The 72089-nt window shown below is 36.2% G+C and overlaps 4 protein-coding genes across 5 annotated transcripts in view; all 4 read left to right on the forward strand.

Moving 5' to 3' along the window:
• Positions 1-4736: 4736 nt before the first annotated feature.
• LOC131942768 (uncharacterized) lies at positions 4737-12708 on the forward strand. Its single transcript, XM_059302691.1, has 6 exons — positions 4737-4759; positions 6397-6658; positions 7492-7590; positions 8101-8739; positions 11412-11519; positions 12368-12708. Exons 2-6 carry the CDS (start codon positions 6533-6535, stop codon positions 12524-12526), a joined length of 1131 nt encoding a protein of 376 aa, XP_059158674.1. The 5' UTR covers positions 4737-4759; positions 6397-6532; the 3' UTR covers positions 12527-12708.
• A 15169-nt stretch (positions 12709-27877) lies between these two features.
• Positions 27878-28891, forward strand: LOC131942773 (uncharacterized). Its single transcript, XM_059302700.1, has one exon. It carries the CDS (start codon positions 27878-27880, stop codon positions 28889-28891), a length of 1014 nt encoding a protein of 337 aa, XP_059158683.1.
• Positions 28892-41902: 13011 nt separating this feature from the next.
• Positions 41903-59911, forward strand: LOC131942771 (uncharacterized). Its single transcript, XM_059302697.1, has 5 exons — positions 41903-42095; positions 42447-42637; positions 43167-43231; positions 48543-48704; positions 59240-59911. Exons 1-5 carry the CDS (start codon positions 42087-42089, stop codon positions 59395-59397), a joined length of 585 nt encoding a protein of 194 aa, XP_059158680.1. The 5' UTR covers positions 41903-42086; the 3' UTR covers positions 59398-59911.
• A 4714-nt stretch (positions 59912-64625) lies between these two features.
• LOC131942767 (uncharacterized) overlaps positions 64626-72089 on the forward strand; it is a 9483-nt gene continuing 2019 nt past the window's right edge. Inside the window, exons 1-5 of one of the 2 annotated variants that reach the window (XM_059302690.1) lie at positions 64626-64763; positions 66210-66505; positions 66601-66699; positions 67607-68188; positions 72085-72089. The exon at positions 72085-72089 is cut by the window's right edge and continues 103 nt beyond it. In XM_059302690.1, coding sequence (XP_059158673.1) covers positions 66245-66505; positions 66601-66699; positions 67607-68188; positions 72085-72089 — 947 coding nt within the window. In that variant the 5' untranslated portion in view covers positions 64626-64763; positions 66210-66244. Of the gene's footprint in view, positions 64764-64787; positions 64910-66209; positions 66506-66600; positions 66700-67606; positions 68189-72084 lie in introns of those variants that run through there. The other variant, XM_059302688.1, reaches the window with a different exon arrangement.

Raw genomic sequence — 72089 nt, forward strand, 5'->3', positions numbered from 1 at the left:
CTTAAGTCTCGAGTTCAAACCCTCGAGCAGATGAGGTTTGCTGGGGATAGTAACCCATCTGAGAGAGAAAACTCAGTTATCAAACAGGAGTGAAGTCCCTTAGGTGATAGGCTCACCAACTCTGGTTACCTTTCAGGAGCTCCTGCGACTTTGTTGATTCCAAATTTAGGTAACGTCCTGTCCCTTGGATTCGTAAGCTGTGTGGAGAGAGGGGCATGATACATAGGCAAAACTTATCGCTTCTATCACGATCTTTCTGTCCAGGATTTTCCCTTGGAATTCCATTACATGGTTTAATTGAGTTTTATATATATATATATATATATATATATATATATATATATATATATATATATATATATATATATATATATATATATATATATATATATATATATATATTTATTTATTTATTTATTTATTTATTTATTTATTTATTTATTTATTTATACATATATTTGTAGGTGTGTGGGTGTGGGGGGGGGGGGGGGGGGTGTTAGGGTGTAGTGTGTGTGTGTATGTGTTTGTGTTTGTATGTGTGTATTTGTCTCTTTGTGCAAAATGTACCAGTTATAATAGCAAATGTAAATGTGTATTTACAGGGTGAAATAGTTTTAATATATGGACAATCTCTTCATCTAAATTTTAAAACCTTTCTATGCTGATTAAGAACCTTGGGTCCATGAAAGTCAAAACCATTATGAGAAACAGGACATAAGGGCAATCACTCGGTGAAGGAAACTTTTAAGGTCGATTCTCGTATTTTAAATTTATTCTAGATGATATGAGTAAATAGGAATGAAAACAGAATAACATGTTACTGGCACAATGCAGGTTTTTATATGTATTAAGAACCTATGTTATCAAGAAATCCGGCATTCTACAAATGGAAGATTTTGGTGTAAAACTGTATATGTCGCATTGTGTATCAAACATGCAAGAATGAATTCTGCAGGGGAAATTTATTGCCACTCAATAAGTTCAAACAGATCTAATGCAAATTGTTTTTAGCCAAACACCAAGAGCTACAGTGACAAATTAAAAACAGAAACCTATACAACTTTCAAAATCTATATTTAACCCATTGTCAAAACTAGGCCATTAGGCTTCCCTTCTCGGGTATTTTGACGCTGAGAAAATACGTGACCTTCAGCACTCCGTATAAACCTGTTTTTCAACAGAATAAGGTTATCATGACATAAAACATACATAACAAACATAAAAAAACCTTTATAACAGTAAGCTTTTAAAAGCTTAAAAGAATAAGAAAATAAATTACATTTGTGAGAAATCTCATCAGCGACCAATGCTAGATTTTTATTTCTTATTTCATTGCATTTAAAAGGTTTTTGTTATATAGATATATAATATTTGTTTCGTTTTCTACTTGTTAGTTATTCGTCCTTATATAAGTCGACAGCAAATGTGACTAAAATAACACGCTTAGAAACCCGATGAGTAGCTTGCAATCTCTAGAAGACAATTATCCAGAGGCGTAGCGATCCTTTCCGGCGCCCGGGGACAAACTTTCGATTTGAAACCCCCTCCCCCCTTCAAACTTTCGATTTGCACCCCTCCCCCTCTCAAACTTTCGATTTCCACCCCCTTCAAACTTTCAATTAATTTTCCCAACCCATTTTGGCTCCCCCTAAGGCCGGCGCCCGGGGACATTTGTTCCCCCCCCCCCACCCCCCTCGCTACACCTCTGCAATTATCTTCCTTTTGTTGGTCCATTCTCGATTGCTAGGCAGGATAACCCGGCTTTCATACGATCTTTAAAAAAATACATTTACTTTAAAATATTTTTTTATCATTCATGCACACGAATGCGTTGATATTATAATTGATTGTACATAATGTATAGAATCGTAACATTCGTCACGCATAAAGTGTATCTCTCCATTAAAACCTCTTTTCACATTAGGTTGACCCTATTTTTCTACACATTTGCTTCGTTAAACACTAACTCGGTTATCAAAAGTTATTTCTCTTTCTGCACGAAGATAGTGAAGTTTATTTTTTTAATTTTTTTTTGTTACAGTGTTCTACTATATTAGTAAACATAACAACATTGTTCACTCTAGAATTCAATTAAATACAACTAAGCTTATTTTCAATTTTTAGCGCATTTAAAAGTTTGTTGTTTTAGAGATTTTTATTCTACTTTGTTGGTTTTTTAAAATCTTTATCCGTACTTGTTTATTGTAAAGATATAAGGTTTAATAAATCAATTCGTTTTTTTTCTTTATGTTCTCCTAGCCATCCTTCTCTAAGTCGACATCTCTCCTACCTAGAACAACCAGAATCGACATACTACCGGAATAATCATTTATAAAAATAAAATCACCTTTTACCAGATTACTTTGTTGTCTTGTTTCTAAAATGTGGCAAAACATTACACAAACATCAGCTCTCCTGACAGAGTGGGTGTGGGTTTAAATCTTGTTATCTCCCTTGGTAGTATTTGTTTTTGTTTTCATTAAATAACTTAATTCGAAATATAATTATATTATAATTAATTATTTAATGAAAACAAAAACAAATACCATATCAGGGGAGATAAGTAGATTATGTTCTAGGGTTGTCATTGGCGATACACTTATTTTGAAAGTTGGAAAGACATTTTTAAAAAAATAGGACTGGTAAGTAGGTCACCAACCAGTTCTACGGCTCTATAAAACATGCATGAGCCATAGAACTGGTTGGTGACCTACTTACTAGCCCTATTAGCAATGTCTCCAATTAGATTGATAATATTTGATAATTACTGAACAGAACCACTATAACCTAAGTAAAACATTTAAGCCAGTATTGATCTTTTTATTTTGATTTGTATACTGATATCGCAAGGTAGGTTAAGTCTAAGGTTAAGTGAAATGGAAGGATTTAGTTTTGGGTTATGTTACGGGTTGGATGACGTCTTGATGAGGGATTGGTGTTAGAACCCGTGGCGTAGCGAGGGGCGGGGGCGGGGGGGGGGGTGCGGACCGCACCGGGTGACACCATTTAGGGGGGGTGACACCAAGGCAAAAAATGGCAAAATATATAGAGAAAAAATGATAATTCCACTTAATTAAGTGATTCATTCGACTGTTAAAAAGTCTTTTAAGAGGAAATTTGACAAATCCCGACAAGGGTGGAAGGGGGTGCAAATCGAAAGTTTGAAGGGGGGGGGTGTAAATCGAAATTTGAAAGTTTGTCCCCAAGCGCCGGGAAGGGTCGTTACGCCTCTAGGGGGGGGGGTGACACCATTAAGTGCCGCACCGGGTAATAACCGACCTCGCTACGCCACTGGTTAGAACCATAGAATTGTCAGGTCTATTTTAAACCTAACCTTAACTAATAAGTGCAATATGAGAACTATATTAGGTACATATACATATTAAGCCTAAACCTAATTGATATATGGTACATTTTCTCGTAAGACCTAATGATCAATTGGGCAGATGAAGTAAATTTCATGTTTCTCCACCTCGGCATATAAATGGATAGAGTGGTCAGCCCTATGCCAAGCGCAAGTCAGGTACCCATAAGAGCTAGATGAACTCAGGGACATCTTACAGTCAGAAGTCTTAACAAACTCAGATTCGAACTCGAGTCATTGGGCTTGCAGCTAAAAGCTCTACCATTCTACCACGCCGTCCTAGATACGTGTCACATAAGACTTCTAAAATATACTCGTACATCGTAATCCTAAACCTCACAAATAGGTGCGATTTGAGGCTTTTACCACACACACGTCAACCTTAAACCTTACCCTTACTAAACCACCAACCAGGAACCTTCACTCATACTGCGTCGTAACAAGTAGTTGCCCTTGAATTGTGTACATCATAAATTGGCAGTAATCGCCCCTTTACGCAGCTTAAGTTCTAAGCCTACGTTTTTATTCTTTTTATCGAACTAAAGAAACTGCACTGAGAAATTGAAGGTGAAAAAGGAAGAGCACAGTGCTATAAACAAAATGCATTATGTATTGGCTTTAGATAAAACAATTCGGAAGGGTGGGGGAGTGGGGTGAAGGGGAGGTTGACGCATGTGGAGTGGTTGGTTAATGTACGCCTGGGGGCTCGGGAGGTTCGCACATAATGTAAACGTCGTTTGATGTTATGAATGACGCTGGTGTTTTCGTCAGAATATCTTTTACTTTTTTGTAAACGGAGTATACAGGAAGTATTGTAATTGTGCAAAATATTAAAATCGAGGTTTTTCAAAAATCTCGACGTACTAGACTCTAGACCTTCCTGAATCGGAAAATCTTAATTTTGAAATCTTGTCGGTATCTGTGTGTGTCTGTGTGTTCTTGAACAAGATAACTTTAGATCGGGTGATGAAATTTCATGTATAAGTATTTCATCAAATTTACAGTTCTGTATCAACTATTCAGCAATTTCCGACAACCGGAGGTGGAGTTTTCTACTTTTCATTTTCTTTTCAAAAGCCTATAATTTCAGTACTGTTTCTGATAGATTGATGAAATTTCACATGTAAGTTAAAGATCTAATTCTCTGTTTTTCTAAAACTCGAAATATATTTTCAAATGTCCAATCTTCATGCATTGTACCAAAAAAAAAAACCCCACATAGATAGACTGATAATTTCAAATGAAACTACACTCTTAAGCAACATATTGTACAAAGACATAACTATTTTAAGCATCAGACGAACCTTGGCCCACTTTAAGTAATGTAATTTTGATACAATCAAAACCCGTTTGTTTTAATGACGCGCATTGATGCTGGCCCTTTGCAGGTGACAGGTATGTTTTCATGTTTAGTAAACACGTATAAAGTATGCATTGTCTACTAACACTATACAAATACAGATCCGCTTCAAATAAATATATGTTATTTGTTTACTTCATCCTGAACATGTATGATAGTTTTTTTTGTATTTTTCAATACACGTTCATTTTAATGATTCTTTATTCAACTTTCTCCATACTAAAATAAACAGGAATACGTTTATTTAAATATGACAAATACACAACTTTGAACTTACACAAAAGAATGTTTTATTAGAACATGTATTCGTCAGTATTGTTTCAGATTCTTGAGAGTGTATCTCTTAAAACAATAATTGTAGAATTTCGTTATGTGTATTCGTATTTACAAATGTTCTTTCCCGCTGTAAGTCACAACGATATGTTTTTGTCAGTCGGAATATGTTAAAAACTTGTCGAAAATTCATTTGATCATTTTAATACGTTAGGACGACGATCGTAAAATACACTTCTTTCATAAGAATTGAAATATTTTAGAAGAAAAAAAAAAAAATTAGAACAAGATTTGAAAAAAGTCGCTTGTAACAAAATGTAAAAACGTTACATCCTGTTTAACAACGGCTATGTAACTATTCTTCTTTGAGCCTAGTATAATTATATTATAACTGTTGGGATGATATACGATGGGTATTTCAGCCCAGTAATCTGGGGATATTAGTATGTAATTTTAAGACTGAGAGCTGCTTAGCTTTTTTTAAAACATACTTTAGGGAGAATATTATTGCGACAAAAAATATTTACCAACCAAATCTATGAGATGGGATTGTCTCAGTTTAGTTGATCTAAATATGATTCCAATGAGATGTTGCATTTTGGGGTGAAACGATTTTTGTTTTTTTTTTATTAAAAAAACATACGTATGAATAAATAAACACTTTAGAAATAGCAAACACGTTGTCTTGATAATTTATATTGAAGTCTAATTATTTTTCATTCTGGAAATAGTTGTAATTGTAAATCTACTCTGTGAGTACTGCTAATTCTGGGAATGTTAGTCTCCTAAGCTTCGCTGCAAAAATACAAGTTCCTGATTTAGAATGTATTCAATTTTAGCCTCTTTGAAATTATAATATACTCTTTGTTTATAAAAGTTAGAGCGTGTTATGAAAGAATATGTAGGCATAATTTGAAAATGCAGAATATCATCAGCGTTTAGTAGTAACAAACGTAAATTTTCTTTAGAAATAACAGCTCAAATAAATGTGTTACATTGCGCTTAAAATTTTATCTTAAAGGTGAAGTAGAGTTCATCTCTTTCTCTTACTTAGGCACTTAAAAATAAGTATAGTCAGCTCTCTACCGAGCCGTATTTTCTTTCACCGACTAATTAGTCAGGTACCCATTAGAGCTGAGTGGGTTCAATGTAGAAATAGAAACTATTAACACACTCTAGTTTTAAACGGGTGTTCCTTATTGTGTTAATCCTTGAAAAAAATGAATACGGGTTGGAGACAGGCATTATTAAAGAAGCAGAAATATAAACCTTTGTGTACCTATCTCGTTGAAATAATACTATATGTTAATACTGCTATTTCGTTGGAAAAAAAAGAGTATTAAATAGAATTATACATATTTGAAGACAAGAAAATATTGTATCCGATTTTAATTTAAAGTCCTCGAGAGGACAGATACAGTAGCAAAGAGGAATTCTCCTCAATCTAGAGGTACAAAGACAGTAGCAGAGAGAAATTCTCCACAACCTAGAGGGACAGATACAGTAACAGAGAGGAATTCTCCACAACCTAAGCCATGGATCAATCGTCTAGGCCTTCCCAGAACTCACCAGTGGACGACACAGCCGCTAGAGGTGTCAATAGTCGTCATCGCTCGCAACAAGATCTGATGGAGATTCGCCGCCAGAGGCAGTTAAATAAGGTTCATTTTTACTTTCTCGTATATACGAGGTATAGAGAAAGTCTTGTAATCGTGCAAAAAAAAAATCGAGATTTTTGCAAACCTCGATTTTTTACACCTCACTGAAACGGAAATCATAATTTTGCAATCTTGTCCGTATGCCTGTGTGTCTGTGTGTGTGTAAACACGATAACTTGAGTGCCGTTACAGCTAGGTTGATGAAATTTCATATATAAGTATTTTATCAAAATCGTAGATCCGTATCAACTTTTGAGTTATTTCTGATAACCGAAAGTGGTACTTTTTCTACTTTGAATTTTTTTGAGTACTATTTCAGATAGATAAATGAAATTTCACATGTAAGTAAAAGATCTAATTCTCTACCTTCTGTCAAATGTTGAGTAATTTCCGTTGACCGGAAGTACTAATTTACGCTATTTTTCCGATTTCTCAAAAAACGCATGTAAATTGATAAAGTACTAATAATATTGCGACCTATTATGAACATCTTTATTTGGCGTTCGCTTGGTGCGCAATTCTTTTTTCTATGAGCTTCTATTCTTTTTTAAAAAGTTTAAGTATTTAAAATGGATTAAAAATCATAACTATATCCCGAGTTCCCATCCCCTGTTGTTTTATTTAAGAATATTCGAGAAAGTTTAGGGGAGATCACTCCCGGTTTATTTTTTCTACTTATAGCTACTGAGCTTGTGTTTAATAAAGGGAAAATAAATACTTAGTAATCACTGTTATTATTAGGTTAATTATCTTTTCTTTTAACACATGATTAAAGTTTATAAACGGTGTAGTAATCAATGTCACTACTGCCTTGATTTGTGATCTTATATTTTCAGGCAAGGAAAGAGAGGGAAGGTTTAGACCAGAATTTTATTCTTGAAAATCTGGCAAAAGATGAACCCAGTGCAGTGACATTTTTGGATAACTCTAGAGGAGTAAGTCAAAATATATTGGCAGTTTATTTTTTTTAACTTACTCTAAAACATTTTATCTAAGTAGTATAAAAACAACCTTTAAAAAATCTCTCTAAAAATGAGCATAATAAAAACAATATAGAAAACACATCTTGTAAAATTCAACACTAAAAATTAAGATAATAAATTAACAAATTAATATTTTAAAAAGTACTTATAAAAATTACGACTGATCTGACAGCTGATGTTTACGTTTCCTGCAGCAGTATCAGTGGGTAGGGGAAGGGGGGTTACGTAGGGTGGGGCTGGTGGTGCCATGGATAAGATATTCAGAGATAAAGGCGGGGGCGGCATTGTACTTGTACTTTTCTTAATGTATATATATATATATATATATATATATATATATATATATATATATATATATATATATATATATATATATATATATATATATATGTATATATATATATATATATATATATATATATATATATATATATATATATATATATATATTCCCTACATAAGATTGAATTTGAAGCTGATGGCAATGAAATACCCAGAAATCCTGAAGGTTTTGTGGGTCTAAATCCCACTGCCCTACCACAGCCATGTGGAAATCCCGATGGAGCCGCGCCTTTCTATCCAGCATACCCCTCAAAAGATAACCCATGCAGGCACCAAGACCCACAGTCCCATCTGTTTACTGCTGGGGTGTATCCAACTAAACAACCTCTGTATCCTCACCAACCATTGTTTCAACCTGTGAATCAGCCGCCAGCGAATCAACAAGCTTTTCAACCAGTGGATCAGCCGGTTTATCAACCTGGGAATCAGCCGATAAATCAACCTAGGAATCAACCGATAAATCTACCAGTAGATCAACAGATTTATCAACTTGGGAATCAACCGATAAATCAACCTAGGAATCAACCGATAAATCTACCAGTAGATCAAAAGATGTATCAACTTGGGAATCAACCGATAAATCAGCCAATGAATCAAAATGAGAATCCACAAATCAACCAATGGAACATGGGCCAATATCCACAGAACGCAACCCCTCAACCCTACAACCCACAGAACAACGTGTGGTCGACCAACCAGCCGGATGAGATAACCACACAGCAACCACACAGCCAAACTGATGTTATCATTAAAAGACAGGTAATCATGACTAGGATAAATTATTAAATATGTTTTCTTCCCTGGAGCTAGTAATCTGCAGATTTGAACTCAATGCTTTGGGTTAGTAAGCATTTGCTTTAACTTCCAACGAGGTGCCTTCAAAATGTAATAGGGTAAACACAAATCACATTATTAAGTTTAAAGCCTAGATCAAGGAAATTTTCTTTATCTGAACGTTATAACATAACTGATAGTTCAGATTAATATATTTAATAATCCATTTATGCGTTTATTTTAACTAGTCAGAGTTGAAGTTTAAAAATTTATATTAAAAAATTATTTAAGTTTAACACATTAGATAAAATGAGCCAGTTTACATTCATTGGGGTTTAAGGGCATGGGCGGGTGATGAGTACCAACTTTCTTAATTCCGAGTCTAAAGATGTAATACTTGGCTAATAGTTATAACTCAAAGAGTTAAGCATAAAAATATTTTTTTTAATTTTTTAAATCTTGCGTTGCCATGGTGACGGCGGCCATATTGGATTTTATTGACGATTTTTAAATGGAAATAACTCAAAAATGGTTTGTACAAATTTCATGAAAACTTAATATAGTCTGCAGACACATGTGTTTAAGACTTCTGATAGATTACATTTTCAAAAAAGAAAATAATTTTTTTTTTACTTTTTTTTTTCAAACATCACTGTAAAAATTTCATTATTTCGTCCAATTTTTTCACTATTTCAACAACAAAAATTTTTTTTTTACAAAAATTCCAAAAGTGTTCTATCAGTTTTATTTGAACATATATAAAGAGTAACTGGAGCAAATTTAGTTCAGTTCTGATAATTATTAACAAAGTTATTTCAACAATTGTACAAAAAAACATCAAACTGAGAAAAACGCAAAAAACAAACAAAAAGTTGCAAAAAATGAAAATTTATCGCTGTATGTCACTAAAATCGACCACATTTATAGCCTGAAGTTTGGTGCTGCTGAATATATTCCTTCTGAGCTTGTTCGGCTGTTAGTTTTATTTTTTTCTGGCGCTCTTTGTTTTACCTAGAGTTGTAGTAAAGCTGTTGTCATGGCGTCTTTTTTCGCGTCCTTCACTGAGTCTTCGACTATGGTTTCCTTCTTTTGACAGCAATGCCATAGCATGCCTGGGCCCAAAATTGAATTATGCTATCGCAGAAACAGAAGTATATTTTGCATGGTCTCATGTCTAAAGCCAATTATGATAAGACGATGTCGTTGTTTATTGTGAAAGGCCTTGTTGTGGATTCTTTTGCAGTTGTATACTTACGGTTTACAACATTTTTATTACTGCCACACCATGCTTGAAGCAAACCCTTTACACTTTTTTCATCAATAGTAGCCACTACATCACATGTATTGATAACATCAAGAAGCAAATCACAGTCGACAATAATTCTGCATGGCTGTGGTTTACAATTAGTACTACCAGTACGAGATGTAACAGTGCTTTCTTCTGTCTGTAAAAACTGTGTCTTACATTGCCGCAGTTTCTTAGTAAATGTGCATATTACATCTGCACCAGTGCTTGTCTGAATAGTGCTAGATTGAGTGGAGGTAGCTGCAATCAGTTGCATTCGGACGTGCCCTAGCTTTAGTAAATTAGTTAGATGTGTGTAGTGTATCTATTTTTAGCGAGTGTTTTGTTCTACGCATTATCGAAAGAGAAACAAATTAAATCGCCTCACTGCTTATGATAATTCACACAAACTAATCTAAACTGTTAATAGTATATTTAATTGAAATAATTATATGTTAAAATAATGTAAGTATTTTACAGAAGCTTAGAGAAACAAAACTAGATCAAACTTAGCAACGCGCTGAAACTAAGGGAATGTTTACTTACGAAGCGAAACGACCAATCGCTAACTAGCTTCCGCCGTCGAACGCCAATGAAAAAATTGAGGTCAAAAATTTGCATACCGGACAAAACCCGACTGAGTAAAATAAACAACTTTATGACGTAGAAAAATAATCACATTAAAATAGGTATTTTGATTGGTCATTTAATTTTAGAACAAATAAAGAAAGGAGGTCACGGCCTTTCCATTGATATGAAACACATTAGGTTTCCGCGAAGCCTAATAGTACTTTTCTAGGTCGAAAAATTGCTATTTTTACTAAAAAATTAAACAAAAGACCCTGTACACACTACATTGAACCCGGTTTTTCATAATTAAATACTAATTTTAGGGTCATAACAATGTCATTTTTAGATTCAACGATGGTTATTCTGTATAGATCAAGTAAAAGTGGGAAATCGATGATTTAGTGGATTTATGACGAAAAGTACACCCGCCCATGCCCTTAAACGGTTTCCCATAAAAAAAAATGCGCAAACGGAAAACTGCGCAATGGAAAACTGCGCAACGGAAGACGATGCAAAAAAAAAAAGCGCAAATACAAAATAGTTATACTAATACATTTTTATGACATCATATTTCGTGGGAAAGTGTTTTATTATGGGACAATGTACATGTGGTTTTTCTTTGCCAGTGTCTATACATGTTCTTTGTAAGAAAACATAAGCTGTTGCGTAACTTTTTGTGCGTAAATGTCCGTTGCATGGTTTTCCGTTTCTTATTTTTCCGGTCACCTTTTAAATGATATATTGTCTTTTTTAAAGATCATGTTATGAAATTTACTTCAGTATTTGTTCATGTGTATTTCAGGATGAAGATCAGACATGTACATCAGTAGTTTACTTAATCATCAGCGTCTTCGCAATATTGTTCTGCTGTTGCCCATTGGGCACTGTTGGTCTTGCTTACTCACTGTATGTAAGTTGTTGTTTACTTAAAAAAAACTCAGCTCTATATGAGGAAGATATTGTTGTGTAAAGTTCACGGAGCGTCTGTTGTACTTTCGTTTTCTATCCGTCATGGTAGTAATATAAAGCTAAGGACGTTGAAAGCGTCATCACACATAAATGGTTTTTGTTATTGCCTAGGGGAATAATGTTAATTTTGTAGACAGTGTGAAAAAGGACGATCGAATAAGGAGTAGGTATTGACTTGATATACATGTGTAGAGTAGGTTTTGTTGTTAGGTATCTCGAACATCAACGTGTACTTGTGTGTAGGTCTGTGCAAGTGTTTGAGATTACGATTGCGTAAGCGTGTGTAACTTTATGTACTGGCTTGTACGTGTATGTGTAGAATGTGTATATGTGCGTACGTGTGTCTATGTGTACAAGATTTCGTATGTTTATGTATTTTTACGTATACGTGCGTCATTGTACATGTTTGTACGTGCATATATGTACATAAATGTACACATGTGTTGCGTGTGTATGTGGATGTACGTCTTTGAAAGTGCACGTATACATGTACTGGTTCGTGTGTGTAAGAATGGCTACACGTATGTATTGGTGTGTACGTGTGCGTGTGCACGTGTTTACGTCTGTACACATGTACGTGTTTGTACTTCTGCGTATGTGTACATGGTTTTTCAAACCTCGAGGTGTTTCAAAACCACTTCTGCCTATATGTGTACGTTCGGTTGCAATAACATGGAAATATTTACCGTACATTTATTCTCCAATTGCGCTACAGGGCATATACATCCAATCAACAGAGTTGATGTTAATGCATGTCTTTATTTCAACACCAACCGACGTATCTTTCAGGCTTACACCTTGAACACCGACGGAGACTTCACAACAGCCAAACGTCGGGCCGACACCGCCTGCCGCTATAATATTGCTGCTGTGTTGTGTGGTGTGGTGATATACGGCGTGTCTATAGCTGTGGTGCTGATATCGTCGAGAGACGAGACGAAACAATAAAGCACTGGGACGGCACTTGGAGGTCATGATCATGTGACGGGTTGAGGTCAAGGCGACATTGACAGCAAGACAACAACGACAACACAGAAGACAAAATTTCATAAAATGTGGTGTTGCCATCACAAAATGTGTATATTTTAGCTAGTGCAGCTCTTGTTATTGATAAGCAGTTGGGAGACAGTTTGTAGCTTATATATATATATATATATATATATATATATATATATATATATATATATATATATATATATATATATATATATATATATATATATATATATATATATATATATATATATATATATATAACCCGTGCATACAACATCCATAATCTTCTTATATATATATAATTCTCTTCATGGAGACCATAGAAAACACCAAGCTGTAAGCGCGCCTAGCAGCCCCCTCTCTTCCTATCTAGGAATATCCCTACCACCCCCACCCCCACATGGTCTGGTGAACTGTAAAAGTAAAAGTAAAGGTAAAAGAGCTGTGGTTCATGCTAAATGTTTACAATCGTAGAGCCGGGTTTAGTGACGGCTATTAGGGGCTGATAATTTTGTTTGAAACGATTTTAAACTAAGGGGAGGTAACTAAGAGGAGGCTGCTTTCACGGGGGGGGGGGGGGGTGTAGGGTAGGGGTTGGGGGAAAGGAGGGTGGGGGGGGGGGGGGGTTATCGTCCTTAACGACCTACTGATAGTGTTTTAAAGCAAATATTTTCAGTGGCAGCATTGGTAATGTCAAATTCACAAATTATGAATTACTGAAAAGTAGAAAATAAAACAACTAGCGGTGTATGATACGCCGCGGGTCGGCTTGTGAAATAAAATTTCATTACATTAGAGGCAGCATATTCACTCTAATGGCATGCTTAAGCGTGAATGCTAAACGTAACATATTTGGTGTTCTATTATTTAAATGAAGTCTTTAACCCAAACCATGATCTAACTTGTTCTTCCGTTCAACAATTGTTTTATATTTTTTTCCATCTGTTCAACAATTGTTTTATAATTTTTTTCCACACATATATGTTTATTTAACTTTCCATTTTAATTGTAATTTTTATTTAACGCAACTATCAAACTGATTTAAAAAAGAGATAATTAAAATGGTTTTGATTTTGAATGTGTTATAAAAGGTAATATAAATATTTTTAGAGCTTTTTCCTAACAAGTGCACAGAGGATTGGGTTAGATTTTAAGAATACTAGATTTTAAGAAACACTAGTTTAGTATGTTCTGTATGGTTGTTACATTTTTTGTATAAAACACTTTTTAAACATTAAAATTGAGACAGAAAAAAAAATGTTAATATTTTGTTTTCAGTATATAATAAACTGGGAGTGATCTTTCCTAAACTTTCTCGAATATTCTTATATAAAACAACAGGGGATGGTAACTGGGGATATAGTTATGATTTTTAATCCATTGTAAATACTTAAACTTTTAAAAATAGAATAGAATCTCATAAAAAAAACATTGCGCACCAAGCAAACGCCGAATAAAAACGCGTATAATAGTGCGCAATATTATTAGTACTTTAAAAATTTACATTAGTTTTTTGAGAAATCGGAAGTAGCGTAAATTACTACTTCCAGTCAACGGAAATTACTCAAAATTTAACAGAAGGTAGAGAATTAGATCTTTTACTTACATGTGAAATTTCATTTATCTATCTGAAATAGTACTCAAGTTATAGGCTTTTGAAAAATTCAAAGTAGGAAAAGTACCACTTCCGGTTATCGGAAATCGCTCAAAAGTTGATACGGATCTACGATTTTGATAAAATACTTATATATGAAATTTCATCAACCTAGCTGTAACGGTACTCAAGTTATCGTGTTTACACACAGACACACACACGGACAGACACACACACACACAGACATACGGACAAGATTGCAAAATTATGTTTTTCCGTATCAGTGAGGTGTAAAACGTCGAGATTTGTAAAAATCTCGATTTTTTTTTTTGCACGATTACAATACTTTCTCTATACTACGTATATACGAGAAAGTAAAAAGAAATAGAAAGAAATATGTATACTATTGTTGTGAAACATAATTGCAAACACATACAAATAAGCTTACAGTTTCGGTTAATAAAGAATATAAGTTACCACAATTATCTTGTTTATCGTATATTTTTACAGTAATTCATCCTATGAGCCTACTGCATCGTCAGCACGAGAAGCATAGATGTTTTTTTATAAATGTGTTACCAAAATGTATGTAAACGAAACTTTAAGGAAGAAGCCTGGGGTTTTCCGGAGTCCTTAAGCCAGGTGCGTGCTTAGGTCTCTTTCGTAAACACCAGGGGCGGAACTACAGTGCCGCCAGACCCCGCAATGTGGGGGGGGGGGGGGGGGGGAAGAGACGACGCCATTTAGGGGCCCACAACCGACCATAATAATTTTTTTACAGTTAATTTTTTTTATTTACTTGTATTTTTGACTCGATGGTTGCTTTGTAAAAAAGAATACCGTAGCTGCGGTTGGATTATCTTTATACTATATACACTACCCCACGCTCTTGTATATTCGTTTTCCCTTTGTTTTTAAACCACTGTGAAAGCCGAGTCCTCTTTCTCCTAAAATAAAACTTATCAGAGATAAGCAACATGACATGATGGTGTTATTTGTTTTAACTGAAAAAAAAACAATTTTATTTTCAAAACTCGAATTTTGTGATTGTGTATATATATATATATATATATATATATATATATATATATATATATATATATATATATATATATATATATATATATATATATATATATATATATATATATATATATATATATATATATATATATATATAATGTATATATGGGGGGGAGGCCCTTTTTTTCTCGTTCCGCCACTGGTGAACACCACGATTTTTTAAAGATTTTCGCCCCCCCCCCCCCACCCACCACCATCAAATATAGTCTTAAAAAGTTAAGAAATGACGTCAAACCTAGCCTACCACACCTTTTAAAATTGCAGATTTTATTTTTAAAGAGCGATTTTTTTTCTGAAGTATTTGTTGACTTGAGCAATATTGAGCTTATTTATAAAATTGTATTGCAATTTACAAAAATACATCGTTTAACAAGCGAAACAAATGGTGAAAATTTAGTTTTAAAAAATTAATTTTATTTGCAAATGTGTTGTTACACATTATCAACACTAACCTTTCACGTCATCACACATAACCACACAAATTCGAACACACCTAACGTTGTTACGACGTTTATGTATGATTCCTTAAGGTGTCAGTTCTTGTTATAAAGTTATACAGTCAGATGGTTAGACAGACAGAACGTCAGTCAGATATTCAGACAGTGTAATACAGTAATGCAGTCATACAGTCATACAGTCATACAGTAATACAGTCGTACAGTCAAACAATCACACAATCACATAATCGTACAGTCAGACAGCCACAGAGTAACAAAATCATACAATCATTATGTCACACAGTCACACAATCGTACAGTCACACAATCTTACAGTCGGACGACCACACAGTAACACAATCAGACAGTCATACAGACAGACAATCACACAGACAGTATATTGATTCACTATAACTATCCAACGTTGTTCGATCAACGTCACATAATTAAAAATAGAACAGGGTGCCGCTCAAACGTCAAAAACTATTTACTACACCCCCCCCCCTGCCCGAAAGATAAAACAGGAAGCTATGCTTAACCTTATTACACATTTACCTAAAACCTGATATTTTACCTGAAATTTAAAACAAATAATGTAACTTTTGAGCTGGAGCTGGGGATAGTTGTAAGTTAATGTTAGGGTAGCAGTGGCGTAGCCAGGATCGTCTCAAGGGGGGGGGGGGGGTCCAATTTTTACCCGGGGACAAACTTTCGATTTGCACCCCCCATCAAACTTTTGATTTGCACCCCCCTCAAACTTTCGATTTGCACCCCCCTTATACTTTTTATATATACCGAGGGGTCTATGGGGGGGTATGACCCCCCTAACCCCCCCCCCCTGCCTACGCCACTGTAGGGTAGTTAAGGATCTACAGGGATCTCAAAAGGTTAGGGTAGTTAAGGATCTACAGGGTTAAGGTTAGGGTAGTTAAGGATCTACAGGGTTAAGTTTAGGGTAGTTAAGAATCTACAGGATTAAGGTTAGGGTAGTTAAGAATCTACAGGGTTAAGGTTAGGGTAGTTAAGGATCTACAGGGTTAAGGTTAGGGTAGTTAAGAATCTACAGGGTTAAGGTTAGGGTAGTTAAGAATCTACAGGGTTAAGATTAGGGTAGTTAAGAATCTACAGGGTTATCAAAGGGTTAGAGTAGTTAAAGATCTACAGGGATATCAAAGGGTTAGGGTAGTTAAAGATCTACAGGGTTATCAAAGGGTTAGGGTAGTTAAGGTTCTACAGGGATATCAAAGGGCACGAATAGGGATGGACCGGTCTCAATAGCAGTCTTAGTCCTTTATTTAATTTAAATATTGTTCTCATGTTCATTGGTCCGATTAAACGGTATGTAACAAGGGAAAAATTTGTGGGATTTCCTCAAACGGTATAGTATGTATAGTATTCAGCATACTGGATAAAAAAATTATATATATATACATTATACATATGTATAAATATACATACATATATATATATATATATATATATATATATATATATATATATATATATATATATATATATATATATATATGAATGAACTATCATAAACGCCACTGAATGAACTTATACTCTTCACCTACCTGGATTCATGTGTATTTGGTTGGCAAGGAAGGAGGAAGTGTTTGTTTGGTAAAAAAAAACCTCAAGCTCCATGAGTTGAATACATCGCGTGCTACATCCTTGATCACTCATTTTAACGCGTCCGTCATCTAAGTTCTAACAAGATTGTGTCTCACTAAAGAGCTTCTATTTTTTTTTACAAACATGGGGAATTAGTAGCGTAAAGCGTGACTACATTTTAAAAAATTCCGTGAGTATTTAGATGGTTTTTTAAAATTATTTAACATTGTACTTTTTTTTTATAAAACTAAATATTAAAACAAGTTTAGATACATGAGATAATAAAGCTGGAGTAATCTGTTCTAAACTTTCTCGCATACCCTTAGATATCAACAAGTGTTGCAATACTACTCCCAACGCAATCGGCCTATAGAAATATATAATTTCGTAACAAAATCCATAGTTTATTTCTTTTTTTTTTTTTTTTTTTTTTTTTTTTTTTTAATAAAACTTTTAGAGGCAAATAGATTTTAAAATATGCTGCTTTTAAAATGTATTTTATAACATTTTCTATTTTTTTTTGAGTAATTGGAAATGGAGTCGTACTAGATCTACTACCGTTAAACAGAAATCACGCTGTCCACGGTATGCTTTGCGCTTTTACCTGCGTCATTTTTGTGTAAGGATGGCGGAGGATGTCTGTATGTCTGTCAGTGCACCTGTCGGGGTCAAACCTCTCTATGTTAGGCGTTGGGTAACGCCATCCAACTGGTTTTCTATGTAAGGTTGTCCAACAGGGGCTTCCTTATCGTGGCTACTCCCACCTCGGATTTTTCCAGCCGGTGCTAAGGTAAACAGGCAAGTTCAGAGCCGCTTGAGTTATTTCAAAGGCTGATTATAGTTTTAAAAAAAACAATGAATAGAATAAACACACTTTTGGTAAATTTATTAAAACATGCCATCCGGGTGTTATTTTGATGAAAACAGTTTTGAGGTAGGATCTTTGAAAACAAAAGAATAGATTTTTGTAAAAGTTATAAAAAAAATAAATAATTCCATTACTTTAAGGTCAATACGGCAAATAAAGTAGAGTTTATTTGTTTTTGTGGGATCGAAATATAAAGTTTCATGACCAGCTACCTTTGCATTCGCAACGTGCGGCAGGTACTCATTTTCTACAGCACAATAGAATATCGAACTATTTTTGTTGTCCTAACTAGTAAATTCCTTTTTTTTTCAGATGTACCTACCTGATTTAACATAATTAACGTTTACATAATTTATCTAAGAGATAAAAAAAAACCTTGTTATTAGTGATTTTGGTCATTGCTAGAAATGGAATATGAAATAGAAACAGACCAATTCAGCTTACACGAGATTAGAACCGATGCTAATTTTAATTCTGAGTCACCAACTATTAATTCTGGTGAGTTAAACCTTGGGGTAGACGACAACATCGGATACCAGATGACGATAAACCCCACAACAGACCAGGCTTCAGGGTATTCTCAAGATTCAACTGTAGACAACAGAGTTCATAGTGGAGTCAACAATAGAAACCCCTATAGAGGCGATCCCAATGGAGGAAATATCTATAGAGCTTCTTCTCTCAACTCACAAAATGATAGGAAAAGTCCTCAGGGTGCAGATCGTAATTCATACGCTAACGGAATGAACGTTGGGAAATATTCCACTAATCTACCAGCGTACGTTCACAGACCAGCCAATCAACAGGTGTACCCACCAATGCACCAACCTATGAATCTAGAAATCAACGAACAGGCCGCAACGAAATACCCACAGAACGCAACCACTCAACCCAAAAACAGACAGAACGTGTGTTCGACCAACCAGTCACAACCAATCATCACACAACAACCCCTTCCTCTAACAGTCCAACCCAGTTTTTACGGACAATCACCAGCCACTGTCACACAACAGGTAATGAAACTCCAAACATTATTTATTGATTTTTGCGGTGTTAGCTTACAATAGCTTCCACTAGCTCTACATCATACTGTATTCAGCCTTTGAATAGTTTAGAAAACTTCCGTTTCTTGATCACTTGCACATTTTAGTACTATATTATCAGACTATATCATGTCGGCTTTGTCTTTCAAGTTCGATAGGACTGCCTAAAGGTTGGAAATACGACTAGAGCAAATTTAATTAAATAGATATGCATTTCATTCCGGAGAGTTGCAATTTAAGTTCAAGTTTACTAGCGCCAAAGTAAAACAAAGAACCCAAAAGAACTGGAAAGTGTTACATAATTAAGCACGTTAATCGAAATCAAATCTTTGGGGATCTGGTGCTCGATAGCATTGTTTGCTAAATCTGTTTGCTAAACAGTCTACATCTTTTAATGACTCTGTAAATACAAAATACAGAGGTATATTTATATTAACATATTTAGTAACAAAAAAGGTACAAAAAATACAAAAAGAGGTATATTTATATAAGCTTATAGAACTGAAACAAAGATTGAGTGGGATTTCGATAAGGCTTGGTTAGATAATGAATTTAAATCTACAACATATTTTCTTTTACATATTGCAAATTAAAAGCAAATGTGTGCTTAAATAATTACGACAAAAATTCTCTGTATTACAGAATGCCGTAGAGACAGATACATATTGCAGTGAACTGGCAATCGGCATTTATGCGACAATTTGCTGCTGTTTACCATTTGGCATTGCTGCTTTATATTATACAATAAGTGTAAGTTTTCGTTCTAAATTAAATGTTCCTTTACCATGGGTGAATTCTGTAACAGAAATTTTTATAATGTCTTTCTGCTACGTCTAAAAACCAAATTATTTTTTTTTACTTGTGTACGTGTACGTTTACGTGTACAAGTGCTCGTACACCTGTACTTTTACATGTGCCTATGTCTGTACCTGTACCTGTACCTGTACCTGTACCTGTACCTGTACCTGTACCTGTACCTGTACCTGTACCTGTACCTGTACCTGTACCTGTACCTGTACCTGTACCTGTACCTGTACCTGTACCTGTACCTGTACCTGTACCTGTACCTGTACCTGTACCTGTACCTGTACCTGTACCTGTACCTGTACCTGTACCTGTACCTGTACCTGTACCTGTACCTGTACCTGTACCTGTACCTGTACCTGTACCTGTACCTGTACCTGTACCTGTACCTGTACCTGTACCTGTACCTGTACCTGTACCTGCACCTGTACCTGCACCTGCACCTGCACCTGCACCTGCACCTGCACCTGCACCTGCACCTGCACCTGCACCTGCACCTGCACCTGCACCTGCACCTGCACCTGCACCTGTACCTGTACCTGTACCTGTACCTGTACCTGTACCTGTACCTGTACCTGTACCTGTACCTGTACCTGTACCTGTACCTGTACCTGTACCTGTACCTGTACCTGTACCTGTACCTGTACCTGTACCTGTACCTGTACCTGTACCTGTACCTGTACCAGCACCAGTACCAGTACCTGTACCTGTACCTGTACCTGTACCTGTACCTGTACCTGTACCTGTACCTGTACCTGTACCTGTACCTGTACCTGTACCTGTACCTGTACCTGTACTTGTACTTGTACTTGTACCTGTACAAGTAATGGTACGTGTACTTTTACGTGAACGTGTTTGTGTTTGTAGTATGCTTATCCTTTTGCGCATGCGTATTAGCACGGGTAAGTGTGTCGCTTATCCTGGGCTTAAGTGAGTACTTAAAAACATGTTACTGTTTCCGTGTGTATGTCCATATTATTAACTTGAACACCCAAACTTTCTTATATCAGGCTCGTAGTTGGAGCAGAAAAGGGCATTACGATCAGGCTGAAGTTAGTCGTCGTTCGGCTTGGAGCATGAGTATTGCAGCTATAGTGGTGGGCATCTTAATCTACGGCTCAGCAACAGCAATAATAGTATTCTTTCCAACAAAGTAGTTCTATGAATGCGGTTGGAGGTGCAAATTGGTATATCTTCAACTTGCATGGTACCAACGATAAAGGAGCAACACAAACATATCAATATCTTGTTATTACAATCAATAAATGTATGATTTTCTCTTCGTCTTTGTTTTTAATTCTAGTGTTGGAAGGGATTCCATCCAACACAATTAACTATTACGTGTCAGCTTGCTTTGTGTCATATGGGCCGTTAACTCAGCCTGCTTTTATTTTGGGATTTGCTTCCATAGCCTCTGTCCGACCACGAACAAACTACAAAGCAGCAGTTGTTTGATTTTGGAGTTGTCTCTCCAAAATGAGTAGCTGTCACCAGCCATCGAGCGTCCTCTACCCTGGGTTCGAACTCGGGACTTTTGAGTTCCACGAGCTAAAACTACCCTACCACGCTGACAACCAACGTATTTGCTTTACTTTATATAACACGTAAAATAGTACGAAGCAGATCGACAAGCCAATAAAATCTACAGCTAGCAATAATATTTTAAATAAATGTTCATCCTACTTCCGCAATTCTAGAAAGAAAGATAAAACAAACCTCTATAACTGGTTTAGTTTTAAAAAAAATACACTTGGAAGCGTGGCGAATAAGGCAAAGGCCAGTTTTGAGAAAAGTAGTTATGAAAATTTAAAAGAAAGTTATAGAAAATTATCGAGCATTATTCAAATTTTTTAGAGTTCAACTATGACAGTGAATTTTGTTTAAGCTTTATGTAACTTTATTAAGTTTGAGGATAAACTCTAGCATTTAAAATGCAACAAATAAATGTATAAAAGGTGACAGAAAAAGTTTAGCATTAGATTATAAATGTAGATTGTATGTGAACGAAGTAAAAACTTCTCCACTCTCCACGCGCCCTATGATATTCAATAAGTTCAGTTCAGCTATTTCGAAAGAACTAACATCATTTTGTTTCGTTACATTCTGCATTATTATTTTTACAAAATTTATTTTTTTATAAATACATTAAAATACAATAAAATGAAACATAAAGAAAACAAATTAAATGATATTTTGGGAGCTGAAACGTATTAATAGCATTGCATACGACAAACCCAACAACAGACCAGGCTTCAGGGTATTCTCAAGACAGCAGAATTCATAGGGGAGGCAACAGACGATATTCAGGACCATGACCTGCTAGGAAGTCGTCGTCAGAGGGAAAGATACAAGGTATTTAAAATAAAGTAGTTGTTTATAACAATTTTACCGCTACTAAATTTTACCCTACGAAACTGTTATTAAATATCGTATTCCACATATAGACAAAAAAATAAAAATAAACAAGCAGCGGATACGCACCGGAGACATATTTTGTATTTATTTGACTGACTTTAATTTTGAAACCAATGGCTAAACTTTTAAATAAAAAGTCCGTTTAGTTTTCGACCAAAGCATCAGAATCGCTCATACATGATGTAACAATGCTAGAGGAAGCAGGGTTCGGAATTTTTGAGAAAGAGGTGGGGGAAGGAATTCAGACACCGTATACACACAAACACACACACACACACACATATATATATATATATATATATATATATATATATATATATATATATATATATATATATATATATATATATATACGGTGACAGGTGATAACATTTTGCTGTGAGATATTTTGTCTGAGATATTTTGTCTGAGATCATTTGTCCATGGTTACATTTGTCCTGATATATTTTGTCCTGGTATCTTTTGTCCGTGAGATCATTTGTCCTTGAGATAATTTGTCCTGAGATCATTTGTCCTGAGATCATTTGTCCGTGAGATATTTTGTCTGAGATATTTTGTCTGAGATCATTTGTCCGTGAGATATTTAGTCTGAGATATTTAGTCTGAGATCATTTGTCCGTGAGATATTTAGTCTGAGATATTTAGTCTGAGATCATTTGTCATGGAACCATTTATATATATATATATATATACATATATATATATATATATATATATATATATATATATATATATATATATATATATATATATATATATATATATATATATATATATATATATATACATATATATATATATATATATATATATATATATATATATATATATATATATATATATATATATATATATATATATATATATATATTTACATACGGGGGCGCCAAATTACAAGTTCGCCGTGGGACCCGGTAGGGGTCGCTATGCCTCTGCACCAGGCTTATCTTTCACCCCACTGAACGCAGGGTAAACTCGTACCTCACCTTCCTGTACTGGGTTGAACTTACCTAATGATGTGATCTTCTTTTCTCCAATTAAAGCCGGCCTCACCGAGAAGCGAAGAGGAGTCGTGCCTCTAGGCATTATAAACAACTGTCTTACGACTGGTATAACGTTAGTGACGTCGGCCTTATTACAGCGTATTACACGACACCACTTTCCATGCAATCAAATCAACATCCACGAATTTTCCGATGTCTGTTAACTGCTGTCAACAATTTTGAAACAATTTCAATTTCAAGTGATCATTTGTTTGGCTCTAATAGTTACCTCGTGTTTACAGGGTCGATTATGATAACAACGTGCATTACTTCTTAATTAAAGATCGATGCTCGCGGAGTCAAACATCAATAAATATAAACGAAACATTTTCCTACAATCTCCTAAATATAAACGTAGTAGTAACGCATCGATAAATCTAAATTTAAGTCTCACGTGACTGGGTAAAGTGGACAGAAACAGATATTAACAAGAGGCTGATCAAGTGTGGAAGTCCTGGCCATATTGCACCAGAGTTATCAAAGTTCAGCAAAGTTCAACGTTAATATACATACATTTCTTTCTAAGTTGTTGTCAAGAGGTAAACTTCAGTTTTTTGAAACCCTGAAGAAACTTGGTGTTGGTAATTTGATTTCGCTACGACTGAAATATATATATATATATATATATATATATATATATATATATATATATATATATATATATATATATATATATATATATATATATATATATATATATATATATATGTCTTGTGTATACAGATGGGTTTAAATTTTTGTGGCTCTACAAGAAAATTGTGATTTACAGTGGTATATGTTGTGGTCACTCACTGTCAATATTATGGTCTACTATGTAGTCACAAATATGTCATTATTGTTGTGTACTTTGCGGTCACCTTATGTCACTATTGTGGTCTTCTTTGCGGTCAGCTATTATCACTATTATGGTGTACTTTGCAGTCACCTATTATCACTATTATGGTGTACTTTGCTGTCACCTATTATCACTATTACGGTGTACTTTGCAGTCACCTATTATCACTATTGTGTTGCACTTTGTGGTCACCTATTATCACTATTATGGTATACTTTGCGGTCACCTATTATCATTATTATGGTTTACTTTGCGGTCACCTATTATCACTATTATGGTGTACTTTGCGGTCACCTATTGTCGCTATTGTACTCTTCTTTGTGGTCGCCCACTATCAGTATTGTTGTCCAAGAACAATCAGTGTGTACAATCACATGTTTTACATTTATTTTCCTCATTTCTTTTAACTATGCTTCCCACATTAAGTCTTTAGTCACCCCCCCCCTTCCCAACACCACTACCAAATCATCTAGCTTGAGCAACCGATAACAACAAAATACATTTAAAAACAGATTACAACAATGTATTAAACAACAACAATATGTTCAGGTTTAGCACATTGCTTGACGAATCTATGTATTGATCCAGCAAGTCTAACACACTGCGAATCTTACGCTTACTCCCGAGTAACGATTAAATCTGAACAGGAACAAGGAATTGTTGCCCCTTCCCCCGTGCATCATGGGGACATTTTCTCTTCAGGTAGCGACGTTGGATCAATTTTAATTGCAACAACCAGACCCATCTAGCTAATCAGCAAAATAATTATTTAAGACAAGTGAAATAGGAGGAAATAATCACTCTCTTAATATAAATATGTATATATCTACACATTTAATTAGAAATGTCAAAACAAATAAATAATTACTTTAGATTATAATGAAGTTGTATAAAACTAATCGTGTTTACAAAATGTTTTTGTCTATAATCAGAATTTAATATATCGTCATCATAAATGCTAAAGTATTACAGCATAATGAAAGTTTTTAAAATCAGAGTTGGTATAAAACCACGCTTTTCGATGTATTAGAAAAACATTTGGAATAACAACCTACGTTTAACTAATTATCGTTTTTTAGTTCAGATAATGTATTTAATTAACTACTACTTCTTTGTGTTCTTTAAAGATCATTTTTTAGCATAGTGATAGGTATGGGTTAGATCACTGTATTGATCACACAAGTTTTTACTGGTAATTGCAAAAACAATATTTACAGAGTTTTACGTTTAAAAAGCTAATTTTCTGGCGGCATGGTATTTTGGTACATCATTACCCGTTTTTCTACATGTACTTAACAGATCAGTTCGGGGTGGGTTGGGGGGGGGGGTGGGTTCAACTTCATTCACCACTGTCCGTTCGCTTTAGGTCAATTATCGAACCCGGTGTATACCTAGGTGAGACATTAATGTCGCTCTACACAATTGTGGTGGTGAGGGTGGGAGGGGGGGGGGATAACCATTTGAGAACGAACATAGCGTCAGTTTTTAGATGACTGTTCTAAACATACATGTATATTACACAAATATATATTACACAAATATATATTACAGAAATAGATTTAAATAAGTAGCAGCGGTATTATGACAATATTTTTTTTACAGAGGGGTCCATGGGGGAGGGGGTTGTAACTGTTTCATATATTTTGTAATCGTAATCACTATCGCCCAAAGTGTAAGAATACTACTACTTCATCGTGATGACGACAAAATTTCCCCACCACTACGCAATTCGCTCATAAGTAAATTTAAATAGAGGTGCCACATCAGTTGTTTTTGTTTCTGTATTGTAATTTTTTTAAATTAATCACACGATTCAAACTGTATATATAAAGTAATTATGTGTGAAGTTTTATGTATAACATTTTCTAATTCAATTATTCGTAAGCAAATACATTATACAGTTGCCTTAAACTTAACACCCCTCTTGCCAAGTGGTACTATCGTATAGGTTTTTTAAACATTGCAATGCATCGTAATGGTTATTTTTAGAATGGCAAACTGATGCAGCTGTTAATACGTGTTGTAAACGTAGACACTATTAAACAAGTACAATAATGCTTAATTGCTGCATGAAAAGAAATCTTGTGATTTACATAGATGTGCCGACCAAATGTTTTTTTAAACAAATATCATTGTTTAAAACTTTGAGTTTAAAAAGTTTCCAAAAAAGGCGCCACTTTGCTGAAAATGGCCAGAGGGGGAGCGGCCGCTCCCCCTGCTCCCCGCCTGCGTACGCTACTGGTCGGTACCCTAGGTAAATCCACTTTATAAAACAAATTCATATCTTAATATTCTCGTTTTTAAGTTTTGATACATAATGCTACATTTATGAATATATTTTTCTTACCTTACACAAAACAAATACAACAAGCTGGGATGGATGATTGGTATTTCAATTAACTTCATTTGCGAAAATTGCTATGAAATTCGAGAAAAACAATATATTGAGCAGCGTTGCATTAGTTAAGTACTTATCTTGATGTACCACTGTAAACATTGTTTCTTTCAGACATTTCTGATTTTTTTCTCCCCTAGAGAAGAGATGACTGAAAGAAACACTGAGTGCACACAATCCATTATTGTAAAACTCATGCAAGGTTTTAGATGATGTGTGGTGAAGTACGGGTTGATACAATATGTCTCAAGAAAGATTTTAGTTTATGTGTTTTTAGTTACGGGTTGATACAATATTTCTCAAGAAAGATTTTAGTTTATGTGTTTTTAGTTACGGGTTGATACAATATTTCTCAAGAAAGATTTTAGTTTATGTGTTTTTAGTTACGGGTTGATACAATATTTCTCAAGAAAGATTTTAGTTTATGTGTGTTTAGTTACGGGTTGATACCATATGTCTCAAGCAAGATTTTAGTTTATGTGTGTTTAGTTACGGGTTGATACCATATGTCTCAAGCAAGATTTTAGTTTATGTGTGTTTAGTTACGGGTTGATACCATATGTCTCAAGCAAGATTTTAGTTTATGTGTGTTTAGTTACGGGTTGATACCATATGTCTCAAGCAAGATTTTAGTTTATATGTGTTTAGTTACGGGTTGATAGATATGTCTCAAGCAAGATTTTAGTTTATGTGTGATTAGTTACGGGTTGATACAATATGTCTCAACAAAGATTTTAGTTTTTGTGTGTTCAGTTACGGGTTGATACAATATGTCTTAATCAAGATTAATAGATAACTCTGTTTATTGAATGCTTTGATTTCTAAATTTGCTATGAAATTACACGGAAAATAAGCACACTATTGAAACTTTGTGTGCATGTTGTATTGCAGCGACCTGTAGCTTTTACAAACGCGGAGATAAGTATTGATTGTATTGGTTCCCATTTAGTTTCATTAGTCTCGTCATGTTGTTGTAGTTAGCTCTTTTGGATTAACATAATTAACATCGTCGTTTTTATTAAATGGAATTTTTAGAAATTATAATATTTAAATATATTTAGTCGAAAAAAAAAACGCAATGCCTGATAGAATTTATTATTTATTTTTCTTTTCGTTTCTCTTCTCCCCCCCCCCCCCAAGTTTATATCCAGGTTGATTGGCGTTTTAAAATGGCGTCAAATAAATCGACTGAAATAGAAGATGCAGCGCTCGACAGTGACGTCGTTGGATCCATGTCAGACGAAACTTTCTTCCAGTTTATTTTCTTCGGCCTGGTCCTTGTACCATCTGTGGTCAGCACACTCGGCATCATCTTCAACATCGTCAACATCGTCGTCTATATTAAAATGGGATTTTCCGAAACTATAAATATCTCTCTTTTCGGGCTGGCTGTAGCTGACGTGGGGGTTCAACTAACGATGATCGGGTTCAGCGTCATCTTCAACCCCATGGTACTAACGTCAGTAGCCGACATGGACTTCATCAATGCCCTTGACTACGTGGTTCTGGGCTGGCCGCACGTCCTGTTTAGCCGAATCGTCGCCTGCCTGACCACCTACATCGCGTTTGAAAGGTTCATGTGTGTCGTCATGCCGCTCAAGGTCAAGGTTATCATCACGCCCGCTAAAACCGTCGCTGTCGTCACAGGAATCTTCAGCTCCATAACCCTATGCTTTCTCCCTGCCTTCATCGCTGACCAAATAGGGCCCAGGTTTAACCCGCGGTTAAACCAAACCACCATTGGGTTAATTTTGGCGCCTAACGCTAGTCTCCTGGAAGACGTAAGCCTGTTCATTTCAGTGTTCATACAAATCTCCTCCTTTATTTTAATCGTTGTCTTCACCACTGGACTGATCCGAGCATTTATTCGAAATCTTAATTGGCGCTACGAATCTTCATCTTCTAAAAATAAATCTTCATCACGTGACAAAGCCTTGATCAAGATGGTTCTATTAATATCTGTCGTCTACATAGCATCCTCGTTCCCGGATGTGGCTGGGACGGTAGCCATGTTGTTCATTAAGGAGTTCAGCATCAAGGGGAGAGAAAAAAACACTTTCATCTCGGTTTTTTCTGTTTTCTTCAACATCTGTTCTCTAAACTCCACAGCTACACTGTTTATAAATGTCAAGATGAGTTCTAGATTTCACCAAAACTTTTTGGCGGTTTTTAAATTCAGATAAACTCTAATGTCCAGAAATATTTTCTCAAAAGCTATAGAACTATTTTAAAAAAACTGAGATTTAACCATTAAAAACTGAGATTTAACCATTAAAAAACTGAGATTTAACCATTAAAAAACTAAGATTTAACCATTGAAAAACTGAGATTTAACCATTCAAAAAAACTGAGATTTAACCATTAAAAAACTGAGATTTAACCATTAAAAACTGATACTTAGCCGTTACTTAGGTTACTTTCCATTCACCCCGATCAGATCGGCTCACCCCCCTTGCCCCACCCCACCATCTATTCCCGATCCTTCTTTTAGAATTAGACAATTAGAGACATCTGAAGTGATGACAAATTAAAATATGACCTAACAATCAGATGTGACCAACAGAAATATCATGACCTTACAGACAGATATGACACCAACATAAATATCATGACCTTACAGACAGATATAACACCAACAGAAATATCATGACCTTAAAGACAGATATGACACCAACAGAAATATCATGACCTTACAGACAGATATGGCACCAACAGAAATATCATGACCTTACAGACAGATATGACACCAACAGAAATATCATGACCTTACAGACAGATATGGCACCAACAGAAATATCATGACCTTACAGACAGATATGACACCAACAGAAATATCATGATGTCGCATACAGATATGACACCAACAGAAATATCATGATGTCGCATACAGATATGACACCAACAGAAATATCATAACCTCACATACAGCTCTGATCAACAGAAAATATCCAAGCTGTTGAAATATCATGTTCATGCCTTCTTTACTCTGTGTGTAGTATTTGTGTAAAGATTAAGATTTACCTTGTAAAATATATTTTTTTTTCAAGAAAATATTTAAAGCTGTTTATTTCCTCTTCAGTTAACCTACTTTCTTGAAAACATTTAAAGCTGTTTATTTCTTCTTCAGTTAACCCACTTTCTTGAAAACATTTAAAGCTGTTTATTTCTTCTTCAGTTAACCTACTTTGTAAAAACATTTAAAGCTGTTTATTTCTTCTTCACTTAACCTACTTTGTAAAAACATTTAAAGCTGTTTATTTCTTCTTCAGTTAACCTACTTTGTAAAAACATTTAAAGCTGTTTATTTCTTCTTCACTTAACCTACTTTGTAAAAACATTTAAAGCTTTTTATTTCTTCTCCATTTAACCTACTTTGTAAAAATATTTAAAGCTGTTTATTTCTTCTCCATTTAACCTACTTTGTAAAAACATTTAAAGCTGTTTATTTCTTCTTCACTTAACCTACTTTGTAAAAACATTTAAAGCTGTTTATTTCTTCTTCAGTTAACCTACTTTGTGAAAACATTTAAAGCTGTTTATTTCTTCTTCAGTTAACCTACTTTGTAAAAATATTTAAAGCTGTTTATTTCTTCTTCAGTTAACCTACTTTGTAAAAATATTTAAAGCTGTTTATTTCTTCTTCAGTTAACCTACTTTGTGAAAATATTTAAAGCTGTTTATTTCTTCTTCAGTTAACCTACTTTGTGAAAATATTTAAAGCTGTTTATTTCTTCTTCAGTTAACCTACTTTGTAAAAATATTTAAAGCTGTTTATTTCTTCTTCAGTTAACCTACTTTGTAAAAATATTTAAAGCTGTTTATTTCTTCTTCAGTTAACCTACTTTGTAAAAATATTTAAAGCTGTTTATTTCTTCTTCAGTTAACCTACTTTGTGAAAATATTTAAAGCTGTTTATTTCTTCTTCAGTTAACCTACTTTGTGAAAATATTTAAAGCTGTTTATTTCTTCTTCAGTTAACCTACTTTGTGAAAATATTTAAAGCTGTTTATTTCTTCTTCAGTTAACCTACTTTGTGAAAATATTTAAAGCTGTTTATTTCTTCTTCAGTTAACCTACTTTGTAAAAATATTTAAAGCTGTTTATTTCTTCTTCAGTTAACCTACTTTGTAAAAATAAAAATTAAATGTCACCTCTAGAACACGAATGCGTTATTTATTCTTTTTTTGTTCTTCTTCGTTTTTAATGTTAGTGTTAGAAGGTTTGTTGGACCACTCGTCCCACATGGAACAAAGGTTTACAACTATGTACGGCAGGGGTTCCCAACCTTTTTTTTTTACTCTAGAGCACATTCTAAATTATCGGTAGGGTCGCGGGCACCACCTATTTTAAATCGACAAACTCCTTCCAGAGGCGTAGCTACCCCCCCCCCCCCCCCTCAAACTTTCGATTTACATCCTCTTCAACAGTTCAATAATGTTTATGAAAAAAAATTCTGTCTCTGTCGAATAGTGAGAGGAGGGCACATACGAATCGTTCGGCGGGCGCCATGGCGCCCACGGGCACGGGGTTGGGAACCCCTGATGTACTGAGCCAGTGGTGTAGGCAGTGTTGTGCGTTAAGTTACAACCATTGACGACTTGATTCGCTAACATATCGCTATCAAAACTAAACACTACGGTTGCAACTCGTGAACAAAAATTTGAAACAACCTGCCTATAGATCTTAGCTACGATTATTACTAATTGTTTTGAGGGAAATGAATATAATATTCTGGAAGGCAATAGGTCAATAGAAAGCTGCCCAAGGTTAGATCAGCAAAGAGGTGTTGAAGGAGGAAAGGTGGGTAGATGTTTAATGTTTAGTGCAACAGGAAGGTGTGGGTGGCATGACACACACTCGTTGACACTGCGTGGGATTTGGGTGGGAGGGGGGATAGAAGGAAGCTGGGTTGGTTAAATATAGAGCATGGAAACTACGGTAGAATGTTAAGAAAACAGTCCAAAATGTAAAAAAAAAATGCATTTTCTAATTCGCATAGTGGTTTTATTATGTATGTGGTTTTACTGCTTCTAACAAATTTAAGCTCATTGCAATGATGGCGGAGAGAAAAGAAAAATGAAAGCTACATTATTAACATATTTCTTTACAGAGAAAAGTAAAATTGAAAATGATAATGATGGTACTATTGATTCTTAAAGCACGTCAGACAAAGAAAAGTTCAAACCATTTAGCATCTTCACCTGTTTCTTACGTAAATAGTTTACACATATATACATTGTAATTATATATATATATATATATATATATATATATATATATATATATATATATATATATATATATATATATATATATATATATATATATATATATATATATATATATATATATATATATATATATATATATATATATATATATATATATGTGTCTGTGTGTCTGTGTGTCTGTGTGTCTGTGTGTCTGTGTGTCTGTGTGTCTGTGTGTCTGTGTGTCTGTGTGTCTGTGTGTCTGTGTGTCTGTGTGTCTGTGTGTCTGTGTGTCTGTGTGTCTGTGTGTCTGTGTGTCTGTGTGTGTGTGTGTCTGTGTGTCTGTGTGTCTGTGTGTCTGTGTGTCTGTGTGTCTGTGTGTCTGTGTGTCTGTGTGTCTGTGTGTCTGTGTGTCTGTGTGTCTGTGTGTCTGTGTGTCTGTGTGTCTGTGTGTCTGTGTGTCTGTGTGTCTGTGTGTCTGTGTGTCTGTGTGTCTGTGTGTCTGTGTGTCTGTGTGTCTGTGTGTCTGTGTGTCTGTGTGTCTGTGTGTCTGTGTGTCTGTGTGTCTGTGTGTCTGTGTGTCTGTGTGTCTGTGTGTCTGTGTGTCTGTGTGTCTGTGTGTCTGTGTGTCTGTGTGTCTGTGTGTCTGTGTGTCTGTGTGTCTGTGTGTCTGTGTGTCTGTGTGTCTGTGTGTCTGTGTGTCTGTGTGTCTGTGTGTCTGTGTGTCTGTGTGTCTGTGTGTCTGTGTGTCTGTGTGTCTGTGTGTCTGTGTGTCTGTGTGTCTATGTTTTAAACCCTAACCCCATCATTCGATCCTGCCAACGTCACTGTATCGAGCATATGTTTACAACTAAATATAGATCAGATGTCAATATGTAAGGAACATCCTTCTACCTGGGTGTACAAAGTTTTTTGAAGTATTGACTTGAAAGTTTTTAGTTTGAATGTAAAATTTATTCTTCAAACCGTTAACTTTACGCTTAAAAACTCAAGAGCATTTTATTAAGCAAAGACTATTATTTTATAAATTGTTTTTGTAAAAAGCACACGAAACAGGCAAAACAGCTGAAAATTGAACACAGCAAATTTCACGTTGAATGTAAAAATACTAAGCGTCGCTGTTGTAAAGACGAACAAGTTTACCTTTGCTCGCATTCGTGGAACCGGATGTCAAACAGGCGCTTCCTTTAACACTCAATGATGCAGCCATTGCTATGTTTGCATTTCGGTAAGTCTAAATATAAATGTGTGTTTATTTTGTACTTTCTTCAAAATAATGTTTTATTTTAAAATGTACTAATTATAACATACTTAAATATAAATTAGCTAGAAACGGTTTATATGACTTAAATATTACCTTGACCTATCTGTATTAGGGTATATTTGTTTAGCAATGAGGAAGTGTTTGTTTGGTGAAAAAAATACCTGAAACTCTGTGAGTTGAATACACCACCTGCTGCCCTTTAGTTCAAACAGTGGAACACTATCGTCGTCTACCGGAGTTGTGTCTCTTTCGAAAACTCGTCATATCCTTTACGACAATGGCGAAGTAGAAGCATCATTATAATTACGTGAGTATATAATTTTTTTAAATAAAACTCTTATAATTCTGCCTGTTTTTAAAATGAAATAGATGTAATTGAGCATAGATAAACGAAATTTTTAGTGCAATTGGAAATACACATATGAACATTTGTGACAAAACCACTCGTTTTTCGAAAAGAAAATAGCTTAAAGTACTACTTCCGGTCACCAAAAACCATTGAACATTTGATTAAAACAAGTCAATAAGTTATTATTCCTATATTTGAAACTTCCACCACATAATTGAAGGTTTACTTATAATATCGGTGTTTTAGAAACCTGTAAAAGAATAACCCCTCCCTGATATTGGAGGTCACTCAAAAAATTAAAATTATCAAAGTATGTCATCTGTTACTTACAAATGAAATGTTTACCTATCTAAAACAGTAGTCATTGTGTAGTTTTCATACGGAAATAGAGTAACTTATATCTTTTGTTTTACAAAAATCGTTTAAAATTTGCTAGAACCCTGCGTATATCATTTTATACTTATATATGAAATTACGTCCACCAAACTTTAACGGTTCTCAAGTTATCGGCTTGTCAGAAACGGGAAGTTCAGGAAGTACCACAGTGTATCGACAGCTTTAAATTTGATCCACTGCTTATATATGAAGCTTCGTCATCATAACTTAAAACGATACTCAACTTATGGTTTTCACATATACACAAACAAAAAGAAACACACATAGACATACAAACATACAAACAAAATTATAAAACAAAGTTTTTTACTCAAAGGAAATATTTTATTTTTCAATTTTTTTTCACGTATACGTGAAAGTAAAAAAGTATTTGATTTTCATTGCATTCAAATAAAAAGATTAACATTTTCAGCCCGTTTTTATTTAGGTCGAGGGCGGATTGACTTGTCGGGTAACGCCGTACACCTTTCAGGGTCAAAGGTTTCTATGTTAGGTGTGGGGGTGTTGTCGCTTCCACCTAGGATCTTTCGAGTCGGCGTTCTCAGGTAAATAGATCAATACGTGAAGCCGGAGTTATTTCAAAAGCAATTTATAGTTTTAGTTATATAAAATAGCAAGTAGAATGAACACAAGTTAGGTAGAACTACGGAAACTAGACATCCTCTCTTGTTGTTTTAAACAAAGTAGTTCTTGTTTTTGGTCTTTTAAAAATATGTTTATATGTTTTCGCAACAACTTTAAATATATATATATATTTTACGGTACTGTTTGCTACACGTTCAAACCAGCAGATAAAGTAAATTATATCTGCTTCTGTTTTCTCTGTGCCCATCTACCTTTATGTGACTCTGGTATGATTTATTACAATATAATTAAGTAAATATCTAACTCTTTGTAAGGTTTTGGCTGATATCTTCATTTTTTTCAGAACGAATTCAGCTGATTTCAGAAACTAAATATAACAAAGAATTAATTATTCCCATAACTATTCTAAGTTAAATAACCATTGTTAATGTTGGATATTTTGGCCTTTGCAAGAAATGGAATATGAAATGGAAACAGACATGTTTAGATTACCCAAGAATAGGACGAGGGCTAATTTTAATGCCGAGTCACCAACTATAAATTCTGGTGAGTTAAACTTTGGGGTAGACGACAACACCGGATACCAGATGACGACAAACCCAACAACAGACCAGGCTTCAGGGTATTCTCAAGACTCACCTGTAGACAGCAGAATTCATAGAGGAGGCAACAGACAGTATTCAGGACATGACCTGATAGGAAGTCGTCGTCAGAGGGGAAGAAACAAGGTATTTAAAAAAAAATAAAAGTAGCTGTTTATAACAATTGTACCTCACTTAATTAACTGTCATTAAGTATCTTATTCCACTTAAAGGCATAAAAAACAAAACACCAGCAGCGGATAAGCACCGGAGTCATATTTGTATTTATTTGAATACCTTTACTTTAAAACCAATGGCTAAACTTTGTAAATAGAAAGTCCGTTTAACTCTGTACCAAAGCATCGGGTTTATCCATACATGATGTAACAATGTTAGAGAATTTTAAAAAAAAGAGGTATGGGGGCTCAGACGCCTTCCACACACACACACACACACACACACACACACACACACACACACACACACACACACTGTAGTGAACGAGTGAAGGGGGATGAATGGGGGTGAATGTTGTTGTACTTGGTACCCTGTCCCGTTCGACCTTCTTCAGTTCTCGTGCTGTGAGTTGTAATAGTCCGGTTTGTACCAGTTTATGAAAGGGTATATAAGGTGTATGAAAACGTGTGTGAATGCCTCAGTTTTGTCCAGATCTCCAAGGTTAGTACAGGTTAGGTTTAGAGTAGTTTTTAGCCACTTTATCTAGACTGTTATGTGTAGATAGTGTATATAATATTAAAATCTTTTAGTTTTCAACGAGCCTTTGTTTCATTCAGTCCTATATATATATATATATATATATATATATATATATATATATATATATATACATACATATATATATATACATATATATATATACATATATATGTATATACACACACATATATATATATATATATGTATATATATATATATATATATATATATATATATATATATATATATATATATATATATATATATAGTTAGCCACTGTATCTTAGTTTACTAGCTTGTGTATTTTGTCTTTGGACTAGACTGTTATGTGTAGATAGTGTATATACTATTAAAATCTTTTAGTTTTCAACGAGCCTTTGTTTCATTCAGTCCTATATATATATATATATATATATATATATATATATATATATATATATATATATATATATATATATATATATATATATATATATATATATATATATATATATTTACAATATATTCAATATTTGACAGGTAGAATTTGATGTTGCTGGCAATGAAATATTTAGAAGCCAATACGAATTTGATAATGTTGAGAGTCCACAGGCCACTGATCGGACAGGGCTTGTCAATGAAAGAGAAAAGGTAAACCGCTTTGGAGAAAACTCCTATCGAGGAAATCCCCATGAAAGAAAATCCTTCAGAGCTTCACATTGTAACACACAAGATGACCGTAAAAGGCATCAAGGTGCAGCACGTAATCCGAACGCTAATCCATTTAACTTTGAGGTGTATCCTATTAATCAAGAAGCGTCTATTCACCAACCAGTGAATCAACCTATGAATCAACAAGTTATTCAACACATGTATCAATCCAGGTATCCACCCATGCATCAACAAGTATATAACCCAATGCATCCACCTTTGAATCCACAAATTAAGCAATGGTATGCGGCACAATACCCGCATTACGCAACTACTCAACAGAACGTGTGGTCGACAACCCAGTCAAACCCGATGATCTCACAACAGCCCATTTATTTAACAACCCAGCCCACTTTTTACGGACAACCACCTATTTCTATCACGCAACAGGTAATCAAAACCAAAACTACATTCAGTTAATTTAGCGGTGTTAGCTTTCCTTAGCCGCCCAGTACACTATTTTAAGTCTTAAATAGTTTTGTAACACTAAACGACTGAAAGATTATACATTATTAGTACAGTATCGAGTATGAGTTATCATTGGTAGACCGCGGTTCTTGATTTCCGATCCCACACTTAAGTCCGTGGGACTTTCGATTCCACCCAGTTGTGATTTTTTTCTAAGCTAGCGAGAGTAAAGACAGCTAGGCAAAGAGCTGATGGCTATATACCATTTTTTACTGAGTTCTCACAGACAGATGAACTCTACTTCACCTGTTTTATTGGCAACAAGATCCGACAAGGCAATTTTATTAGCACAATTTTTCGTGTTTGAAAACTATCTTTAAGGGGGTAGGCTCCAGAAAAAACCATTTTCTTAATTAAAACCTTTTATTGATTCATTTGTGTATATCTAAGTTAGGGTACTTGAAGGAAAATATTTCCATGCATCAGGGAATATTTTGAAAAAATGGTTGCCATGGCAACGGCGGCCATCTTGAAAAAAACATCCTTTTCTGGAGTTCTAAAATTTCATAAACTAACATAAATATCGGCTATAGAACCATTGATCCTTCTTGTACTAACGCTAATAGAGTCAGCTGGCTAGTTTTTGTAACAGAAATCACTCTAGAAATATTTTTTTTTAATTTTCAAAATTTGGTGTGACGAAATTCCAATGAAAATAATGCTAAATTCAATGGAATTTCACCACATATTTTTTTGAAAATTTGAAAAAAAATATGTCTAGCTGTGTTTCGGTTACAAAAATTAGCCAGCTCACTCTATTGATGTTAGTACAATAAAGATCAATGATTATATGTGCGGTTTATATGTTACTTTAGGAAATTTTAGAACTCCACAAAAGGTAGTTTTTTCCAAGATGGCCGCCGTTTCCATGGCAACCATATTTTCAGAAGAGTCCCTGGTACATCCAAATATTTTTCCTTAAGTACCCTAACTTATACATACACAAATAAATGAAAAAGGCTTTTTAACTAAAAAGTTTTTTTCCCTGTTTTTTTCGGGAGCCTATCCCCTTAAAGCATTTATTACACTGTTAATAAGTAAACGACAATATCGCAGTTCGAGCTTAGCAATATGTTAAAATACTTACAAATCAGGGAAACATAAACTGGAATATAAAATTAATTAAATGGATATGCAGTTAATTACCAAGTGCAAGAATTTACTTGCTCTTACTGAAGCCGGTTACCCAATAGAGCTGGAAAAAGCGACAGACTCGTGCTACTGAAATAAAATAAAATCTTTGGATTCAGGTGCCCGACCTTATTGTTCGCTAAAAGCACTATCTCTTTAAATGTATATGTAACAGAAACAGATGGACTCTACTTTACCTGTGCCGAAAAACATTTGGTCAAGGTACTTTATAACTTTATCTGTCCAATGTAACATTTGGTACTTAACATCTAGTAATCAGTATATCCTCCTGGGATTTTAACAAGGCAAGCATATAAACGTTAGGTATCAAAAAAAGATAAAAAATATAGTACAAAATGAGTATTTATGATTAACACATGAAACAAAGTGGAACACAGGTTTAATTTGGATCTGGATGAGCTATGATTAGATCATCAGATTTTCCCGTTAGTGCCAAGGACACATGGGACAGATGAAGTAGAGTTCATCTTTTTCAGTAACCTCGACATATGAAGGGATAATATGGTCAGCACTACGATCAGGTGCCATTTTTCCCTAACGTTAGTCAGGCACCCATCAAAGGAGGGAGGGCTCAGGGACGTTCTAGTGACTAGAAACCAGATTCGAACTCGACACTTTCCTGCTAGCTGTGTAGCTTTTTGTGTAGATAATGAGTAACATATTCTTAACTTATTTTTGTTTACATTTTGCAGCTTAAAATCAAATGTCAGTTTAAATAATTACTACATTAATTATTGCAGGATCCTGGAAGGGCCAATACTTATGCTGTCGAAATTGCAATCAGCATTTTTACTATATTTTTTTTCTTTTTCCCATTGGGCATTGCCGCTTTGTGTTATGCAGTAAAAGTAAGTTTTCGTTTATATTGAAAACCTTTTTAAACTCAGGGTGAATTCTTGAATAGAAATGTTTATAATTTAATTGTCACAACGGCTAAAATTAGAATGAAAAAACATTTTTACGCGTGTGTACGTGTACCTAAACGTGTACTGGTACGTGTACTTTCAATCGTACGTTTAGGTCTTTCATGTTTGTATTTGAAGTATGCTTTTACGTATGCCTTTTGAGTATGCGTTTGTGTATGATATGCGTATAGTTACGGATATTTGTGTACTTGTGGGTATGCCTATGAGTACGTCACTTTTTCCGTGTGTATGTAAATACAACTTTGAAAAGCCACCATTTCTTTTTTACAGGCACGTGAGTTAATCAGAAATGGACGTTTTGATGAGGCGAAGCGTCGTGGACAAAAGGCTGCGATATTGATCATCACTGCTTTAGTTCTAGGCATAATTACTTATGCCTTGTCATTAGCAATTTATTTTTTCCCTCCAGATAGTTAGCTCTTTTGTTGTTACATTAAATGAATGTATACTTAAATATACTTTGTATACTTAAATATACTTTGGACAACAGTAAAAGTTTTTTTTACACCAATTTCTGAATAAATGTGGTTCTTTGAGAGTATTCACAGTCAGAGTCGTAGCGAGGGGGGGGGGGGGGTGCGGACCACACCGGGTGACACCATTTAGGGGGTGACACCAAGGTAAAATATAGCAAAATATATAGAGAAAAACTTGAGGGGTGGGGGTGCAAATCGAAAGTTTGAGGGGATGGGTGCAAATCGTAAACTTGAGGGGGGTGGACATATATATATATATATATATATATATATATATATATATATATATATATATATATATATATATATATATATATATATGTGTGTGTGTGTATGTGTGTGTGCGGTGTGTTCAGGAGTGATTTGATTAAATAGTCAAACTGTAACAGGGGCTACGCAATTACACAATGCAACTGTACTCTTTTATTCTCTTTACACTCTATTCTACTACATTTTACCATTATTCTACGGTAGTCTCTTCACATTGTTGCAGTCTACTCCATATTGGTAACTACTGCTTGCTTTGTGTGATATGTTTTTTTTTTGTATTTTTGTAATATATATAAATAAATGTATATAAATAAAGAAATAAATAAGTAATCGAACGAACGAACAAGCGAAGAACGAACGAATGAACGAACAAACAAACAAACGAACTAACGAACGAACGAACGAACGAAGAAGCGGTCGAACGGACGGACATACGGACGAACGGTATTCGGTCGCACGATCTATCAAGGTCTAGATCTAATTGTTTTTTTAAACTTACGTTTCAACTGTTTGAAATATTTAATGATAAACTTGAAATACCGTGGATTGTTTTAGAAAATTGCCGCGGTCTATGCCCCCCCCCCCCCCCCCCCCGGCCCTTCGCGCTTGTAAAATTTACCGTTTGTTTTAGTCGGGCATACAGTCTCCGATACATTGATCCACCTATTGAGCTGTTGTTTTTAAGAAGAAAACAGCCGATTTCAGTGATATTGCATATCTATAATATAGCGGCTAGTTAGTGTGTCAGTCCGTCATCGCTATAGATTTTGGAACCATAAAAGTAAACATCGCACCATGTAGTGCTTTGCAGTGCATCGCATTGTCTCATTATAAGTAACGAGCCGGCCCGCGGCATAACATACGCCGCTATTTAGTTGTTTTTTCTACTTTTCAGTAATTCATAATTTGTGAATTCGATGGTATCAACGCTGCCACTGAAAATGTTGGGGGGGGGGGGGGGGGGGGTGTGTGGAAATCTAAAGTTTGAGGGGGGGGGGAATTTTAAAACAAAAGTGGTGCAAATTGAAAGTCTGAGGGGAGGTACAAATCGAAAGTTTAAGGGGGTAGGGTGGAAATTGAAATTTTGAGGGGAGGGGTGCAAATCGTAAGTTTGAGGGGGGGGGGTCAAATCGAAATTTTGTCCCCGGGCGACGGAAAGGGTCGCTACGCCTCTGTTTTATAGTCATTCACTATGTCAAACGCGTCCGCCGGCGCTCGGAAAGGGTGCGATTTGGCGCTACGGGATAGACTGTGAGCAATATGCCTTTATGATTGCTTTTAAATTTATGTTATGAGTGTTGTGTTTGTTTTTTCTTTTGTGTTTTTTTTTTGCGTTCGTTTGTGTTGTGTTTAGTTTTTTTCTGTTCCCAAGTTGGTACATTTAAAAAAGATTTACCGTGGCGGAGCACGAGATGCAACTAGTGTACATATATATGTATGTATATACATATATACAAATAAATAAATAAATATATATATATATATATATATATATTTATATATATATATATATATATATATATATATATATATATATATATTTATACATTTATATATATATATTCTTCAACCACTCTCAGTCCCCCCACAACGGGAATAAGGCTGAAAGAAACCCTGGGTAGTCATTTGCAATTTAATAGTAAAAAAAAAGATTTACAAAAAAAAATGGATTTTAAAGCAGTTGACGTCCTTAAAACAATTCTTAAAATTTGAAAACTTAACACTATCCTCTGCAATATGTTTTCATCCAGCCTTCAATTCTCGTTTGCTCAGTACAAATGTAAACACATTCATCAAATACAGTCGGCCTACAGTCTGGTAAGATCGATAAGCGTGAGTGAGTTCTCCTAAACTTTCTTGCTTATTCGTATATAGCAGAAAGGGTTTGGATGGCCCCTCGAGATAAATCGGGATATAGAAATATAGAAGTTTAAACGAACAGGTATCTTTCATCAAACCCCCACCCGTAAACCACGCCACCCCACCTTCACCTTACACGTTGTCCAAGCGTTTTCAACAATTTCAGTCAAGGCACATAGATCAGGAAGGGAGGGGTTTTGTTTACCTGTTACTATTTTTAACTGTGTCATTCTTGTCTCAGTGATCTAGGGTTACCTGTCGCATCTGCGATTTCTGCAGTGTGGGTTGTATGCCGTGTTGGATTTGGGATGTGTTTACATAATAAAACAAAGTAGAGTGAATCGGAGAGTTTGTTCCAAATATAATTTTATTCTAACACGGCAGAAATATATGTGTGTTAAACTGTTAAAATACACACTACTGTTGCCAAAAAAATGACTGATGTAAGTATATTTGTTAACGGATAGTGAGTAAATTATTCTACTAATTAATTACTAGTTGACTGAGATAAGTAGTTTTCTAGTAGAATGATGTAAGTATTCTTCTAGGTGACTGATACTAGTAGTCTACTTACTGGCCTATATAGTTAGTTTACTAAATGTCTAACGTAGCAAGTCACCTAGCTGACTGATATAGATAGCCTATTAGTTGACTCATATAACTGGGACTATTATTTGACTGACCTTATTGAAAGCACTCTTCTAGTTGCCAAATATAAGCAGTTTTGTATTTGGAAAACTTTTCCTAATCTTGGACTGCGATAAACTAATGTAGACAGTAGATATTTTTTCTAGAACCAGGAGCAGCACCCAGACCTAAAATTGACTTCACATTTCCTTGCTACGAACATGACGCCCACAACTGATTTCAAATCGCCACACGAAGAAGTAGTTACCATCAATGAGCCTGTTCGATCTGGTAGAAAAAACCCTACAAAGATTACCAAACTCTGCTTCGTCTTTATAGTTGCTTCTGGAATCATCAAGTAAGTTGCCGCAGTTTTTATAACTTTTTAGGGAAAATGATTGGTTAAAACGTCATACTCGCGCACACCACACACTCAAAACCTCACACTTATACACAGATGTCTATTGTATTCTTAATGACAACTGCAAATTGCTTTCTTAAAACAACACTAATCCAATGTAATTAAAAGATACTGAACCTCACGAGTAAGAGTATTTTACGATTTTTTGCTATCATTGTTGGGACGCGTGGTCGCGTGGTAAAAGGCCCCCACATTTAATCCAAATGTCTCGAGTTCCTAGACGCTTATCTGTAGATTGTCTCTGAGTGCACTCAGCTCTAATTGGTTCTGATTCATATTAAGATAAACAAAGGCATCCGGACATAGTGTTCACTACACAATAACTTTATATCCCGGGGTAAAAATTTAAGTTATGAGAATTGTCTTTTATCTTCGAAACAGAACCTTTGTATTATTTAACGTGCATCTATGAGGTTTCCCTTTATTTGTAACCACTAATAATAAATTATTTATCACTTTGGTACAGCTGTCACTTATTCGCCATTCTCTATAACTGTTACTATAAACTACTCAAGCCTGCCTTTGGAGAAAGTAAGTACGTCAAATGTCTGTATACTAGGTTACTAGCAGTCAGAAAATCTAAATTTAGCACTTATGTCTTGATGGGAAGGAAAGCCTTATTACAAATTTCAGTAGTTAATAAATAAAATATTGAAGGTTTTTTAATGGATCAGTAAATTAGTTCTGTACGGGTCAATACGTAATGTCTTTAGTTAGTTCATCATATCTTTAGGGTTCAGTACATCACCCCTTTATGGGTTAGAAAAACATCATGTCTGTAAGGTTCATAGCATGATATCTATATGGGTGAGTAGGTCATGTTTTTAAGTGTCAGTACATCTTTTCTTTAGTCACCACATCATATCATGTCTTTGGGGTCAGTACATCACGACTTAATGGGTCAGTTCATGTTGTCTCTATGGAGCTGTACGTCATGTCTTTAAGTGTCAGTATAGCATGTCTGTAATGTTCAGTACATCATGTCTTTAGCTGTCATCATGTCTGTAATGTTCAGTACATCATGCCTTTAGCGGACATCATGTATGTAATGTTCAGTACATCATGCCTTTAGCGGTCATCCTGTCTGTAATGTTCAGTACAGCATGCCTTTAGCGGTCATCATGTCTGTAATGTTCAGTACTCCATGCCTTTAGCGGTCATCATGTCTGTAATGTTTAGTACATCATGCCTTTAGCGGTCATCATGTCTGTAATGTTCAGTACATCATGCCTTTAGCGGTCATCCTGTCTGTAATGTTCAGTACATCATGCCTTTAGCGGTCATCATGTCTGTAATGTTCAGTACTCCACGCCTTTAGCGGTCATCATGTCTGTAATGTTCAGTACTCCATGCCTTTAGCGGTCATCATGTCTGTAATGTTCAGTACATCATGTCTTTCGCGGTCATCATGTCTGTAATGTTCAGTACAGCATGCCTTTAGCGGTCATCATGTATGTAATGTTCAGTACATCATGCCGTTAGCGGTCATCATGTCTGTAATGTTCAGTACATCATGCCTTTAGCGGTCATCATGTCTGTAATGTTCAGTACATCATGTCTGTAATGTTAAGTACATCATACCTTTAGCGGTCATCATGTCTGTAATTTTCAGCACATCATGCCGTTAGCGGTCATCATGTCTGTAATTTTCAGTACATCATGCCTTTAGCGGTCATCATGTCTGTAATGTTCAGTACAGCATGCATTTAGCGTCATCATGTCTGTAATGTTCAGTACTCCATGCCTTTAGCGGTCATCATGTCTGTAATGTTCAGTACATCATGCCTTTAGCGGTCATCATGTCTGTAATGTTCAGTACATCATGCCTTTAGCGGTCATCCTGTCTGTAATGTTCAGTACATCATGCCTTTAGCGGTCATCATGTCTGTAATGTTCAGTACTCCACGCCTTTAGCGGTCATCATGTCTGTAATGTTCAGTACTCCATGCCTTTAATGGTCATCATGTCTGTAATGTTCAGTACATCATGCCTTTAGCGGTCATGTCTGTAATGTTCAGTACATCATGCCTTTAGCGGTCATCATGTCTGTAATGTTCAGTACTCCATGCCTTTAGCGGTCATCATGTCTGTAATGTTCAGTACATCATGCCTGTAGCGGTCATCATGTCTGTAATGTTCAGTACATCATGTCTTTCGCGGTCATCATGTCTGTAATGTTCAGTACAGCATGCCTTTAGCGGTCATCATGTATGTAATGTTCAGTACATCATGCCGTTAGCGGTCATCATGTCTGTAATGTTCAGTACATCATGCCTTTAGCGGTCATCATGTCTGTAATGTTCAGTACATCATGTCTGTAATGTTCAGTACATCATACCTTTAGCGGTCATCATGTCTGTAATTTTCAGCACATCATGCCTTTAGCGGTCATCATGTCTGTAATTTTCAGTACATCATGCCTTTAGCGGTCATCATGTCTGTAATGTTTAGTAGCCTACATCATGCCTTTAGCGGTCATCATGTCTGTAATGTTCAGTACATCATGTCTTTAGCGGTCATCATGTCTGTAATGTTCAGTACATCATGCCTTTACGGTCATCATGTCTGTAATGTTCAGTACATCATGCCCTTAGTGGTCATCATGTCTGTAATGTTCAGTACATCATGCCTTTAGCGGTCATCATGTTTGTAATGTTCAGTACATCATGCCTTTAGCGGTCATCATGTCTGTAATGTTCAGTACATCATGCCTTTAGAGGTCATCATGTCTGTAATGTTCAGTAAATCATGTCTGTAATGTTCAGTACGTCATGCCTTTAGCGGTCATCATGTCTGTAATGTTCAGTACATCATGCCTTTAGCGGTCATCATGTCTGTAATAATCAGTACATCATGCCTTTAGCGGTCATCATGTCTGTAATGTTCAGTACATCATGCCTTTAGCGGTCATCATGTCTGTAATGTTCAGTACATCATATCTTTAGCGGTCATCATGTCTGTAATGTTCAGTACAGCATGCCTTTAGCGGTCATCATGTCTGTAATGTTCAGTTCATCATGCCTCTAACGGTCATCATGTCTGTAATGTTTAGTACATCATGCCTTTAGCGGTCATCATGTCTGTAATGTTCAGTACATCATGCCTTTAGTGGTCATCATGTCTATAATGTTCAGTACATCATGTCTTTAGCCGTCATCATGTCTGTAATGTTCAGTACATCATGCCTTTAGCGGTCATCATGTCTGTAATGTTCAGTACATCGTGCCTTTAGCGGTCATCATGTCTGCAATGTTCAGTACATCATGTCTTTAGCGGTCATCATGTCTGTAATGTTTAGTACATCATGCCTTTAGCGGTCATCATGTCTGTAATGTTCAGTACATCATGCCTTTAGTGGTCATCATGTCTGTAATGTTCAGTACATCATGTCTTTAGCGGTCATCATGTCTGTAATGTTCAGTACATCATGCCTTTAGCGGTCATCATGTCTGTAATGTTCAGTACATCATGCCTTTAGCGGTCATCATGTCTGTAATGTTCAGTACATCATGCCATTAGCGGTCATCATGTCTGTAATGTTCAGTACATCATGCCTTTAGCGGTCATCATGTCTGTAATGTTCAGTACATCGTGCCTTTAGCGGTCATCATGTCTGTAATGTTCAGTACATCATGCCTTTAGCGGTCATCATGTTTGTAATGTTCAGTACATCATGCCTTTAGCGGTCATCATGTCTGTAATGTTCAGCACATCATGCCTTTAGAGGTCATCATGTCTGTAATGTTCAGTACATCATGCCTTTAGCGGTCATCATGTCTGTAATGTTCAGTACATCATGCCTTTAGAGGTCATCATGTCTGTAATGTTCAGTAAATCATGTCTGTAATGTTCAGTACGTCATGCCTTTAGCGGTCATCATGTCTGTAATGTTCAGTACATCATGCCATTAGCGGTCATCATGTCTGTAATAATCAGTACATCATGCCTTTAGCGGTCATCATGTCTGTAATGTTCAGTACATCATGCCTTTAGCGGTCATCATGTCTGTAATGTTCAGTACATCATATCTTTAGCGGTCATCATGTCTGTAATGTTCAGTACAGCATGCCTTTAGCGGTCATCATGTCTGTAATGTTCAGTTCATCATGCCTCTAACGGTCATCATGTCTGTAATGTTTAGTACATCATGCCTTTAGCGGTCATCATGTCTGTAATGTTCAGTACATCATGCCTTTAGTGGTCATCATGTCTATAATGTTCAGTACATCATGTCTTTAGCCGTCATCATGTCTGTAATGTTCAGTACATCATGCCTTTAGCGGTCATCATGTCTGTAATGTTCAGTACATCGTGCCTTTAGCGGTCATCATGTCTGTAATGTTCAGTACATCATGTCTTTAGCGGTCATCATGTCTGTAATGTTTAGTACATCATGCCTTTAGCGGTCATCATGTCTGTAATGTTCAGTACATCATGCCTTTAGTGGTCATCATGTCTGTAATGTTCAGTACATCATGTCTTTAGCGGTCATCATGTCTGTAATGTTCAGTACATCATGCCTTTAGCGGTCATCATGTCTGTAATGTTCAGTACATCATGCCTTTAGCGGTCATCATGTCTGTAATGTTCAGTACATCATGCCATTAGCGGTCATCATGTCTGTAATGTTCAGTACATCATGCCTTTAGCGGTCATCATGTCTGTAATGTTCAGTACATCGTGCCTTTAGCGGTCATCATGTCTGTAATGTTCAGTACATCATGCCTTTAGCGGTCATCATGTCTGTAATGTTAATTACATCATGCCTCTAGCGGTCATAATGTCTGTAATGTTCAGTACATCATGCCTTTAGCGGTCATCATGTCTGTAATGTTAATTACATCATGCATCTAGCGGTCATCATGTCTGTAATGTTCAGTACATCATGCCTTTAGCGGTCATCATGTCTGTAATGTTCAGTACATCATGCCTTTAGCGGTCATCATGTCTGTAATGTTCAGTACATCATCCCTTTAGCGGTCATCATGTCTGTAATGTTCAGTACATCATGCCTTTAGCGGTCATCATGTCTGTATTGTTAATTGCATCATGCCTCTAGCGGTCATCATGTCTGTAATGTTCAGTACATCATGCCATTAGCGGTCATCATGTCTGTAATGTTCAGTACATCATGCCTTTAGCGGTCATCATGTCTGCAATGTTCAGTACATCATGTCTTTAGCGGTCAACATGTCTGTAATGTTCAGTACATCATGCCTTTAGCGGTCATCATGTCTGTAATGTTCATTACATAATGCCTTTAGCGGTCATCATGTCTGTAATGTTCAGTACATCATGCCTTTAGCGGTCATCATGTCTGTAATGTTCAGTACATCATGCCTTTAGAGGTCATCATGTCTGTTAGCGTCTGTACTCTTACTTCTCAGGGATCAGAATGCCATTCCAAACCGTCTGCAGGCTGAACGAAGTACAACACTTCCATAGCCAAACAAAAAGCTTTTTTAATTCCTTTATAAACCCCAAATCTACCGTCTTATATTGTACCCCTAATATTACTATACCTTAAGTTTTCATGGGACGGAGTGGTCTAGCGGTAGAGAGCTGGACTGCTAACCCGTAAGTTCGAGTTAGAATCCAGGTTCAAGTAGTAGACCGTCCCTGATTCCACCCAACTCTGATGGGTACCTAACTCACGTTAGGGAAAGTAAAGGCGGCTGGGCATAGTGCTGACCACACTATCTCTTCATATGCCGAGGTCACAGAAACAAGTGAACTCTACTTCACTTGCTCCATAAACCGTCAGGTTTGAAAAGCGAACTTTACTTTTTACTTAAGTTTTCACTGCATGCCTTCTCTTACCTGTCATTTTATTCTCATTTAGCTTCCAGTGAAGACAGTGAAGACAGCATCAATGACATTATATTCTTCGTTTTTCTGTGCAACAACATCGCCTGTTTATTCATCTGCCTGCACATATTCACAAATAGGTGTAGAGCAAACAAAGTCATCGCAGTGATCGCTACAGGTGTCTGTATATTTACACGTAAGATTTATCTGTATGATATTTTAAAATATTTTGTTAAAGTCTGAGCAGCTTTTAAAATTATTTTTTATACTAGAGTTTTCGACTACCAGGGGTCGGCAACCTTTAGAGACTGAAGAGCCAAAATTTACAATTTACAAAATTTCCCAGTTTTCAAAGAGCCACAAACATTATGCTCATTGATTAGGATTGGGTTTTATATATATATATATATATATATATATATATATATATATATATATATATATATATATTTATATTTATTTATATATATATATATATATATGTGACGAGCGAACATTTATCCTGCCGACAACGCCAATTGTAACGAGCCAACAGTTACCATGCTCGCAACGCCACATGTAATGAGACCTAATTGCCTGTAGTGCCACGTGTTAACGAGTTTAACCACTCATTCTAGACAACATTGACCACAGTATAGATACTCAAGATGCAGGTTCGCTATTGATCCTTTATTACATGAATCAAGAAATGCTTCATAATAACACAATAAATCAACAGGAATGCTTCTCAATAATAGTCTGAATCAACTGACCCCTAACAGTCCTTCACTAGGCTTCATATAACTGAATCCACATGTCTATAATCCTCCTTAACACAATACGGCTAACCCGTTCTATAACCGACTTGACATAGTCACACAGACTGACTGATCTAAGCGAGCGATGAAAGAGGCAAGAGGGGAAAAGGGGTCGAGCTCCGCCGTCCCCCCCTATTTATCCCTTGAAATCGTAGTCGTACTTGTATCCATTTCCGTAATCGATACTTGTAATCGATGTCTCCGAATACTAGTTGCGCAGTTCTACGTACAGTCCGACTAATAAAACACCTGCATCCTATCCATCAAAGTTGACAGCTCGTCTGAAACTTCTCGTACCGTTTCCCAAAATAGCACGCGTTGGCTTTGAGATTGTTATCAGACCGATCCAATAAGCCACCTGTTATAGTTGCGTCAGATTTCATACTGCGTCGCGGCTTCTCGTTCGTTATCATTTGTAACTGGTAGTTAGGCCTACCCCAGTTACATCCACCCCTGCTTTTTTTGTGTGTTTTCAACCACAAACAACGCCTGGCAGGTGCACTCCTCCAAAGTCAATCGCACAGTCGTAAAAAAAAAAAATTTATTGTTCCACTCACTGTCCACGACGTTCCATTCGTATACGATTGACAGTTCTACCTATTTCACATATCAACTGTGTCTACATCATCTTCCTGAGACACAAAACAGTTCTAGAATTCACATCCACCCTTTCCATTTGGTGCCTTCACCAGTTCACTTCTATAGCTCTTTGAACAGTCTGTTTTCATACCAGCGCGACCATGAAAGAATTGATGGTTGCTGACAAAAAATTTCGTATTCCTTCTGTTCCTTAAACTTCTCCGCGGACCACTTATCCGATGGTCTACTGTCTCTCTGCTTCTGGAGGGACCGGGATCCTCATTGTTGCCGGTATCCTCCACTTGTATATCGCGTTTGTTCTGTTGATGGTGATATGGTTCCGGAATGGGTATGTGAATTTCCGTTATAACTTCCGGTTCCCTAATTGTCTTGGGTTTCTCTGTGTGTAACTGCTCTTCTTGCCTATTCCAATATTTCTTTAATTGAGCAATATTCGCCCACCGATCCGGTTTGGCGTGATCGATGGGTCTTATCTTAAAGGGGCCACCTGCTGCTTTAGGCATCTCCACGACTTGCCATATCTCCTGTCCCCAGAGATCGTGGATTTTGTTTCTGCCTAACGGGTGGCTACGCAGTAATACCCTGTCATTCAGTTTGAGTGGCGGGTCCTTCGTCTGTATCGGCGGTTCCCTTCGCCGAGATTCATGTTCTAGTCTTTCCTGTACTACCCTGTACATTTCTCTAATTCTTCTCATATGTTCATTCACATATTCCAGTGCGGTGTATGAGCCAGTCATACTCTCCCTTTTTCCTAGGAACAAATCAAGAGGGAGTCGAGCCTCTCGTCCGAACAGCAACATGTATGGCGTAAAGCCGGTTGTGGCATGGGGTGTGCAGTTGTATAGATATACCAACTCTGGGAGAAAATCAGGCCAACGTTTTTTCTGTTCAGGTTCTAGCGTACGCAGCAAATCATGCATGCTGCGGTTGAACCGTTCACACTGTCCGTTTCCCTTCGGATTAAATGTGGTTGTTCTAGATTTGTTGATCCCGTAGTGGCCGCACAGTTGGTTAATTACTTCTGACTCGAAAGCCCTTCCTTGGTCAGAGTGTAATTGTCTTGGTATGCCATATTTGATGAACCAATGTTCTATTAATACCTTTGCCACTGTTTTGGCAGTCTGATCTCGTGTGGGCACCGCCACAGTCCATTTGGTGAATACATCAGTCATTACCAACACATGTTCCGTCCCATCCGATGATTGCTCCAACGACGTAAAGTCCATCGCCACAATCTCTAGTGGTTTTGTCGCTAGTAGGTGTCCTGATGGCTGTCTCATTTTGACAACTGGCATTTTCGCATGCTGACACCTCACACAAGCCTCACAATGGCGTTTGACCTCCATTTCCATATTGGGCCAGTAACACCTCCGTCGTAATATTTTGTGCGTCCTGTCCTGACCCTGGTGTCCTGCCCTGTCATGTGCCAACCTTAGCACTTCTTCTCTTAACTGTCCAGGCACCACCACCTGGTGTATTGTCCCATCAATTTGGTCATGAATTCTCCGTATGAGAACACCATCCTCTATACTGAGACGGTCCCACTGACTCAGTATTTTCTTTGTTTCTCGACCAAATTGTTCTCTTTCCCTTCTTCCTGGGAATTTTTGTTCCTGGACGTGTTTCAACAGCGGCTGTAAGCCACTATCCGTTCTCTGGGCATCTCTTATCTTTTTGTGATTAAGGCAAATAAAATCACTACTGTCCATATGTTCGGGTTCCGTGGATATGTGCTCCACCCCGGTCTGCCCGTTCTGCATCACTTGTACCCCATGAGGGATATCTGTTGACGCTCTGACCTCACATATTCCTGTCAGTGTTTCCTCCTCATCACCCGGTCTCTCGTAAGGATTCCTTGATAAGGCGTCCGCATTGCCATTGGACCGCCCCGGGCGATACTTTATCTCTAGGTCAAAGAGTGCCAATTCTGCTGCCCATCGCTGTTCGATGGATCCCAACTTTGCTGTCTTTAGGTGACTCAAGGGGTTATTGTCAGTGTATACCACACATTTAGCACCTAATAGATAGTCCCTGAATTTCTCAGTCACAGCCCATTTTAATGTCAAAAGTTCTAGTTTCATGGCGCTGTAATTTGTCATGTTTCTCTCTGATCCCTTCAGAGCTCGACTGGCATACGCAATAACCCTGAAACCTTGCTTTTGTTGTTGTGATAGCACAGCTCCCAGACCTTTAGAGCTGGCGTCGATTTCTAACCGAAATGGTTTGTCAAAGTCCGCGTATCCCAATATCGGTGCCTCTGTCAAAGCCTTTTTCAAGAGCTTAAACGAGTTCAGGCATTCATCAGTCCATAATTCACCTATCAGTTGTGTTTTACCTTTCTTTTTCTCCTTACTGTGTTTCTTTGTCATTTTGTTTACCAAGTCATGCAATGGTGCGGCAATTTTTGCAAAACCCGGCACAAATTTTCTATAATAGGAAGCAAAGCCCAAGAATGACCTGACCTCTACCGTAGTTGTTGGTTGTTTCCATTCTTTAACAGCTGCAATTTTATCTGGGTCAGTGGCGATGCCATCCGACGAAATCACGTAACCCAAAAAATGTACCGATTTCAAACCAAAGCAGCATTTGTCTGGGTTCAGCTTTACTCCTATCTCCCTAAGACGGAGAAACACTTGTTCTAATCTTTTTAGATGGTCCTCCCAAGTTTTTGAGTAAACTAGAATATCATCCAAATACACCAACATTATTTGAAATAGAAAGTCACTCATAGCACTCTGCATTACTCGCTGGAATGTAGCAGGTGCATTAGTTAGACCAAACGGCATACGGGTCCACTCGTACAGTCCCAGTGGAGAAATAAATGCAGTTTTATGTTGATCGTTGGGGTGCATGGCCACTTGGTGGTAGCCACTGGCCAAATCCAAGGTAGAAAAAAATCTTGCTCCCCCCAACGCATCAAGACATTCATCAATACGAGGCAAGGGGAATGCATCCCTTCTTGTGATATTGTTCAATTTCCGGTAATCACAACACAGTCTTATCTCCCCTGACTTCTTTTTTACCACTACAATCAGTGCCGCATACGGGCTTGTACTAGTTGTAATAATTCCCTTTTCTAGTAGATCATTCAGGTGTGCCTTCACCGCCGAGTAGTGACTCGGTGGTAATCTTCGATAAGGTTGCGCCACCGGCTTGTCTTGTAGTAAGGGTATCTGGTGTTTGATTACTTCCGTGTACCCCAAATCACCCTCATACGAGGCAAATACATCCCTGTATTTATTCAGTAATTCATTTAATTTTGGGTCTTCAGTTTCCGGGAATATATATGATCGGCCACCCTTTTTCTTCACCTCGGCCGTCACATTGACCGACCTAATTGTTACTTCATTACTACTGGTATTGATCAGTTCGATGCACTGTGCCGACCTTTGTACCTCGACGTTCTGTGGTACTCCTACCAGAGTGTTAGGCGGTATAAAAATTTCCTCATCCAAAACATTAGCTACCAACCCTTGAACTAGTCCGTTTTCCGCTGATGTGTATGTCCGCAGTAACACGACGCCTGCCCTCAGTGCGGCGCCACATGGTTCTATCATCACATCACCATTCACGCTTCTATCACCAATTTGTAATGTGATTGCCTTGACCGTGTTTGCCGGGACTGCTGTCCTTCCTCTGGTCTTGGCAAACCTGGCCAACTTGGATCCCCGACCTGGTGTGGTCGATCCGACAATATTTGTAAGAAATTCTGGCAACTGGCCAAGAATATTCATGCCCAACAGGCAAGGTATATTTGACACATTTGTCTCTAGGTTGTGTTTCGTAACGAACACCCCAACCTGCTTCAACCTATGTCCTGCCACCACGACATCCGCCAGAAAATAACCACAGTATGGAATGGTTAGTCCATTAGCTGCCGTTAGGCGCATGCCTGTGTCAGACCTCAACCTATGGTCTTTTCCTTTCATCCATTTGGTGTAAAAATTTTCCGTGATTGTCGTCACCTGGGAGCCTGTATCCACAATTGCCTTCACCGCGATGTCCCCAATCGTAATCACCATTTCGGGACAGACTCCCATCATTTTGCTTCTTGGGCCATAACCTCGCCCCTCTGTAGCTTGGCCCTGCCTTACAGAGGACGACCGTTTCCCTGGCAGTACCGTGCCATATGTCCGGGTTGTGAACAAGACAAACAAATTGGTCGACCGTCTGCCGTCCATTGGAGTGATGGCTTGGCAGGACGCGGCCGTCCAACCCGTCCCTGTTTTGTCCCGTTCTTTTCCTGATTCTCAGCTGTTGACCTGCTTTCCAACCTCTCCAAACGTTGGTCAACCTTCTCTAGGTGGGCCAACAGTTGAGCCATCATGGTCTCCATCGTGTCGGCCCCTGTGGGTGGGGATTGTCTCTGTTCAGGCACAGAGACTTTGTCCACCGAACAGTTCGATTGGTCCTCATCCTCGGACCTGCGGATCGCTGAGTTCCTGACCTGAAGGAAGGTCAACTGCGGGTCTTTGTGGACCTCCTCCTTCAACTCTCTCCTTAAGATCGGGGTTGCTAGCCCCTCGATGAAATGGTCCCTCAGTAGGCGTACATCAATGTCCGGTGATTTGCCCTTTACCAAATCAAAGGCCCTGTTCATCCTGTGTGAGTACTCCATCACACTCTCCGCCATTCTCTGCTTTAAGCCCACGAATCCCGATAGCAGTTGCACTCCCGACCGTCTCTCCCCAAAGGTCTCCATAATCAGATCTAGCACCTTATCTGGATCTGATTGGACGGTCCTATCGTGGCACTTAACCTCTGCCCTAACCGTTTCACCTATACTGCCCATCAGCAGTCTTAATCTTTCCTCTGGTGACATATGTCTCGAGGCCCAGGCCGCTTTGACCTCTTCACTGAACCTGTTGGTTAAAGTTGGATCTCCGTCCCCGTAAAATTTGTTAATATGGGACTCTCTGGGTAGGACCACTATATGGGTCTGCTTCTCGTCCAGAGTAGACATTTTCTTCCTTAAGTACTAAAAAAAAGAGTTCTTTCTTACCGTGTGTGTATGAAAAATTTTTCCTCGTTCCTCAATTTTCACAGTTCCTGAATGTCCGAATTCACACACACACTAAACACAGTTATGCACAAGGTTGACTATAGGTGCCTCAAACGGCAAGTCTAGTTGAATTCATCCTGATCGCAGCGCCAATTGTGACGAGCGAACATTTATCCTGCCGACAACGCCAATTGTAACGAGCCAACAGTTACCATGCTCGCAACGCCACATGTAATGAGACCTAATTGCCTGTAGTGCCACGTGTTAACGAGTTTAACCACTCATTCTAGACAACATTGACCACAGTATAGATACTCAAGATGCAGGTTCGCTATTGATCCTTTATTACATGAATCAAGAAATGCTTCATAATAACACAATAAATCAACAGGAATGCTTCTCAATAATAGTCTGAATCAACTGACCCCTAACAGTCCTTCACTAGGCTTCATATAACTGAATCCACATGTCTATAATCCTCCTTAACACAATACGGCTAACCCGTTCTATAACCGACTTGACATAGTCACACAGACTGACTGATCTAAGCGAGCGATGAAAGAGGCAAGAGGGGAAAAGGGGTCGAGCTCCGCCGTCCCCCCCTATTTATCCCTTGAAATCGTAGTCGTACTTGTATCCATTTCCGTAATCGATACTTGTAATCGATGTCTCCGAATACTATTGCGCAGTTCTACGTACAGTCCGACTAATAAAACACCTGCATCCTATCCATCAAAGTTGACAGCTCGTCTGAAACTTCTCGTACCGTTTCCCAAAATAGCACGCGTTGGCTTTGAGATTGTTATCAGACCGATCCAATAAGCCACCTGTTATAGTTGCGTCAGATTTCATACTGCGTCGCGGCTTCTCGTTCGTTATCATTTGTAACTGGTAGTTAGGCCTACCCCAGTTACATATATATATATATATATATATATATATATATATATATATATATATATATATATATATATATATATATATTTATATTTATATATATATATATATATATATATATATATATTATATATATATATATATATATATATATATATATATATATATATATATATATATATATATATATATATATATATATTATATATATAAAGAAATTTATGTGCGTGAGTGTGTGTGTTTCTGTTTGTCTTATATCCATTATATATATATATATATATATATATAAATAAATATATATATATATATATATATATATATATATATATATATATATATATATATATATATATATATATATATATATATATATATATATATATATTATATATATATATATATATATATATATATATATATATATATATATATATATATATATATATATATATATATATATATATATATATATATATTATATATATAAAGAAATGTATGTGCGTGAGTGTGTGTGTTTCTGTTTGTCTTATATCCATTACCACACCTTTCATCTGTTCACCATGATACTAGGAAGTTGTTGAGAGGTATCTGCTAAAGAAAAAACAAGGCAAACTCGCAGGATTGCTTCCCCCCTCCCCCCTCAAACCCCCCTCCCCCCCTCCATTCGGCAGGACGATTATTCTCTATATACGGTATATAAAAATAGAAGTCGCTTGCGGATTGACACCGGGCTTACCCGTGAGCACCATGTCGGCTACGATCATTTTAAACAGCGCGACAGGCTATGGATACAATGGGTTGCTATAGTCGCTTATTTAATCGAATCAGGCGCGTCCTCCGGCGTCTCTGCAGGGGGCGATTTGGCGCCCAGGACTATCCAGCGAACACTACATGCCTAAGTTAGTTTTAAGGAGCACCCTACAATAATGATAATGCGGCATATGACATTCGACTTACCGTCTCCGACACATAGGCGGAGAGTGATTAACGATGATATTACGGTGAGTACACTCAAGGCTTTAATATAGGCGGTAGTGTAGGTAAACCGATAAATATGATGCAAGCGCAGGCACTGTTTACATTTAAATAACTCAATTTTAGAAAACAAGGAATTATATTGAAATAGGGAGTAACTAAATATTTTAATAGAATAGCGAGTGTTTATTGGTTATATTTATTAGTATATCGTTCATTACCGTGTCTTGCAGACTAATATTTTTAAGAGCTTTAAAAATACAGAAAATATTATCTATATATATATAATTATCTTCTGGGAGCCGCTAGAAAACAAGCTGCAAACGCGCTCCCTACCGTCTCCACCCCTACAGGGTCTGGTGAGCTGTGGTTCACTCTTTATGTTTACAAACATTACAAACACAGCCGGGTTTAGTGACGACTATTAGGGGCAGATAATTTAGTTTGAAACGATTTTAAACGTAGGGAAGAGGGGTAACTAAGTGGAGTTTACTTTAACGGAGGGGTGGCAGCGTTGGTAGTGTCGAATTAACAAATTATGAATAACTGAAAAGTAGAAAAAACAACAACTAAATAGAGGCGTATGATATGCCGATGGTCGGCTCGTTTATTAATATTTGTGCATGGAGCTGAAGAGCCGCATCTTGACATCAAAAGAGCCGCATGCGGCTCGCGAGCCGCAGGTTGCCGACCCCTGGACTAGACCTGATAATTTTCTGTGTTCAAATTCAGTTCAGACTTTTACACTCGACTGGATCATTGTATATTTGAAGGGTTTAAGCATCGGAAAAAAAACACTTCCTTATTCATAAGCCTTTTTATTTATTTGTGAGCATCTAAGTTAGGGTACTTAAGCGAAAATATCTTTTCAACCTATGATTGCTATTGCCACGACGGCCATCTTGAAAAAAAGTTTTGTGGGGATCCCACATTAATCCTTCTTTTACTAACTCTTAAGAAATCTACAGAAGCATTTTTGTAAACTTTTAGAATACTAGTACAGATATACAATACTAAATATAGCGGTTTTTATACATGTTTTAGTAATTTAATTTATAGTTAATTTAGCGCATTACTACAAAAAAGATTGTAAATTAACCTCTTTAAATCTTCTTTTACAATAAATTTGGGATAAATGAAAATTCCTAGAAAAAATATGTAATATAATGGTGAAGTGGACAATAATTTGTAAAGTTATATGGTATAAAATACCATTACCATACCACAAAATACCACTAAAACCAGTGGGGTAGCTACCGTAAATCTAGCCTAAGCAAGGCATATTGGCATGGACCATTTTCCCTCTTTAAAGAAAATGAAAACTTTTACTTTGGAATTTTAATATTTCTTTTATAAAAATAATTTTAAAGAGAAAATGGAAATCCAGTATATTTTCTACTGTAGAAAAAAATCAAAAGTCCCAAAAAGCCCCCCCCCCCCTCCAGAACTTTTAAACGGTAGAGGTCGTTGTATTCAGTGTGGGAGGGGGGGGGGGTCGCATAGGGCTCATCGCTATTAATAACACTGGTACAAGTGTTGTTGCATTGCCGGGAAAGCCGTTGAGAGAATTAGAACATTGAACTTAAACATTGACTCTTTTGTGAGATAAGCATCCGTCTCGTGAAATTTACAAGCATCGCTATAACCCTCCCCCTTCCCCTCTCTCTCAACCGTCTGTTCTAACAGACATTTTTTATTATTTTAACGGGATAAAAAATAGTTTTGACAGTAAATTTTACGATTTTTCGTCATCGTGCCACGCCTAAATTGTGACACCTCCAATCTCTCCTTTTGACGCTACTGTGTTAGGTTACTTAAATGTTAATTTGTTAGTTTGCTTTTATATAAACGTGATACACAATCAAAGGTGTTTTACGTTACGGGGTACTGCATAAATTAAATACACATTTTACAGATTGACGAAGGAGCCCAATGATAATTTTTGCATAGGGGCCCGTAAATCCTAGCTACGCCACTGACTAAAACATCACCAAAATACCATAACGCACACCACAATAGGGGGTCGGCGTGGTCGAGTCGGTAAAGCTCATGATTGCTAAACCGAAAAGTCTCGAGTTCGAACCCTCGGGCAGATGAGGCTCGTTAGCTGGGGACAGCCACTCTTCTAGGAGAGACAACTGCTGCCTTGTAGTTTGTTCTTGGTTGGACAAAGGCTATGGAAGCAAATCCAAAAAGAAAAGCAGGCTGAAATCGGAGTCAATGGCCTCAATGGCGCATAACCAGTTGACACGTACCGCTTAATTGTGTTGGAGGCGTGGTCGAGTCGGCAAAAAGTTCATGTTTGATAAATTCGAACAAACTTTCGAGTTCAAACCCACTGGCAGATAAATCTCGATCCCCTTCAACACTAAAAATTAAGAACGAAGAAGAAGAAGAAAAGACACCACAATACCACTAATTATCACCATAACCATTAAAATGACTCATTGTATTCCACAGCCTTCTTCTTGTTTGCGGCGTTGGCCCTGACGAGTCCTGAAATCCAGCCCATTGGACTTAGGAAATATGCCCTTTATTATATACTGCTCTTTGCTCCATATTCTGTTCAATTCACTACTGGGTTGCTGATGATCATTGAAATGTATAATTTCACGTGATTAGTGAATTGTCAATGTATATGTAATAGGTGTTAATATTAGGAGCATGAATGCTAAAATATGTGTGTTTGCGTATTTGGTTATAAATAAAAATATATGGATATAAATAAATACATGTATGTGCGTTTGTATGTGTGTATGTGTGTGTGTGTGTTCGTGCGTTCAAACCAGACAGAAAATGTATGAGCATTGCCAAACCAAAATTAATAAATTTTTTAAATTAATATTTTAATTCACAGCATTGTTTATATCTACACACTTAAAAGCACGTTTCTATAGAAATTGTGTACTAATTTGATATGTAAATAGCGAATCTGACGTGATGTATTCTAATATAATTTTGGTGAAGATTCTCTTCTAGGCAGAGTGTAACACGAAATGATTTTAACACGGAGAAATATTTCCGTCCCCTGAGATTTTATTTTAATTGAACGATTTCCACTATATTTTATGCAACTAGTGTAGTTACAAAAACAACGTATTTGCATGTCAACAAGAACAAGATCAATCCCAAAACCAAACCGAGCTATTATGCGTAACAAATGGAAAAAAAATTATAATACAAATAGTTTGGAATGGGGCTATACCCTTTTGGTTCGACTCATTGAAATCCATTCGTGTGTGTTTAATTGAAATGTAAATAAATTCATTACAATCCAGTCGGCCTACAGTCTAGTAAATTCAGTAAAGGAGTCAGTCCTCTGAAATGTTATCGTGTATTCATACACAGCAGTTAATATTGGGATGGCTTTGTGTAAAAAAAAACACGCAAAATTAACCGCAAACATTAATGAAAACACATACTTCAAAATAAACGCAACATACCCACAAATATCAAGACAAACGCAAACCTAAAAGCAAACTATATCGGAAGCATAAACACGAAAATACAGAAAACTTAGAGGCGAAAAGTATTCTATAAACATAGTTTCGCTATTCTCTCACCCTGTCTATCTCTCACAGGAACCATTTAGAGAAAACACAAGCAAAATAAAACCTTTCACAGTCAAACGGAAAACGAAACGTGACGTCACATGGAAGATATAGGAAATATTCTAAAGCCGGAAAAGTACACACTATAATATGAACTCATTAATTCTATAGTAAACAGAATTAAAATGCCATTCCCAAAAAATGCGCAATAATATCGACCTCATCGATACTCGATAATAAAGACACTGACATTACCGCCATAAGTTGTTTCAGGCATCTCTGCCGGTAGGTGCAAAGCCCCCCCCCCCCCCTCTCGAACGCAGTATAATTTATTTTGAAAATATATACTTATACCAGTGTTGCCCACCCCCGCCCCCTACCCCGGAGAACTTTATTCGCCCTTGTAAAAATTTCAAGTACCCCCACCCCCGGGAAAAAGGTGTGAAAGAAACACTGACTGCGTGATTGAGATTTAGTAGCCAAAAGTAAGAAACTGTTCTAGATTATAGAAGTAGTGTCTACCTTTAGTCTGCATGATCTACAATTGCAACCTGTATTTCTTTCACTCTTTTTTCACCACGGCGGGTTTGGGGGGGGGGGGGGGGGGGAGGCACTCGAAATTCTCGGAAGGGGTGAAGTGGACTTAATTTTCCAGATTGAGGGCAGACAGTGGTTAAAGTGTATTTTCTATATAAATTCTAAGTCGTTATAGGGGGCGGTTATATCTGCCCCCCCTCACCCCCCCCCCCCCCCCCGAAGAGTTGCCTTAAGAAACTCTAAATGCGACTTTTGTTAAGTTTGAGCGTAGGTGCAAAATTAAAGGGTATGACTACGACTATATTTAGTATGAATGTGCACTAATTACGTTCCGATTCTGGATAAAAATCCGCATTCAATGGATTGTTCGTTTCCAGTTAAATTTAAATTTGTGGTGGTGATTTTGGTTTTGGAAAAAGATAAAAGTATCGACCAAGCGCACGTTGTATTTCTCGCTTAACGGGCCATATATCTCGTTTTAGAATAGAATATGCTGCTTTAAAACGTATGACATAAAATTATCCAACAGTCACGTTCTGTTTTGAAAATGGTAAAATCGTAAAGTATTTAAATTTAAAATAGATGCATCGATCATAATAAAATTTTGTTTAAAATGCATTTTAAATACTAAAGTTTGACATAACGTGCTCCTTTTTTGCAGAGGCGAAGCGACCCTTCCAGGCGCCCGGGGACAAACTTTCGATTTGCACCCCCCTCCCCCTCAAGATTTCGATTTGCCCCCCCCCCCCCCATCCTCCTCAACATTTCGATTTTGCCCCCCCCCCCTCAACCTTTCAATTTATTTTTCCAACCCATTTTGGCACCCCCTAAGGTCGGTGCCCGGGGACATATGTCCCCCTCCCCCTCGCTACGCCTCTGCCTTGTTGCAAATTGTCCATATCCTTTTCTTTTAAGAGTGAAGTATCATCCTGATAAAAAAAACAGCAACCATTAAACAAATATATATTTTTTTTATCATAGCGATTATCATTAAACAGCGTATACAATCAGATGGGCCTAATTATGATGTATAAAAATGTAAAAAAAATAATAGTACGCAAAAAAGCTAAGCATATTAGTTTTAAATGTAAAAGAGATTTTTTTCATAGTATAAAGCTAACATTATTATCGCTAAAAGAACTGCATCGTTATTTAATTTCAAAATTTCAGAATTTTAAAAATATGGTAAGTATAAGAATATGTGTATTGCAATTCTTAAAAATTAAAATTGAACAAAAGTGTTATGGTTTTAGTTGTGGGTGTAGATTATAATATTAGTAAAATATTTGCTATAGATTTCAGATACCTTGATTCAAGTATTTATCATTTCTTCATAAAGAGAAACAAATGTTATTTTTAAAAACGTTCCTTATTTTAGATTTACCATACAGAAGAGTCGTCGCGAGGGCGGGGCGGAGGGGGGGGGGGGTGCGGACCGCACCAATGTGACACCATTTAAGGGATAACACCAAAGTAAAAAATTACAAAATGTACAGAAGAAATATGGTATTTTGCCAGTTAAAGTAATGATTAATTAAAGATAAATAGTGTTTAAGTACAAATCTACAATTATTACAAGGGTTGTGGGGGTGATACCATGAGTAAAAATTCTTACAATAGAGAATAATGCTGTACCCAACTGTATTATTACCAAACTATTGATAAACATCGTTAATCCGAATAATATAAATAATTACATCAGCATATACTCATGTGTATGTGCATTTGTCTTTAACATAGTTCAATCATTTACAAAAAAATTATCATTACAGAAACAAAATGGTGAACATTACTAAAAAAATTAATTGTCGATAATTAATTCAAATGAAGGTAACTAGAGATAAAGAGATAAAGAAATACAAAATTTTTTATTTTTACCATAATAGTCCAAATAAGCTTTTTAATGTTTTTTTTTACTACTTTTACTTAGATAAGAAATATTTTTTTTTATATTTAAAAACTTTTTTTTTGCACTTTAAAACAATTACTTCAACGTTTTTTACATAATTTCAAACATCTAATAAAAACGAAGGATTATACAGAAGTGCATAATGATTATTTACAGGCTGACATATGTCATATAAATGGTAATACGAAATTAAAAGGTATAAACCTAAAATGGGATAAAGGTAAAATGAAAGATTTGGAATCCCGGTGGGGAGTGGGAAAGGACTCTATTACCAGCGATATATATAAATTATCTTTAACATAGTTCAATCATTTATAAAAATTATCATTACATGAACAAATTGGTGAACATTACTAAAAAAATTATTTCTCGATCATTAATTCAAATGAAGGTAATTAGAGATAAAGAAATAAAGAAATTCAAAAATGTTATTTTTACCATAATAGTCCTATTAAGCTTTTTAATGGGTTTTTTATAATACTTTTACTTAGATAAGAAATAATTTTTTTTTTATATTTAAAAACTTTTTTTTTTACAATTTAAAACAAATACATCAACATCAACATGTTTTACATAATGTCAAACATCAAATGAAAACAGAGGATTTTACAGAAGTGCATGATGAATGCTACAGTTATCTACAGCCATCTTGTAAAAGTTTTTTTATCTACCTGGCACGGTCCTGATTCATGACTTAAACCCCTTATATCCGAGACCTGCGGTTTATGAATTAGGGAGGAACAGGGGACCACAATTTAAAGTAATCAGTGAATGATATCAATTAACTTATCGATCTATATGCTTGTATAAGACAATGTTTTGTAATTAAACATAGGACCATATGTTTGTAAAGATCAAACAGCTACATTAAAACGTATGTGTAAGGAATGTAAAGAACATACAGCTACATTAAAACGTATGTGTAAGGAATGTAAAGAACATATAGCTACATTAAAACGTATGTGTAAGGAATGTAAAGAACATACAGCTACATTAAAACGTATGTGTAAGAAATGTTAAGAACATTCAGTTACATTAAAACGTATGTGTAAGGAATGTAAAGAACATATAGCTACATTAAAACGTATGTGTAAGGAATGTAAAGAACATATAGCTAATTTAAAACGTATGTGTAAGGAATCTAAGGAACATACAGATACATTAAAACTAGCTTACGATTAACGGGATGATGTTATCAAGAGTATGAGAGTTCAGCTGGTAACCCGTTTGTCTAGAGTTCGGATCTTGAGTCTACAGGTTATCCTTGAATGCAGTGTAGATAACAGAGCAACATTTAAACGTTTGACTGAGGAACATTGCTTTACGATTAGGTATGGAGCATATGTCTCTACTTTGTCTGTGGTAAAAATAAAACTAGATCTATATGCCAACAAAAGCAGATTACTACTTAAATGTAAAATCATATTTTTATATAATGGTTTCAGAGTTCTGAGTTGTAATGCATAACTTATCCTTTCATCCTTTAACTTTATGATATAGTGATTTTACAAAAAAACATCATAGAGATCTTCTGTATCTCTTTATCTATTAAATCGTATGATTTTGCGTCTTTGTTTTGTGATAAAGTCATGAAACTAAGAACATCATACGAAAACGCGACACGGTAAATTTGAAGTCTATTTGAATGAAGTGATCCTAGCTATTGCACAGACAGAATTTGTTTACCTCGTACCCATATTATTATGGGACAAGACATAGAACGAGTGCACCCTTTAATAGGCACTGAAGCAGAACCTCAGACTGGTAAAATTTCGTTTGGGTACACATCTAAATATAAACGTGTAAATCCTGATGTGTATTTTGTGCACATACTCGGGACCAATGTAAACCTACTATTTGCTAATTATTACATTGTAAATTATATAATTTCTAGAGTAAGCATTAAAGTATCTACATTTGATTTCATAATTACCTGGTCATAATCTGAATAGGGATAATTTGATTGGCTAAGAGGACGTGTTCTGAGGTAATTCCATCTTGTAGTGTAGGTTACTTCCTTGTTTATTTATTTGCCTTCGGTCTTCATCCAACACGGATGTATTTCCTCAAACAACTGAATTTTGGTTTACAAGAAAGTCCAATAAGTAATTATAAATACATTGCTAAAATTACGTGAGTAGGCCTATATACACGTTTTATAAATACTTAATTAGAATTCAAATTTTAAATACAAAAAATAAATCTATAAATGAGCTTACATTCCTAAGAGGTAGAGCGCTAGGCTGCTAACCCAAAAGTCACGAATCATTACGTCAGTATACGGTCCCTGAGTCCACCCAACATTGATGGGTACCTAACTCACGATAGGGAAAGTAAATGTGATTAGGAAGAGTACTGACCACACTTTCCCTTTATATGCCGAGGTTAATAAATATATGCACTCTATCTCATCTGCCTAATGGATCACTAGGTCTAAAGACGATTCTTTACTTTACTTATTAGAGCTTCTGCCTAGCTTCGCTTAGGTTTTCCAAAATATTTTGTTTGAAATTCAAACTTGGGATCTAAACTCGAGACTTTTGTTTTCGCAGTTTAGCGCTCTAGCGCTAGATTATGCCGTCCAAAACGCTATACATAATCTGTATATTAATATTAACACATTCTAGACTTTGGACTATTTCTAAATATATACCAACCTTTCAAATGTAACATTCTAAGTTTAATCATTAAAAGCCAAAAACTTCCTCCTTTTCAAGGTATATGAACTATATAACCGATGTAATAAATTGAATATTGAAAATGTCAGTGGAACAGGTAGGTCGAAGGGGGAAGGGTTGAGAGCTCTATCATAACTATCAAAAGTCTCGAGTTCGAATCCCGTACCCAAGTCTGTAGAATCCGTCCCACCACGATGGGTAAGTAACTTCCGTTCGGAAGAGCCAAGACAATTGGGCATATAAGTTCTCACAGAATACCCCAACATGCCGACGTCACAGAATCAGTTCAACTCTAGCTGATCTGCCCTTGGAAGATAATTGTTATGTCTTAACGATTAGGCCGGGAAAGGCAACAATTTTATGACTCGGTACATGTAACTGAAATAATTGCACCTACTAATCCTCCACCCGCCCCCCCCCCCAAGTCTAAAGTGCGAACCCCTAACCCCCTCCTCCCCGCCCCCTAGAATTTTTTTTTTAAAACACCGTTTGCTGTTCACCAGTGGTAGCTGAATCGTTCTGTGTAATTTGCGGGGCCGTTGTCGTGATGGCTTCTACCTCAGAACTTTAGAGTCGGTGTATTGTGGTGAACAAGCCGATACACAACCGAGGCGTAGCGAGGACGGGTGGGGGGGTATGAGAACCACGGCAAAAAAATGTTGCAAATATACAGAAGACAAATACTTTTTGCCAGTTCCATTAAGGATTAATTAAAGTTAAATAGTCTTTTAAGTACAAATCGACAATTATTACAGGGGAATTGGTGTGACACCATTACGTGAACGTTGAAATGGAATCAGACCTCTTCAGTTTGCTCGAGGAAAGACCAGGAGAAAATTTTAATTCAGAGTCTTCAACTATAAATTCTGGTGAGTTAAACCTTGGGGTAGACGACAACGCCGGATACCAGATGACGTCAAACGCAACAACAGATCAGCCGTCAGGGTATTCTCAAGATTCAACTGTAGACAGCAGAATTCATAGAGGAGTGAGCAGACGGTATTCAGGTCATGACCTGATGGAGATTCGCCGTCAGAGGGAAATAAATAAGGTACTTGTTATAAAAAAATAAATTTTATATCTTGATATTAGGTTTAAAACTATGTATACGTAGCTATGTAATTTACTCTTGTGTTACGTCTACAGGCCAAAAAAGAAGCAGCCGCTTTGGACGAGAGTTTTATTCTCGAAAAACTGGCTGACGTTGAACCAGTAGCAGTGACATTCTACGATAAAGCTACAGGAGTAAGGGAATACCATTTTTAAATTTATTTGAATGAAGTAATATTTTTTACCATTGAATTACCATTTTAAATAGAACATACATTTAATTTTATACCTTAGCATAAGGTTTGTCTTTAAATGTCGCCGTTAACCTTGGAGGTGGGGAGTCGGGTTCTGAATTTTGAGACGAGTAGGTGGAGGCTCAGAGACACGACAACAAATTCTTTTTTTTTTTAAAGTAATGTTAGCGGCGTTAGTTGAAGGTTCTAAAATGGTGTTTTTATTTTAAATTTAAGAGCAATTGATTAAAGTGCTTATTGTCGACCATGTTAGGCAAATATTGCTTTTTTTGTCAAAGGGGAGTGATGTAGAATAAAGTGTGACGATTTGTGTCACGGATGGGCGGGTCCGGCTTTTTTGTGACGATAGCTGACAATAGGGAGGTTGGTGGAGGGGGGGGGGGGGTGTAAAAATAGACCAACAAAGCATGACGCAATGACTGACCTCTTGTTCAGTCATTAAAACATGGTAACTGGACCACAGAATTTGGACGAGTTTATACTAATTTATACTCATAGACTCGCACGCGTACACATACGTACTCATAGATTTTGAAATAAAATTAAATGATACGCAAAGACAGTCATATATATATAAATATATATATATATATATATATATATATATATATATATATATATATATATATATATATATATATATATATATATATATATATATATATATATATATATATATATATATATATATATATATATATAATATTTCTATGTATATATATGTATATACATATATATATATAAATATAAATATATGTATATATATATATATATATGTATATATATGTATATATATATATATACATATATATAATGTAATATAATATTTATAATTTATATAATGACAGATTACATTCGATGCTGCTGGTAATGAAATATCCAGAAGTCAATACGAATTAGATAACGTTGAGAATCTGCAGGCCACTGATCGGGTTCGGCTTATCAATACAAGAGATACGAAAAACCCCTTGATGAGAAACCCCTTGAGGGGAAACCCCTTGAGAGGAAAGCCCAATGGAAGAAAATCCTACAGAGATTCACCTTTCAACACACACGATGATCGAAGAAGGCATGAAGGTACATCCCGCCATCCACACGCTAATCCATGTAACATCGGGTTGTATCCAATTGATCAACAGGCTTATCCTCACCTATCCATGAACCAAAATCAAAAAGTTAATCCAGAAAGTTATCAAAGAATGAGACAACCCGTGAATGAATTACTTTATCAACCGATGCATCCACCAATGAATCCACAAACCAACCAACAGACCGCTGGGCAATACCCACAGAACGCAACCACTCAACCCAACAACAGACAGAACGTGTGGTCGACCAACCAGCCACAACTAATCATCATACAACAACCCCTTCCTCTATCAACCCAACCCAGTTATTACGGACAACCACTAGATTCAGATACACAACAGGTAATTACAACCTGAAAGGTTTACTTTGATGCCATCTTAATTCAACTCAATATTTGCTTGTATTTCAGAATGTTAAGCAAACAGAATCATATGGCTGTTATATAGCAACTAGCCATCGGTACCCGTTACACGGGCAATTCTGATGTCATTTAGCTCTCTTCTATTTACAAATAAGCTACCCGGTTTTTCTTTTAGATATTTATCTCCGGGAGCGGCATTTATATTTCTCAGACCGTCCCTCTGATCAGCGGGTTATGTAACACATTAAACGTGTAAAGCTATTAAAAACTTATTAAACCAAGACGTAAAAACCAGTGATCCAAAGAGTAAGGCGCCAGTTGGAGGGTTCAGACGATCCATGTGTAGACGTGTACATAAATAGTGTACAAAAAATTTGCTAGAACTCTAAGTCTCGACCTATGCAGATGTGTACATGGATTGTGTATATGACTCTTCCTACCATTTTTAAATACTAATTAACTAACGCAACATTTTGGGCGTTGTATTTCTCATTAGAGCATATATTTACAATTATGCATGAAGTGTAGGTTTACAACTACTTATGGAGCATAGGTTTACAACTATGAACGGAGAATAGATTTAAATTATGTATTAAACATTTGAACTTACTATAAGTAAGGAACAATTGACAACTTGAATGTGAAATGTTTTGGAAATATTCATTTAAAAGTTTTTAGTTTCAATGTAAAACCCTTTAATTTAATCTTTTAGTGATAAAAAATAAAATTCTTCTTGTTTAGGAAATATTCATTGAGATTACGTTTTATGATAAATACACCTAGCTTGGAATATGAACTGAAATATAGCCCGGGAAATTCCAAGTCTAATTGAAATGGAGAAATGCAAAGCCTAGCTGTTGTATAGACCGAACTAGTTACGTTTGCCCAATATTATTTTGGAACTGAATAACGAAGAGTATGCCCACTGCCGTAGAATACATGCGTGATTTGGAGTTTGGATTTTATACTATTCTGTAAACTAATGTTAATTTTAAAATTCACCAATGAATACAGACTAACTAAACATGAATTTGAGACGTAAAAAGTATACATACAGCAACTATAATCATTACCCTGACTTATCTGGATAAGGTTAATTTTTTGGCTAGTTGGAAGTGTTTGTTGGGTAAAAAAGATTCTGAAGCTTAAAGAGTTGAATACACCGTGTAGTTTACATCGTGGTTTAAATATTTGCACCCGGCCGTCATGTAACACGGCCGTCATCTGACACGTTAGCTGTATCCCGTTAAATAACTCAACATTCCTTTCACAAAAATGACGTATAAATAGTTTTACTAGTGTTGTTTAATAACGTAAGTACATAACCGTATATAGAATAAATATGTTTTTGCCAGTTCAATGAATGTTTAATTAGAGTTTTTAAAAAAAAAAGTTTAAGCTCATAATTAATATCTCGACAAGAGGGAGGGGGGGGGGGGGGGGGGGGGGAAGGGGATCGGCCGGTCGGTCGTTCGGTCGGTCGGTCGGTCTGTTCGTTCGTTCGTCCGTCCGTCCGTCCGTCCGTTTCTGTTTTTTTTAAATGTGAAGTAGAATTCACCTGTTTCTTTGTCCTCGGCATATTAAGGGATAGTATGATCAGAGACAAGCTCGGCCGGAAATGTTTTTTTAAACGATAAAAACATGTCGTCTGAGACTTGACGGGACACTGGGCAGGTGAAGTAGAGTTAAGTAGGTCACCTGTGACGTCAGTATATGAATGGATAGTGTGGTCAGACCCGTGCTCAGCCGAAATCGGTGTTTTAAAAAGAGAAAAAACGTCTTTTTGAATGTGGGGTATGGTTATTTTGTGATGATAAGTGACAAACGTGATGTCATTTATGGATGAATCCCGAAACTCGCAGTTATCTTATTAGATAACGGGTAGTCTAGTATACTACTAAAACTCAAGTTTGTTTACATGTTTGAATATTTTTTTTTTTTTGTTTGTGCGTTTGGTTACAGGAGAGAATCTGCACTATGTGTAGAGCTGTTAAATAGTTTGTAGTTAGAGAACAATTGTCTTTTTTAGACAGACTGTTTATGACAAATTGATTTAAAGACGTTAATTTATTTATTGATTGATTCATTGTAAGATTAACCACATTAATTATAAAGTTCAGAACAATGACTTTACTTAGACTGAATAGTGACGTCACATAATTTATTTACTTTTTAGAAAAATGATGGCGGCTTCCATTGAAGATTGTGTTGCCCATTAGAATTATAAAGCTAATTTTCTGTCGGCTATAGCTTTAACGATTTGTCCATATGCTATTATTATTATAATCCAACACTAATAATTTTCAACAGTTTTTTTTTTAGTATACAATACATTTCACTAGATCTACAGATCAGCTGTCGAAGGAAGAAAAAGTTATGAATCTAGATCTAAGTCAAACCAAAATTAATTACTTAATTAAAAATAAAATCATTAATAAAGACACGTAAAATTATTGAGTTTCTTGATTAAATTATTTTATTCGTTAAATATTCGATATAAATATTTGCTTTTTAGCTTCACGGGTCATCTAATTCAAGAATACAAGTGATTTATCTATCTAGGACAATATTGGTTCTAGCAAGAGTTACGGTGAAAATTAGTCTTAACGAAACCTGTAGTAGAATCTAGATAATTCTATCTAGATCTAGATAATAATGAGTTTTTTTTCTAAACTATTTGAGACCTTCATTATTTTATATAAATCTTTGTTTGTTTAGCTATGGAATTGGTTAATTTGAGATAAAATTTAGCTTGAAATAATTCTAAATCTAGGGCCTATTCGCGTAAATAAAGTTTCTTACGCAGACTAATAGTAAAATATATAAGTTAATACATTCCTAAAAATACGATCCTAGATGGCCAAGATGTAACCGTATTAGGTGACCATGCGGGTGGCACGGGTTAGAGACATGTCAACTCATTTTTCTGTTGATCAATTTTTATGTAACTTTTTTTGTTAGATGTAAATGATAAAGTTGCCTATTGGAACCTTGCGGGATACAGGGCAGGTGAAGTAGAGTTCACCTGTTTCTGTGTCATCAGCATATGAAGGGATAAGGTGGTCAGAGCCTAGCTCGGCCGGAATCGATTTTTAAAGATAAAAACATTTTGTCTGAGACTAGGCGGCACACTGGACAGGTGAAGTAGAGTTGTGTAGGTCACCACGTCTTTTTGAATGTGGGTTCTGGTTATTGTGTGACGATATGTGACAGACGTGATGTTTTTATGGATGACCCCCAAAACACACAGTTATCCAAGGGACGACGGGTAGTCTAGTTAGTATTAAATGTGAAAACTTTAAAGCATTGACCCTGGGCGGGAGGGGGGGGGGGTGTCGACACAGACTGAAAATTATATAGAAAAAAAGGGTGGTGTGGTGACATTATGAGGTGCCCACAGAAGTCGGTATATTTTTGGGCCTTTATAAACTTATATGCTAATACAATATTTAGTGAAACAAAAAAAGTGGCAGGAAAAATTATTCAAATATTATATTTCCTATATATTTTATGCATTTTTATTTCTTTCGGGGTTGTAGGTGGGGGTGTATATTTGGGCGTGCTCTGGGGAAAGGGTTTGTGACCCCCTTCCCCTTCAAAAATAAAGAAGGCAGCTGGCGGAAGTAATGGGGGTGGGGGGGGGGGGGGGGCAGGGTTATGCGAAATAGCAGGAAAATGATGAAATAAAAATTGTCGGAAACATTTAGCTTTAGAGTCCCATAAAGCAAGGTATACAAAGTGCAACTGATGCTTGAATTGATAATTAGATATTCTATTTTGAGATCAAGGATTAATAGAATTATAATTTCTCTCCAGACTGCAGTGAGTTTTTCTTTAGTAATGCCATTGTCATTAAATACAATATCTGTTTTTCAGGATGT

Source organism: Physella acuta, unplaced genomic scaffold (genome assembly GCF_028476545.2).
Source record: "Physella acuta isolate Inbredline_101_S28 unplaced genomic scaffold, ASM2847654v3 ptg000426l, whole genome shotgun sequence".
In the NCBI taxonomy this organism is placed as follows: domain Eukaryota; kingdom Metazoa; phylum Mollusca; class Gastropoda; family Physidae; genus Physella; species Physella acuta.

What these genes read in the sequence shown, in the direction of transcription:
- LOC131942768 (XM_059302691.1), top strand. Translation starts at nt 6,533, where the DNA reads ATGGATCAATCGTCTAGGCCTTCCCAGAACTCACCAGTGGACGACACA. An exon ending in ATGTTATCATTAAAAGACAG is followed by an intron (nt 8,740 to 11,411) that starts GTAATCATGACT and finishes TGTGTATTTCAG; the next exon opens with GATGAAGATCAGACATGTAC. An exon ending in GTCTTGCTTACTCACTGTAT is followed by an intron (nt 11,520 to 12,367) that starts GTAAGTTGTTGT and finishes CGTATCTTTCAG; the next exon opens with GCTTACACCTTGAACACCGA.
- LOC131942771 (XM_059302697.1), top strand. An exon ending in CAAGCCTGCCTTTGGAGAAA is followed by an intron (nt 43,232 to 48,542) that starts GTAAGTACGTCA and finishes ATTCTCATTTAG; the next exon opens with CTTCCAGTGAAGACAGTGAA. An exon ending in AGGTGTCTGTATATTTACAC is followed by an intron (nt 48,705 to 59,239) that starts GTAAGATTTATC and finishes TGTATTCCACAG; the next exon opens with CCTTCTTCTTGTTTGCGGCG.
- LOC131942773 (XM_059302700.1), top strand. Translation starts at nt 27,878, where the DNA reads ATGGCGTCAAATAAATCGACTGAAATAGAAGATGCAGCGCTCGACAGT.